General features: G+C 31.8%; 3 protein-coding genes and 1 pseudogene across 3 annotated transcripts; 2 read left to right on the plus strand and 2 right to left on the minus strand.

Moving 5' to 3' along the window:
• Positions 1–5211: 5211 nt before the first annotated feature.
• LOC134688014 (organic cation transporter protein-like) lies at positions 5212–19448 on the plus strand (annotated as a pseudogene).
• A 4694-nt stretch (positions 19449–24142) lies between these two features.
• On the plus strand, positions 24143–38981 carry LOC134688221 (organic cation transporter protein-like). Its single transcript, XM_063548707.1, has 11 exons — positions 24143–24201; positions 26161–26309; positions 28094–28307; positions 30237–30340; positions 30713–30867; positions 32418–32586; positions 32984–33196; positions 33752–33981; positions 35754–35935; positions 37310–37461; positions 38753–38981. Exons 2-11 carry the CDS (start codon positions 26167–26169, stop codon positions 38862–38864), a joined length of 1674 nt encoding a protein of 557 aa, XP_063404777.1. The 5' UTR covers positions 24143–24201; positions 26161–26166; the 3' UTR covers positions 38865–38981.
• A 1455-nt stretch (positions 38982–40436) lies between these two features.
• On the minus strand, positions 40437–44116 carry LOC134688223 (uncharacterized; the record flags this gene model as incomplete). Its single annotated transcript, XM_063548708.1, has 3 exons — positions 40437–42307; positions 43088–43204; positions 43969–44116. Coding segments are annotated over 3 exons (1992 nt in total), but the record flags the coding sequence as incomplete, so codon positions are not given.
• A 4438-nt stretch (positions 44117–48554) lies between these two features.
• Positions 48555–51349, minus strand: LOC134688015 (GTPase IMAP family member 9-like). Its single transcript, XM_063548482.1, has 3 exons — positions 51102–51349; positions 50528–50650; positions 48555–49680 (listed from the first exon to the last, which is right to left on the minus strand). The coding sequence occupies exons 1-3, from the start codon at positions 51253–51255 to the stop codon at positions 48617–48619; spliced, it is 1341 nt and encodes a 446-aa protein (XP_063404552.1). The 5' UTR covers positions 51256–51349; the 3' UTR covers positions 48555–48616.
• Between the last annotated feature and the right edge of the window lie 20740 nt (positions 51350–72089).

Genomic DNA, 72089 nt, shown 5'->3' on the forward strand with positions numbered 1-72089 from the left:
CTTCTAAAGATGGCTTATAATTAAACGTGTAAAAGAATTATAAAAAGAAAAAATGGGGTCAATTCGCATTTTTGTAAGGCATTAAAATGGATAAAACCACAGGATTCAGAAAATCTGAAAAATATCCCAAAACTTGACAAGCTAACATCCTTAACATTATATTATAATGATTTTACTATATTGAACAAATTAAGTATTATATGTTTCAGTGCAACCAAATACTCCTTGTAGGCTCTTTGATATTATCTCAACTCTGGCTAGTAGACAAACTACTACGTTTTATCTGGTTCTAGCTAGTTTGGCAGTTCATCTCTTAAAATATACTGTAAAAATATTGTCAATGCAGATTGAGGGACATCAGTAACAACATTTTAAGCCGTAGCCAGCATTATATGGTCTTTATTATTTAAGGGCTTTTCAAATTAATCTATGGTAAAAGCGTTTGTCTTAAATATTATATTATTTTTAGTTCCACTTTCTTTGCTAATTGTATTTCAAAATTTCTATTTTTGGAATAACCTGCTATCATCTTTCAATGTTGTACAGTATCTTATATATTTGTATGGTCAACTTACCTTCGTGAACAGTTTTTTTTTATCATTGATTCACAAATTGTTTACATTCAGAGTTGTCATCTAAGTGTGTTTTGCATTGATTTTCAATTGTGTAATTAAACAACATATACAATGTTTGCTCTAAGATGATATATTCATATGCATTTATTTGTAAAGTTATATTTAATGGATATTTCAGATCCTTCGTTGCCTTCTTCATATTATAAAATAAAGTACTTGAAACAGGCTATTATTTGTACTTGGAATTATTTTTAATTATGAAATTTGCATAATTTCTTTTGCTTGAAATATTTAATAAATTCATGTTTATTTGGTCTTATAATGTTTTGAGCTCATAAAACTTTCAATACAATGTATTTTGTATAGATAGTGTTGAACGCGGCACAGTACATTCTATTGAAAATATAATATCTTCTTTGTAATAGAAAGTGTTATGTACAGAATAAACATGGAATTTATCAAAAATTTCAAGCACAAGAAATTATAGTTATTCTATGATTAATAATAATTCCAAGTTCAAATAAAAGCCTGTTTTGACGTTTTGCATTCAATTCATCTAAGCCTTATTCTACCTGGTCACACTATGATAAGCTAGACAACCCTTCGTTTGAGGATAAATACGGCTAAGGTAATATATGCATGGAATACAGAAATCACAGAACTTGTAAATTTATACAGGCCATCAAGATCATTAAGGTCTGAAAACAACTTAACACTCGTAACTCCTATTGTGCGAACCAAATCCTACGGCAATAGAAGATTTGATCAAGCTGCGGCCATCCTTTGGAATGCATTACCAAAAGAACTTCAAAATGCAAAGTCGGTGCCTGTATTCAAAAAGAACTTAAAAACTCACTTTTTTCGACAAGCATTTTTAATCCCTTAAATTCGTTTCTGTGATACATTGTGCCATAGACGTTAGCCAGCTTTTGATTTATCGAACCTTTCTTTTAACTGGAGATATGTTTCATTTATAATATGTACATTGTATGTTTTAGTAGCACACATATGTTTTTATTTCAGTAATTATATTTTTACGTGTAATATTCCTTTTTCATCTTTTGAATACGTTTTCAAATTTTTAACTTATATTTGATAATTTTTAATAGCAATCTTATTTTAGACTTTTTTGGCTATTTTATTTTACCAACTTTATTCAGTATAACTTTATTTTGATTCATTGATATATATATATACCACTTTTTTTGTAAAAATTTCCACATTATTAATCCTTTTATCTAGAAAAGTTTTAACACTTAAATATTTATTTTGTGTGTTCATGTTTTATATTTTTATCACTGTCTGTGTGTATATTTCGCTTAACATGTGATGTAAAGCGCTTTGAGTAATATTGTTTTAGATTTAGCGCTATAGAAAAATTGTAATAATAATAATAATTCTTATTTCGAATAATTACAAGACTTTGTTTCGATGCAAGAATGATATTACATATATAGTTTGACTACCTTATATAATAGGTTCATAATAAGTATGACAATTTTATCGAAATAAACAACCAACGGGTTTGTAGAGACATCAATCAAATTTTTAAACCACAATCATATGGTGGTATTTTAATGTATGTTGGAGAAGAAAAAAAGTTTTAATTTGATTTGCATATATCTAATGTTAATATAAAATATTCTTGTATATTTGTAACATGAACTTCAAAAGACATGTATGCTACATTCTAAAAATTAATCATATTAAACCTTATAATGAAATAACAATTGCATAGTCAACTAAGAATTTCTTTCAGTTTAAGTATGACAACCATCATCATGCAGTACAATATAAGAACCAAAATAGTGTGTTTATCTGTCGTTGCCTTCTTTATATTATATAATAAAGTATTTGAACGTTCTGCGTTCACTTCATCTAATCCTGGTCACACTAGGATAAGACAATCCTTAGTATTTCAAATAATTCCTATTTTGCTAACAGTAAATTTATCAAAATATCCATATAATTGATTTTTTTGTCAACACCGAAGTGCTGACTAGTAGGCTGGTGATCGATACCCTCCGGAACGAAACGTCCACTAGCAATGGCATCGATCTAGTCGTGTAAATATTTATTAAAGGTATCAGGCTCATAATTTGAAATGCCAGACGCGCGTTGGTGTGTTGTATTATTTTTTTTATCATTTGCTTATAGACTTTCCGTTTTGAGTTTTTCTCGGTGTTCAGTACTTTTATAATTTTACTTTTATATCTGCATAACTTTCATCAGTCATATTCAGATCAATATAATTTCAAAGTAAAATGGTGAACAGCATTGAGGACCCCATCCCCCCAAAAATGTGCCAAAAACGGTTTAGGTAATCTTTGGCTAGGATTATATAATTCTTAGTGTTTCGAATAATTCTTACATTTGCAACAGTAAATGTATGAAAATGACCATATGATCAATATTCATGTCAAAACCAAAATGCTGACTACTAGGCTGATGATACTCTCGGGGACGACACGTCCGCCAGTAGTGGCATAGCACTGATGTCGTAAATAGTTGTCAAAGGTACCAGACTTATCATTCGATGTAGAAGACGCGTGACTCATCAGTGACACTCAGAGCAAAATAATTTCTAAGCCAAACAAGTAAAAAGTTGAAGAGCATTGATGAGCCAAAATTCCAAAAAGTTATGCTAAATACAGCTAATGTAATCTAAGCATGGGATAAGAAAATAATTATTATTGCGAATAACAGCAAGACTTTGTTTCGTTGTGAAGATGATACTATATATATACTGACTACCTTAAATAACAGGTTCATATAAAGGATGACAATTTTATCTTAATAAACATATAAACAACCAACGGTTTCATTGAAACATAAATCAAAAATAAAACCACAAGCATACATGTATGATGGTATATTAATGTATGTTGGTGAAGGAAACAAGGTTTAATTTGATTTTCATATATTTAAATGCTAATATTTAATATTTTTGCAAATTTGTAACATGAACTCCAAAAGTCATGTATGTCACATTCTACAAATATGTCATATTAAACCTTATAATGAAATAACAATCGAATAGGCATCTGAGTATTTCTATTTTTTGAAGTATGACAACCATCATCATGCAGTGCGATACAAGAACCAACATATTCTGTTTAGCTGTCGTTGCCTTCTTTATATTATATAATAAAGTATTTGAACGTTTTGCGATCAGTTCATCTAAATCTGTTCACACTAGGATAAGACCTTCCCTACTTTTTCGAATAATTAATATTTTTGCGAACAGTAAATTGATAAGAATTTCCATAGAATGGATACTCATGTCAACACCGAAGTGCTGACTACTGCGCTGGTGATACCCTCGGGGACTAACGTCCACTAGCAGTGACATCAGTCTAGTCATGTAAATTGTTATCAAAGTTATTAGACTCACAATTTGATATGCCAGACGCGCGTTGACGTGTTACATCATTTGATGTTGCCATTTGATTAGGGACTTTAAGTATTGATTTTTCCGCGGAGTTTAGTACTATAGTGATTTTGCTTTTTCATCTACATTGCTGTTTATGTTATTGCTGACTTTACAATAGCTTATTTTGGTTGATAACTTTTTATTTGCTTGAAAGAGCGAAATATTTATGTACAGAATCCTTTAACTGTCATGTTTCAAGCAAGGACACTATCTTTACGTGATATTTAAGCGTATTGAAAAACATATATAGAACTAAGAAGCTATGAGATTGTTTGTTTGTAAAAATTCGACTTTCCGTGTCTTCAGTGGTAAATGATTTTTCCTGAACCTAATATAAAATTAGTTTTACATAAAGCAGGAACTATAGTCGATATGAAATCAAATTTGTGAAAACAAAATAAATTTTAAACAAACAAAAATTCTCAATTATAAGATCCAGACTATAAATTCTTATCACTAAAGTCTTCCCATCAATTATAGATGTGCAAAATATCTTCACGAATAATGGACATGGTGCATGCGAACTTGATTTATGCTAGACATGAAGTGCATATATATACATCATATAACTGTTCACATTGTCATTTATTTCTACATGGTTTTTATTATAAGTGAATGATGAAGGGATATTTTTGCTTCTGGCCTGAAGATTTTTATACCAGGTATATGTTAACTTTATAAACTTTTGACAATTTATTTAAAGACTTTAGATTACTGTTGTTCAAACACATAATATCAGGGGGAGAGGATTGATGTTTGCCTTTCGGAAGGTAGAAGATATCTTATGCATGAGAATAAGAAATGAGAAATGTTTTCATCTGTATTTCTTGAGATATATTTGGTATAGGATCATCATATAACAATTTCTACACACGGAAATGTATGTACCGAGTAAAGAATATCAGTTGTTTTCCATTCGTTTAATGTGAAAGAACTTTGGTTTTTGACATTTGATAAGGGACTTTCAAATTTGAATTTTCTTCGGGAATTTTTGTTACAATACTTTTTTACCTTGTTTTATTGCCAGTTTTATAGAGTTGTCTCAGTGGCCACAGAACGACATCTGCTTATATTCATATTACTGACTCATTGTATATTGTATCATTTGAATTGAATGTGGACAATACTTTCAGTGACCAGTCTAAAGGTTTTTGGGGGTTGTAACTCCATTTTTTGACAATCAATTCATTTAAATTGGGAACTATGATTGGAAACTACCTCCCTTATTTCTGGGTTGTAAAGCTCCTTTTGAAATTGGGTGGATCCGCCCCTGACGTCTTTTTTGTGACAATCAACAAGTCATATTTGATTGATACCTGAATCCTGGTAAACTACTCGCCGCAAAGATGTGACTATGATATGACTCGGTCATACTGGTCAGGTGAACAATTTTGAAAAATCTGGAATTTAAACTTGATACTATAAATCAGAAGAACATTTGTTCAGGAACAAAATAATTAAAATATTGTTAGGTTATGAAACCGGTTTTCGAGACATTTGATTTTCAAAAATTGCAGTAAAAGTCATTTTCTACTTTTTTCCTATATTTAGCATTGACTTTATCATTTTATGGGTTTCTTATCGTTGGACAAAATAAATCTAGAATCTGCATAAAGTTTTCGTAATGATCCAGTATCGTAGTTAAAATGCTAACAAATTCGAAGTTCTTAGGAAACACTGACTTTTTTATTTAGAAATAACATAACAGCACTTATTTTACAATAATAAATAGAAGTTTATTGTTTATGTTTATTTATCAAAATTCAAAACTAGAAGGACAGTCAGTCTTGCCCACTCACTACTGACCGTGGTCTGTTGACTCAGTTTTGAAAAAAATGAAATGTGTTATAATAAGATAGTTTGATCAGACAAAAAGTGCAATCGACCCGTCATTTTACTTACTTTATTTGTTTTACTTAAAGAAGAGTAAAACATAGACGTTTCAAGCTTGAATATATTATTCATTGCACGTGACGTTTGGACATTGAAAAGATTTGTGGCTAAGGTAAAATTTTGTGTAAACAAGAAATCATTTCTTTGTTAAAAGATATTTCCTATTTGCTAGACCATCTTAAATAGGTTCAAACCGAGTTTATCTACAAACACATCATGAAGCACTTCAAAAAACTTCATGTTACACCTCAAGCTTTTCACTGTATTGAAATGCATTTTGTAAAAAAAATGAGCTTTAAAATCATGTGCATATATATGATGATATTAAATAATAGTACTTGTAAAACCTGTAGTACCTTGAACTTCTAGAGACATGCATGTTACATTCTAAAAATAAATTATGTAAAACCTTACTAAGTAATAACAACGTGTTTAAAAAGGCTTTCTAATGGTAAACGTAGGCAATGCGAACGTCCTATTTAGTTGTACTATTGTCGATTCTCCTTGATAAACAGTTTATGTTGCTTCTGTGCACTAGTTTTTATGTTTTATAATTTGATTATACATTTATTTATCCATGCCTCTTTTCCATTACACTTTAGGCAAGGAGAGTACAAATATGCATTTTGACTCTGATATATTTTGTTGTAGGCAAGCATAAAATTTGATGACATTTTAAAACATATCGGTGAGTTTGGATACTACCAGAAACGTCTCTTTTTGTTGCTCTGTTTGCCAGCTATCAGTACAGGATGTTATATGATGATGTTGGTCTTTGTTATGCATGCTCCGAATCACAGGTATAAAATTGAATGAGATATTTTTGTGTTATAATTTCGATTTGAAGAGGAAGAGGATGAATAGATTGGTGTTTAATGTTGAGGAACAAATATTACATGGTTATTTCTGGACATGACTATATCAATGTGATATCATATCAAACTCAAGTTATTGTTGTACTAAACCAATTCCCGGAAACAGATTTTGAACGCAGTTATATGCATGTCATACTGCGCAGAGAGATAGACCCTGACACTTAAATAAAAATCCAAATAATAAGTTTTCTCTCTAAATCTTAATGCTGCTTAATATGCAAGACAATTGAAATATAAAACTATAAAAGATCTGCACTCAGCGCATCTCAACTTACTAAACATACCATGACAACATACATATAGCAAACAATGATATGTTTCCACAAGAGGAGCAGCAACGTGCGCATATTGCGATGTAAAAAGCTAATTTTAAGATTTAAAACTTCCCCATCAAGTTAGTGTTTACTCCAAAAACAAGTAGACGCAATGATCATTATCAACTTTATCAACAAGCCTGCTCAGTAAAAAAGAAATATCAATAAAGATGATTCTTAAACGTGTAAACTTTATTAAGATTAATACCGTAATATATGGAAATTATGCTTTGATAATGAGTATCTATATATATATAATCTTGATACAATATAATTATAATCTATTGCCTTGTATTATGTCACCGATACCAGGTATGTACTGCCTTTAAGGCTAACATTTCCTTGCATACAACAAGGTAAGAAAGTGACAGTATCAAATTTACTGTTCTGTATCCTTGACAAGTGTAGACAAAAGTATCCCAATGAATACTCATATTTTTTTGTTTGTTTTTTGTTCTGTATCGTTTTCCTGTAATGGAATATAGCATATTTAATTCTCTCAGTCTCACTTTTATTTTTCCAATATATACATGTATAACTCTTGTGTCGGAGGTATCATCTGCCACCATGGCTTGATACACATTATTTTGTTTTAATAAAGAAAATTTATTATTTATATCTGTCAATTGAATAAAAAAAAATAGAAACTTTAAAAAAGAAAATTAACAAATGTACCTAACTCAGTGCAAATTTCTAAACGGTAGGTCCCTAGACAAATGACAAAATCAAAAGATTAAAAACTTCAAACCAATGGAAAACAACTGTAACATCCCGGACTGGGTCTAAGCATTTTCTGATGTTAAAAATGTATGATTAAACCTGGTTTTATAGCTATTTAAACTTCTGGCCTTTATGATAGTCGCATACAATTCCATAATATTAAAAAATGTGTTAACAAAACAAACAGAAATAATAGGTAAAAATATCTAAAATACGAGAAACCAGTCAATATTATGTTATAATCTAAATCACTATAAAACATGCAAATATGTCAACAAAGATAAAAAAAAAAATTTTTTTTTTAAAAAAACAGCATAAAAACAAAGCACATTTCCAAAATTCAAAGACGAGAAAACGTAAAGATACCATTGTCAAATAACACGAAAACGGGATGTATAAGAACTGACCCACGTCAAATTGATATTGCCAAAAATATACTTAACAGTAAAAAGTATTAAAGACAAATAAACTGATACAATAAAACGTTATAACGATGGAAAAAACCGTCAGCAATTATAGAATCTTAACCTCAAGACCATCGTGTATTCTTTGTGAAGTTGATTCGGAGTATTTACCAACAAGGTCTTCATATCTTTTGATGAACTTTTGTTTTGTAAAAAAGACGACACGATCTTTGAAAAAGCCCTGGTTCATCAACTTTCTGTTCAGAAATGACTTTTATTCTTTTTATCAAAATTAAAAGCACTGTATATTATTATTCAAATTTTAGATGTCAGATACCTGGTTTGAACAATGATACTTACAATGTGCAGAACAACCAGCATGCCAGTATAATTAACAAAACAATTCCACCATCTCATGATGAGATACACAAGTATGATCGCTGCTATTACTACCAGTACAGGAATAACACCAGAGACAGGGTCAAATGTTCTGAATGGGTGTATGATACCAACACTTTCCATGAAACTTTTGCTTCAAAGGTCTGTGTTTAAGTCAGTTCTACCTTGAGGATTATTTGAAATTGTTTCAGAAGAGAGTTTCGAAAGATTAACGGAGGGACACTCAAACTCATCAAAGATCGAAAATAAACTGACAACGCCATGGCTAAAAAAGTAAACGACAAACAGACAAATGATAGTACCCAAGACACAACATAGAAAACTCAGAACTAAGGAATACAAAACTCATCAAAACCGGGGATGATCGCTCCGGAATGCTAAGTAGATATTGCTCTACATGCGACATCCGTCGTGTTGCTTATGTTACGAGATTTTCAGTGGTTTTATGATAAAATTCTCTACTTGAGTTTTTGAGGTTTTGGCTTTGTTTCAGACAGGGATTAAGATATATACATGAAAATTGCTATTTGTTGCATAGGATAGGAACGAAAGATACCAGAGGGACAATAAACTCATAGATTGAAAATAAACTGACAATAAGATAGCTAAAAATAAAAAGACAAACAGACAAATAATAATGCATAATAAAATTAAGAATAGAAATAGGGAAGTGTCAAAGAGACAACAACCCGACCATGGAGCAGACAACAGCCGTAGACCACCAATGGGTCCTCAATACATCGAAAAACTCCCGCACCCGGAGGAGTCCTTCAGCGAGCCCCTTAACAAATATTTTACTAGTTTATTGATAATGGCCGTCATACTTAACTCCGAATTAAACACGAGAAACTCAAATTTTAAATCATACAAGACTAAGAAAGGCCAGAGGCTCCTGATTTGGGAAAGACGCACAATGCAACATAGAAAACTAAAGACTAAGCAACACTAACCCAATCTCAGCTGAGAACGCGATATTAACGAGGAAAATTAGTCGGCTCTCGGCAGAATATTGAACCAAGATAAAATAATACCATTTGAAGTAGCACATGAACATTTAGCCAGAAATCAGTCTAGCACAAAACAGGGTTCATATCCATATCACATTTTCATGTGATCGTCTTGAAATGAAAGTTATATTTGCTACTACCTAGTCGTTGTACATCGTAATCTATGATTCACCTCTAACTCATTTGACATTTCGAATTTAATGGTCGATAAAAGTCAAATGATTTAGTTCAGCTGACAATAATTTATATACGTCATAAGGCAATACGTAATGCACTTCAATAAAAATTTATCGAAAAAACGAGAGGGTAAGACATTTAGTTAATATTTTTTACTGTTCTTAAAGGTAGGTGTTGAAAAAAGCCTACCACTACCAAATCCAAGAACATAAAACTATAAGATGAGGAGAACGAGGTTGATTTAAAAGAGGGACGAAAGATACCAGAGAGACAGTCAAACTCATAAATCGAAAATAAACTGACAACGCCATATCTAAACATGAAAAGGACAAACAGACAAAGAATACACACATAACACAACATAGAAAACTAAAAAATACACAACACGAACCCCACCAAAACTAGGGGTGATAGCAGGTGCTCCGGAAGGATACGCAGATCCTGCTCTGCATGTGGCACCCGTCGTGTTGCATATGAGATGAAAACATGGTCTTATTCGGTAGGTCACATTTATGAACTTAAGATACCAATGTAATTGTTCTTTCATGAGTGACACGAAATTCGTTCAATACATATAATTGAAAGAAAATTATTAGCAGATACGTTATCCCAATACTTATAATGTGTGTATTTGCAGATGAACTTTGTTTGCGATGACGCAATTAAAAGATCACATGCTCAGATGATATGTTATGGAGGAGTTCTTGTTGGAGATGTGTCGTTTGGTATATTGTCAGACAAGTAAGTAGAAACAATTGATCAAATTATATCTTTAAAAATGTATAATTTTGGCAATTTCCTCTTTACCATCTCACTACTTCTACAACCTTATAAAAATCATCTTGTAAATATTTCTCTTAATTGGATATAGGAAGATGTGGTGTGAGTGCCAATGAGACAACTCTCCATCCAAATAACAATTTAAAAATTAAACCATTATAGGTTAAAGTACGGCCTTCAACACGGAGCCTTGGCTCACACCGAACAACAAGCTATAAAGGGCCCCAAAATTACTAGTGTAAAACCATTCAAACGGGAAAACCAACGGTCTAAACCTACTACAACTTTCTAGATAATAAAAAGCAAAACATGGCTTATATAGAGGGCGTAACAGGACAAACATTATACACTATGTATTTCATATTGACACTAATTATATTAAAATACTGGTTTCTATGTATAGGTATGGAGGCAGGTAAATCTTACGAAAAAAAGTACTTGACCTAATAGTAAAAAACCCAATCCATTTCTAGTTTGAATTTGCTTTCTTGTTACAGAATTGTCAGGAAAAAAAACGTTTTGTTATCAACCATTAATACATCGGCAATGGCTGTTGGCGTTGCTTTCTCGCAGAGTTTTTTAGTATTTGTAATACTTGAGTTCATGATTGGTGCTGCACATCATGGTGGATTTATGATCTGTTGTGTCATGAGTACGTATATATATAACAATGGCACAAATATGATAAATGGAGATTTGATACTAGTATATATAGATTCAATTAAGAAATGTTTTGTTCTTTCCTCGCCGGGATTCGAACTCATGCTAATGAGATATCGTGGCCCTATGCAATTTGGTGCCACGACATATCAGGAACATGAGTTTGATTCCCAGCGAGGAAAGAACAAATAAGTCGCTAACACAAATTTTCAGATCTAACATTATTGGGTTGATGTAAACACGAATAATGTATACTGAATGTATTGTTAGCCTTGTATCACAGTAACTGCTGGTGATCCGATGGATAAAAGGTGATGTAGAGTCGTCACTGATTCAGTCGTGCTGATGTCAATAAATATACAGAAGTCTATAAAAATGACTAACCAGCAAATTTATTATGTACCGGATCGTCTAGAATAGACGATACTGTGCAGGTAAGGAACATATTATATAATTTTTAAAATGTGCAAAACGGTCTTGACGGTTCTAATATAAGATGGTAATATATGCAGATTTTTTTATCAAATCGTGTTGACATATATTTCGGCTTAACAATCGCCTTCGTCAGAGTCAGTTTCAATAATTTTAATATGCGTTTACGGCAACGATACATCAACCCAATAGAACAAAAAATAATAGTTCAACATACAGTCCTAAACAAGATACATATGTCTTTAAATCGAACGTTTGAATCTAGTTTTGAAAGCAAACACAACTAATAACTTACATTGTTTTTATTAATATTATAATACAATACTTATTGCTGAAACCAAATTTTAACATTCTAACCTATAATTTCTACTTCGTTTGCTCAGACATTGACAATAGATAAAGGCAACAATAGTATACCAGTGTTCAAATTCAAAAATCGATCATAATAATTGAATTGTAGGCGACTGTCAAACAAGTGAAAGGTTTATCTAGCTATTATACCAGGTTTAATACATCATAAGGATATGCCTGTACTAAGTCAGTAAAAGAGGGACGATAGATACCAAAGGGACTGTCAAACTCATCAATCTAAAACAAACTGACAACTCCATGGCTAAAAATGAAAAAGACAAACAGAAAAACAATAGTACACATGATACAACATAGAAAACTAAAGAATAAACAAAAACTATGGGTGATCTCATTGCTCCGGAAGGGTAAGCAGATCCTGCTCCACATGTGGCACCCGTCGTGTTGCTTATGTGATTACAAATCTGGTATATAGTCTAATTCGATAGGTCACATTCATGAAAGGGAAGGGGATTGTAGTTACGACGTAAGGAACATATCCGATATCAATTGTGAAACGGTTATTCCATAACGGTCAACCAACTCGTGATGGCGTCCGTAAAATTTACGGAGGGATGATTTCAACTTCCCATTTGGAACTCTTGGTTTAATAGCTTCCTTGTGAGCAGCAACCCTCTATCAAGAAAATCATGATTGGAAGAACAAGCACGGGAATATCGTATCAATTGGGAGATATATACCCCGTATGCAGGTGCTGCTGGAATTTTGCTACTTAGAAATGGAAAGTTGTCATTTGGAAAGCTGAAATCATCTCTTTTGTCGTAAAAGAATGTAGCAGTTCTTGTCTATTGGTTTGATGATCTTGAGATTTGATTTTGCCTTTGAAAAGGGACTATATTTTTTTATTGGTCGAAATTGAAGTCGATTTAATTTGCGTCTGGACTTTAGCCGTTTGTTGCTAAAATAATTGATTATGTGTTCCTATTTCCATTGAGGCTGGTGATATTGTCAAACATTTGGATTTTGAAATAAATGGGTATTCATCAATCCAGTTCTATTCTCATTTTTTTTTACGAAATATATAAGTTTTCTTTTTAAACCCATTGTAGCAATTATCTGACTTTTAGGACAGGCAGTGTTTATGTAATCATTAACTCGAAGCTGTTGAACGTTAAAAAAAAACATATGTAAAAGTGAAATAGACATAAAAAACTTTCCAATAAAATTTTAACTGATCGGGCGGAACTTCATTTTGATTTGCATACGGCCAGTCTATATGAAGATGTGTGTGATAAGAATGATGGCCGTTATAATTTTAATGGATTTTTAATCACCTATCAGTGTCACCAAACTGATATATGAATGAACTAATTATATAATATGGGACGAATAACTGGACACTTCATTGATGAGTTTATCCAAAAAAACTGTTTATAGATGGACTGGTATTAAATAAGCGAAGCGGTTTAACCCCGCCAAGTCATGTGAAATAAATCAAGTAATACACGTATGTTTTGTTTTATTTTGTCACCAAAGGTTTGGAATATGTTGGACCGTCTAAGAGGGTCCTTACTGGAACTCCTATTCACATGTTCTTTGCATTTGGTATTATGTATATAGCATTAATGGGTTATATGCTGCGTAACTGGTTTTATGTCCAGCTGGCAGTTGGTGCTCCGTTTGCAGTTTTCTTGTTCTACTGGTGGTAAGTTTATGACTATGTTGTTTAAAAATTAATAAATTTTGTCTTAAGGATGTATACTAAGCCTTTTCTCATGATATTTTGTCGAAAATATCCATAACTTCATCATTTTGACCTTTCGCGTTTTGATAGCTTTTTATTATTTAATAGACACGCTGTTTATATAGTTAACTTTTGATCTCAATTAAAAGCCTTAGTACAGGGATGTATTTTTAGTTGATCATACTGATATAGATAGCAATGCATATAAAAGAAGTTAAACGTCTTAGCTGAAACGAATACTAAAAGTTTTAAATGCTCATGGCCTTACAAACTGAATATTTGGATGCCTCCAAGCACACCTGCTATGGTTTGGCCTTAAACTATGTAACAAGTATACTGAAATCGAACTTTTCCAATAAGATATTTTTTTTAAATTCCTCATAGGATTATACCAGAATCGTCCAGATGGTTATTGAGCCAAGGAAAATATGATGATGCTGAAAAAATTATCCAACAAATAGCAAAAGTAAACAAGAAAAAGATTCCATCTAGAATAATTGATGAAAAAACTCTGGACATTCCAAAGACGGCAAACGTGTATCACTTGTTTTCTACCTTAGAAATGACCAAAAGAACAATCATACTTCTATGGAACTGGTAAATACCATTAGATTAGTGTGGACAAATGTGAAATATCAATGTTCAACGTTACGTGGATATCGAATGATATAGGTGTCTGTATACACATAAGTAGACGTGGTATGAATGACAATGTGGCAATTATCAGCCATCGTTCAAAGGACGCAGAAGTAAATACTGCATCATTTTCGTAGAGTATTTTTCTTTCTTTTTTTTCGTTTCGGATTCTTTTAATTTATTGTTATTCCTTGAGGGAACTGTTTTTATCTACCAGATGTGTTTGGTATATGAAGGTGTTTTAATATTTTGATAGTTTGTAAGCAGTTCTGTTTTTGTTTTCGCAATTCAGTCATTTCGTTGTCTTTTTTAACATCTTCTGATGAATGATCTTTGAAACATCTTGTCTCTTGTCAACAAAATACCCCTTTTTGTCTAAGATATTTTAATTCACCATTTCCTAGATGTATCTTTTGGACTTTTTCATAGTATCTAATTTATTCTTTAATTGGCGTGGGACGATTTCAATCTCAATTTCCCATTTCGCAGCATTAAATTACACTCTGCTCAATTTTTTGGTGTCGACATATCTCAGTTAATACGTAATGCTCGCGAATTTTCACATTTTACAGACTTCCTATACAGGAATGTTACTGCTTTAACAGAGTTATGAGGAGAACGAATTAAAAATGACACCCTGTTAATTGTATCGAGATTTTTACGCATAAGTCGATCAAAACGATGTGTATGTGTTTAAACTATTTAACGATATTTTACTCTTGTCTAAGATTATTGTTTATTAACTGGTCTTATAAGTACTGAACGTGAGCTAGTTCCGAAGATGACTTTTTTGCTGAGTGTAAATTCCAATTGCTATTAGTATCTCGGTATTTGTAAATCCAACATTCATGTATTTAGTTGCGATGTTTTATTTGTAATTCTGATTGGATATTTGTTTAATATCTTATTTTTTGTGTTTTAATTCTATATTTGTTTTCTGTATATATGTAAAAGTAAAGAGAATTGATCACCATGTTAATTTATATGATTTAACATTTTAAGGCATTGCAACATAAAATATCAATTGCTTCTTTTCAGGATAGTGATTGCTATGGTATATTATGGAGTAACGATGCATACTGGAGGTTACATGGGTGGAGATTTTTACTTAAACTTTTTCATACTTGCTATCGTAGAAGCTCCTGCCTTATTGCTTGTAATGGCAACATTAAACCGCGCCGGAAGAAAAAAGATCCATTGTTTTTCTATGGTTGTCGGAGGTGTAGCTTGTTTATGTACAATATTCACAGTTTTATATGGAGGTGATGGTAAGGTGTATTCTTAATTGGACTGAAATTTGACGTTAATTCGTATCCAGAGACTTGTTGAATGCCGTATATACCATATAGATATTTTTTTTTAAATGATAGAAAAACAAAACGAGTAGCAAAAACTCACAAAAATCGAGGAGAAATTGTAACAAAACCAAAATGTTCATAAAAAAACGGATTCGCTCAACTCGAGCTGTTGTGTAGATCTTCAATTAATGCTTATTTTGCTTTTTACTGTTCATTTATGCATGTTTCTGCAAAAAAAACTTTTAAAAAGTGGCAAACATTATCTGTTAATGGCATTAACTACTACGGTGAGTTATTCCAATGGCTCAAATGATCCTATGTAAACGAACTGTGCGCCTCTCAGTGAAGATTCCTTCTTTTTTATATGAATCGGAGTTCCTTCAAACATATGTCAAAAACAAGAAGATCAAAGAAGCCAGATTATTTGATATCATTTTCAGATATTTTGATGATGTTCTTTCTATTAACAATCCGGGCTTTTTTTTATTGGGTTCCATCAATATACAGCTTTTTCTGCCTCATGTTTAGACTTATACCTCGAATTTGACATACACTGTCATCTCAGTACCAGAATCTATGACAAACGAGACAATTAAAATTTTGAAATTATGAATTTTCCCCACCTTCGTAGAAATATACCAACTCCACCTGCATATTGAATATACATTTCTCAACTTATTCGATATTCAAGAGCCTGAAGATCTTACCCAAACTTAATAAAACGTCATCAGTGTGTGAACAGAGAGTTGATGAACAAGATGTATGTCAAAGAACGTCTCGTCTTTATCCTAAAAAAAGTTAATCGAGAGGTACCACGACCTTGTTGATAAATATTACGTATCAACTTTACAAATAATACATGATTGTCTAGGTGTATATATTTTGCGTACTGATGTTGTTCATCATCTCAATAATTGATTTTCAACTGTGTAAACCACCAATCCTATGTGAAATTATTATTATGAAAGAAATTGAACGACAAAATTATCTTTTATTTTTTCCTGTGTGACGTTTACATTCTGACGTCAAACACGCGACTTTACACTTAGAGTTGATATGAATGCGGTCAAATGACTTAAAATATTTCAATCTTTAATGGGTTGATTTAAAATCTATAAAGAAAGCAAAGAGTGTGATTGTTAAATTTGATAAATGCTTTTTGTGCTTCTTTGTTAAATAATTGCTTATTTTGGTTCTACTTTAAGATTGTGACACCGTGATGACTGCTGTACCCCTATATTACTTATTACATGTATCTTTGTTTTGTTATATATATTATTAATATAGTGGAATTTTATGCGACCTTCTGTATACAATCTTCTGTAATGGACACTTTTATGTTATCCACATTCAGTATCATTGTATATTTTCTTCATTTTAGAATTACAGCCACTTACATTAACTTTAGCCATCATTGGAAAAATGGGTTCAACTGCAGCTTTTGCAATTATTTATATATATTCTATGGAACTGTATCCTACTGTGGTCCGAAACAGTGGAATGGGTTTAAGCTCCTGTATTGCAAGAATTGGTGGAATGGTTCTCCGTATGTAGCTCAATCAGTAGGTTCTTATATTTCTTACTTAGACTGGAGCAGTATTTATATATAATTAATGCTGATATTAATAACTGCATTTTTTCTTATAAATTGTCTGCATGTCCATTTTATCATAATTTTTTTTTTTATTTTAAATTGTGTTCATTAAAGTGTTTACTTATACCACGTGTTTTCATATTGATGTCAAATGTTTATAAGACGTTCTGAATAAAGGCACCGAAAGTATATCGCTGGTCAATAGTCATAAATTCATGAAATATTAGAGCATAAATACGAGAACTTTAAACATACGTACAAAACAGTATGTAAAAATCATGAAATATGCAAATAATTATAAAAAAGAAGATGTGATTTGATAGCCAATGACATAACTGTCCACAAGAGACTAAAATGACACAGACATTAAAAACTATAGGTCACCATACGGCCTTCAACAATGAGCAAATATCTTACCGTATAGTCTTCTGATTTCATAAATTCTACCTTAAACAACATAAGTTCTCTTGGTTTGGGAGGGATATTTAAACAGTGTTTACCGTTTGGTTTAATCTTGTAGCTGGTGTCCTATTGGAACAATGGTAAAATCTCTTTTTTTTAAATTGCTAATGAACTAAAAATTGTTAATTGTTTTTCTAACTGTGTTTATTTGCTCGCAGTTGCGCAGGATTTTTTTTTCCTTTTTTCCTGCCGGTCTAATTACCCACGGGACTTTGAGTATAATAAGAGGGAGCATCATATTATTTCCCGCAAATGTGATGCTTTTGATACTGAGAATTCCAATTAATAAAATAATTAAATAAATCACTTATATTTTGATATAAGCCTGAAGATTATTCAGCATACTATTGTATGGCAAACAGTCTTGCCTTATTAATCAGCTTCAGAGTTGGACTTTTAAATCAAACTTTTGACATAAGCAAAAACAAAAACAGGATGATAGCGTTTCTTTGATTACAAATGATATTACAACTTAAATCTCTAGAAACAGTACAAACATCGGAGTCGTTTTCGTATTCCCGTGTCAACATATTCTGAAGTTAAAATATATACTTATAGGTGCATTACATGTATGTTTCATGGCTAACAGTAATTGCGCGTCTTTACAGAATGAAATATAACGTTCATGACGACATTTGGTTCCACAGAAAAATGCACAAGTAAAATAAAATAAAAAAAACTTCAAAGAAACCGTGTTGTCATGATCCTAGCTTACGCAAATTTAAGTATTGAATGATTTTTTTGAATTTTTTAGTGTTTAGACGTTTAATACAAAATCTACTTCGGTCAACGCTTTTGCACTCCAATGAATCTACAAAAAGAAGCATTCAGTTCTTAATAAGCTCAATAAACTATGTTTTTTTATAGGGTGATGTCGTTGGAGGAAAATTCGGACAAGCTTTACCATTAGTTATATTTGGTGGTTGTTCAGTTTCTGCGGGACTACTTTGTTTGCTCCTTCCAGAAACCTTGAATAGGAAATTACCCGAAACAGTAAGAGAAGCCAAAGATTTTACAAAGTGAGTTTGATTCTACTACTTTCATATGTTTTAATGAGAATTATAATCATAATGTTTTCAAAACATTGCATTTCATAAAAAAATAATTAAAAAAAACTAAAAAAACTAACATATACGAAGCACTTCATCGAGTTTTAAAACTTTTATTACTGTCACATAAGTATAACAGTTCTGATTTTAATTTAAACATATATCATACATCTAAAAAGGTTGGATAATATAACAGTGTTCAACAATATAAAGGAGAAGCAATAAAGTGATAAAGTTGATTCACATCTTATGTTTCTAAATTCAAATTATAAAGCTGTCTTCTTTTCGAATGAACATGTATAACGTAATGCATGGTTCTGATTGGATGACAGTAATTGTAAATTTAAATTCTCCTTGTCAGTAACTTAGGACACTAGGAACTTATATGTTGCATCTAGTATTCTCCTTTTATTTTGAATTAAGCTATTCGTTTTTTTTCTTTGATTTTAGGTATGATTTTCATATTTGAATTTTCCATTTAAGTTAATTGATAATGTTCTCTCTTTTTTCGTCCCTCTTTTTGAAGTTTACGCTAAAGTTGTCATTGTTTTAAGAATTGCTAATTTTATTTGCAGAATATTAGACCTCGACGGTACAGATACAGAAAACAACAAACTAAAAGGATACCTCTCCAATAATGAAAAGGGAAAAGGGGAAATATACGCTGTTTCATATTTAAAAGTATAACAAATATATTTAATGATCTGCAAAAAACTTCAAAAGTAGAAATGTAAAATGCTATTTCTATATATATTTACATGTTTAATTTAATTTTTACTTTTTAATATATAATAAAATAAAATATTTAGATGACATTGTGTAAGATTACTTCTTAAACCTTTTGATGATATATATTAACGTTTATTACGTAATATAACAAAAAGCTTGGACTTCTTTTACAGTGTGTTTTACTGTTCTTAAAGCTGTGTGTTTACTTTATAGTTTTTTTTAAATGTAGATACATGCAGTGTTTACTACTGTCTCTATGAACTGACTTTCATTTAAATGTGCCAAATGCGAACATAACGGTCAAAAAGGACAATGTATGTCATACGACTTGTGTTTATTAGACAATATTCCATCCGATTTTAGTCCAAAGTTGTTATCACTGCTTCATTGAACCAATATGAACATTTATTCTCCATTAACTAATCTTCAGGTGTAATATACATGGGCAGATATTTCTTCATTTGGTAACATAACTGCCTTTTTGGAGAATACATCAGAAAACTTGCTTAAGGTATTTTGTTGCTGTCTATAATTGCTTACAACCACTTCATTTAATCTTTGGTGGATATTTGTCTCATTGGTAATCCTACCACATTTCCTTATTCTTATATTAGTTAAATGGGAAATTACTCTTCAGTGGAAAAACCATTTTAGGACTCGGGTCCAATGTGGTAACTATCGCTTTTTGGACAAAACATCATAAAACTGGAGTCCAATGTAGTAACTACTGCTCATTGGACAAAACATCGTCAGAATCGAGGCAATTGGGTAACTATTTCTCATAAGACAAAACGTCATAAGACTCCCGAACAAAGTGGTAACTATACAGAACTATTTAAGACTGAAGTTCAATGTGTTAACTATTGCTAATTGGTCAAACATCGTAAGACACAAGTCAAATATGGTAAGTACTGCTCATAAGACAAAACATCTTAAGAATGTATACCTTTGCTAAATTATACACTTTATCATAATATTTAAGTCCAATGTGAGTTCCAATATATCCTTCAATGCTGTGGGGGAACTGGTAGTCTATTTATTTTTCATATTTTTGCATCATTGGACATTCATGGTCTATGGACATTAAGGCTCAACTAGGAAATTTCAGGAAATCAAGAATCTAATAGTTATTAGTAGTATTGCTTATGTTTTTAATTTTTTTAAGATTACCAATCTGTAGTCGTAATGATATGATCGATTTAAAAATCTAGATCAATAGTAAGTTTTGCGCTAGCACTTCTTGGTCTGTTCAGTGTTGATCTGGTACAAAATGCTCAAAATGTTGAACAGTTTACTTTAATAAAACTGCAATGACTCCTCTTTGTATCAGACTAGTACTGTGAGTGAACCAGAAGCTACAATAAGAGTCTGCAGTAGAGTATGCATTGATCGTGACATTTGTAAAATAACCCGACTTTGGGTGATAAAGAGAGGTGGGAAAACACCAGTAGAGTATACATAAGACATACTTTCGTTGTAAAGATGAATTGTCATATTTGCTTGACTACCTTAAATTGTGGGTTCATCATAAGTATGAGTTATATCTTAATAAACAACCAACAGTGTCTGGAAAACATTAATAATGAGCTTGTGATTGTATTCAAATGTACTTAGGATAAGTACAGAATAAGATTTAATTCGATTTGCATATATTAGATGTTAACGTATGATATCAACATGTAGATAAGTAACATAAATTTCAAACGACAAGTATGTTACATTATAAAGATAAATTATATAAAACCTTAAAAGAATAACAATTATATAGTCTACAAAAGTATTCCTTTCAGTTTAAGTATGACAGCCATCGATACAAGAACCTACATATGTTGTTATGATTTGAATTAATTAAAAAGTAATCAAAATTCAACATTGTTCCATACTGTTGCTCCACCCCTTTGAAAAACAAAAGATTCTACAATCTTCTTGTTTTACAGGGAAATGCATCTACATATTTCCCTTGTCCTGTTAAAATATGTTCTGGATTTGAATTTGATTTCCTTTTTGGCATCTCAAAACATTTATTTAAAATACTTAACTTTTAGAAGAATAACAAGTTGAAACTAAAAGTAGCAATTTCAATTAATGTTACAACTATGAAACAGCATTTTTAATGATATAAACTTATATTCGGAAAAGCTAAATTTAATGAATAAAAGAAATCATGAGAATTAGTACTTAATCAGGAGATCGGATTAGAAAGGGATACATTCACCTGCGTTCGAAGAAGTATCAATTCTTGTGAATAAAATTGGAGACAAAAAATTGTTTATTGCTAGTCTCGCCCATATCTTCGTTGTCAAATTTTCATAAATCAGTTGCTTCAATAAATCTTTATCTCGACATAATAATAATATACGAATGAAGGCAGAACGTTAGAGACTACACATCACATATAATTTAGATGTTAATATGTCTTAACTTTGTTAATGCACCAAATATGAACATTCATCACTAAAACACAAATATTACTATGACCTCTTTCGTTCACTTTATTTTATTCATGCATAAATTCATCTCGCAACAAAGTTATGTGATGCGGAAAATTTATATAGCTTACAATACTATAAAGTGGTAGATTGAGGTCATAACTTGTCATAATGATCAAAAAAAGAAAAAAAAACAGGTGGCAAAGTTAGGTGAAAATGATAAGGTTATACCATCATATAAGAATACGTGCTATATATTACAAGATCTCACACAACGGGGTAATTCTTTATTAACTAAAGAAGGAGGATAACTATCCATATTTCATTGTTTACAAATGAATAGTATAACCGTGCTATTTCTTTTGTCCACCAACAGGATTTTTCTTCCAAAATTGATCAGGTATCTAAATATATTTACAACAGAAATTACCAAACATCGCAAGTTAATTCCATGTGGTGTTTTCCCTCTTGTAACATTGATGTGTCCCCTATCTACCATTTCTAAGGGTTACCTAAAATAGGATTAATGTAGGACTATTTTTTAACATTATACACAGTTATATATTTCAGTTTTTATATATATTAAAGTACAGAGGGTGTCTCCCAATTTGGATTTCAAAATTGAAGATAAAAATTGGTCTAGACCTTTAATGAAATGTGCATATTTTGAGAGTTGTATGGAATTCATTTGTAAGACTTTTTGTGATGTTGATATAGAAAATTATGTGTTTTATCATATTGACGGTTGGTTTTTTTTACAAAAAAATCCAGAATATAATGCAGCCCCCCCCCCCCTTTTTCCCTTTTGTTCTTGTCTTAAGCATATCTTAGAGCTATATTTTCGTATTTATCTTTCTAAGATTATTGACGGATAAACTCTTGATTAACTTTTATTCATCAGGGAAGATGTTTTTGATGAAGGCTGTTTTTCTTTAACTATTGGCTTGATCCTTACAGATGGTTAGTCCAATATACCCTGATCCATAAGTATTGTATTCATAATGTTTTGTCAAATGTCTCACCTCCAGTGTTATCGAAGTGTTTTATCAATGCATATCTCTCACATGTTTCCGTGCCTTGGTAGTCCCTTTAGTACTCCTAAATAATGTTTTGACTGAATCGCGCAGTTGTTTATTACAATTTTGTTTATATTAGTTACATGTGTATTACACAAGTAGAGCCATTTTCAGATATCGGCAACTGACAAAAACTATCTTGACGTATGGTTATGCAGAAGTTTCTTAATGCTAAGTATATGTTGCCTTTGTCGAAAAAATTTGGATTGTTGTGTACGTGGTTGCTGACTGGACAAAAGCTGATTTTGGTTAATACCTGTTCGATTCTCCTGATGGTGACTTTAAGGAAAGATTATACTCATTTTAGTCCCCTCTCTGTAAAAGAGCGAAATATTTATGTACAAAATCCTTTTAAAAGAGGGACAGTCAAACTCATAAATCGAAAATAAACTTACAACGCCATGGCTAAAGAAATAAAGACAAACAGACAAATAATAGCACGTATTACAAAACATATAAAACTAAAGAAGAAATTAAGCAACACGAACCCCACCAAAAACTAGGGGTGAGCTCAGGTGCTCCGGAAGAATAAGCAGATCCTGCTCCACATGTGTCACCCGTCGTGTTGCACATGTATTAACAAATCTGGTTATTAGTACGACAAGATACTGTTTGTCAGTTGCCAATATCTGAAACAGGCTCTGTTGATGAAATACACATGTAACTGCTATAGAAAAATTCAAGAAAACATTCAGGCAACAAATTAATAATGAGTACTGATGGGACGACCAAGGCACGGAAACTCTTAAATCATATGTTAACTTTCATGTTTCAAGCCAGAAACTATCTTTCCGTGAAATTCAAGTGTTTATAAACATAACATATATAATGCCCATCAGAATGTATGTTGGTTAAAATTTTCTTTTCGTGCCTTTAAAAGTCGTCAAATCAGTTAACTTGACACAATAAAAAGTCAGTTTTCGCAGTAAAGCAGGAATTCTAGTCCATATGACATCGATAAATTTTAAACAAAAATTCTTCATAATAAAATATAGATTATTACTTAAGTCTACCTAAAAATGATAAAAGTGCAAAATATATTCACGGTTAATGGAGATGATGCAAGCAAACATGATTTATTCGAGATATGAAGTGCATACATATATAGTATAAGTGTTTAATTGTTGTCATTTATTTCTTCATGGTTGTTATAATAGTGACTGATCTAGTGTTATTTTCCTTCTGGCCTGGAGATTTGTATACCAGGTAAGATGTTAACTTTATAAACTATTTTGACAATATTACACGACTTTAAATAAAAGTATTTTCACGAGTGAAAAATAACTGTCACATTCCTGACTTGATACTGGCATTTTCAGTGGATTGTTGTTTCCTTTTCGGTAAATAGAAAATATTTCATGCATGTTTTGAGAAAAATAATAAACGAGAAATATTTCAATTTTTTTTTTTTTATAAAAGATAAGAGACATACTTGGTATATTATCAAATCCAGGTTAAATCATATACAATTTTCGACATAAGTAAATGCCTGTACCAAGTAAGGAACCCCCTCCCTATATCCTGGGTAGGAAACCCCCCTTTTGAAAATTACTGGATCCTCCCCTGACGTCTTTGTTGGACAATCAACAAGTCACATTTGCTTGAGTCTTAGATCCTGTTTAACTGATCGACGCAAAGAGGTGTTTTGACAATGATAGCCGAAATTTGCTTGGACAATACCGACTCCATTGACGCACTATCATAAAACTTCAGTCAATTTTATCTTTAATTCATTCTACAGTACATCATGGTATACTTAAAAGTATTCTCGACTGATTAATTGTTGTTCGATTTTCGAGCAGTATCAAATATCTCATGCATGTCCAAGACGAGAAAATAATGTATGAAAAGGTCAGGTGAATTTTTTTTTTAAATCACGAACTTAAACTTGATACATAAATTAGAAGAACATAAGAATAAAATAAGCTAAAATATTATTTAAAATATTAATAGGTTATGGAAGTGATTTTCGAGATATTTGTTTTGTAGAAATGGCGGTTAAAGCCATACTTTGACTTTTTCCTTATATTTAGGATTTTACATTATATTGTTTTCTAATCGTTGACAAAATAAATCTAGAATCTGCATAAACTTTGTATATGACCTCTTAATATGAGCTATTGAAGTCTTCAATGAAAATAAATAGTATTTGATATGGGGCAAACTAATTGACGCTGTATCGTAGATGAAAAAAAAACAACTAAGGATTCCGAAGTTCTTAGACAGACACTGACTTTTTTTTTGTAAAAAGAACATGACAGGACGAATCTTACAGTGATTAATAATATTTTAAAATTGATGCTCATTTATTGTAATTCAAATCTAGATAGACAGTAAATCTTTCGCGATCACGACTGACAGTGGTCTGTTAATGTAACTCAGTTTTGATTACAATCTAAATATGTTATAATATTAATTAGATAAAACATGCACTCGAACCTTCATTTTACTTACTGTGCTTATTCATAAGAAGAATAAAACAAAGAAGTCACAAGAAAAAGCTTGAATAGATTATGCATTGCACGTGACATTTATAAATTGATAGATTTGTGGCAATAAGGATAATTTGACTGTAAACAAGAAATTATTTCGTTGTAAAGATGATTTTTCATATTTGTCCTACTACCTTAAATCGGTTCAAAATAAGTTTGACAATTTTATCTTAAAAACAATCAGCGATGTCTTTTTAACATCATATAGCACTTTCAAAAACATCATGTAACACCTGAAGGTTTTAACCGTATTTGAATGTTTTGTAAAAAGAAATGTTTTGATATAATTTGCATATATTAGATGTTATTATATGATAGTGCTTGTAAAATCATAACGTGAACTTATAGTGACATGTGTGTTACATTCTAAAAATAAATTATGTAAAACCTTACTAAGTAATAACAATATGTTCTAGTAGTAAAATCTAGCCAATGCGAACGTCCGATTAAGATTTACTGTTGACCTAAAAATTAAATATATAACAATTTATGCATATTTAAATAATTATTGAATGCTAAGATTCACCTGGGTAACAAGTTTATGTCGCTTCTATGCACTAGTATTTATGTTTTATACGTTTGATGTAAATTATTTGTTTATGTCTCTTTACCATTATACTGTGGTTGTTGAGAATACATATATACATTCTGATGACACTGACATATTTTATAGGCAAGCATGAAATTTGATGACATTTTAAAACACATCGGTGAGTTTGGATACTACCAGAAACGTCTCTATTTGTTGCTATGTTTACCAGCTATCAGTACGGGATGCTATATGATGATGTTGGTCTTTGTTATGCATGCTCCAAAACACAGGTACGAATTTAAAATTATATAATTTTATGTTATGCTTATAATTTTGATATCATGAGTAAGAGGATAAATAGATTGGTGTTAAATGTTCAGCAACAAATATTACATGGTTATATCAGGTGGGAACTATTTCAATTTCATATCATATGAAACCTAAGTAACTGTTTTACTACACCAACACGCGGAGACAGATTTTAAACGTGCAAGGCAGTAAGATAACAGTACGCAGATAGATAGACCCTGAGACATAAATTATAAACAGCAAAATAATATTGATTGATTGTTGGTTGCTTACAACCAGTGGCAAATATGTCATGCATGTTCAGGACGACACTTAGATAATAAGTTTTCTCTCTAAATCTTAATGCTGCTTAATAAGCAAGGAAGTAGCAATATAAAACTACAAAAACATCTCCACTCAGCACCAATTAATCAAATGATAATTTTCCTCAAGTGGAGACGACACATGCACATGTAGCAATCTTAAGCTAGTTTTGAGATTTCAAATTTCCCCACCAAATTCTTTTTTACTCAAAGAAATAGCAGACGCAATGAGTGATTATAAGCTGGGTCAACAAACCTGATCAGTAAAATAGACTGGTTAACTTTGTCAATATTAATATCGTAATATGAGAGATGCTTTGATAATGAGTACCTATATAATCTTAATACAATTTTATAAAAACAAAATATATGTTGACATTTATTATGTCACGGACAAATGGTATGTATTACCTATCAAGCTCACATTTGCTTGCATACAACAAGGTAAGAATTTACTATGCTATAGCCTTGAAAAATGAAAACAAAAGTATCGCAATGAACAATCATAGTATTTTAGTTCTTCATCGTTTTTCTGTAATGGAATACATCATATTCTCTCAGTTTAATTTTTAAATTTGTTGAAAAATAAACATATATATTACTGTTGTATTGGAGCTATTACCTGCTACCATGGTTTGGCATCCACTAACAAATTTTTATAAATAGGAAAAGAATGAAATACTAGTGGAAAAGTTTATTAGTTATATATGTCAATTTTATGAAGAAAATACAGCATTTAAAAAGTAAAGTAACAAAAATAACCAAACTCCGCGTACAATTTTAAACGGAAATTTCCTAAGCAAATCACAAAATCAAAAGATCACACACAATCTAAATGATAACAAATGTCATATCCCTGATTTGGTACAAGCAGTTTCTTATGTTGGAAATGATGGATAAAACTAGGTTTTATGGCTAGCAAAATATCTGACGTGTATAATAGTCGGTTAAAATTCCATTATATAGACAACGATGTGTGAACAAAACAAACAGAAACTATAGGTAAAATTGTCAAAAATATGGAAATAGCTGTTGTGTAATTATCTTTATCACTCAAAAACATGCGAATATGTCAACAAAGATAAACAGATAGGCATATTGATTAAGCATATAAGCAAAACATGAAGGACAAGAATACAAAAAAAATACCATTGCCCAATAACACAATGACGGGATGTATAAGTACTGATCCATGTCAAATTGATATTGACAAAAATATACTTAACAGTTAAAAGCAATAATTTACAAAGACAACCAAAAAGGATACTATAAAACATTATTACAATTATAAGCAACGTCAGTACATATTATATATACCCCAAAACTATCGTGTATTCGTTGTTGATTTGATACGGAAAATTTACCGGCATGGTCTTGGTATCTTCCAATGATTATTTTTTTTATAACAAAATACTCCTGCTTTCTTTAATAAATAGCATTGTAGATTATTATTAAAATTTCAGATGTCAGATACCTGGTATGAACAATGATACCTATAATGTACAGAACAACCAGCATGCCAGTAAAATTAACAAAACAATTCCGCCCTCCCATGATGAGATACACAAGTATGATCGCTGCTATTACTACCAGTACAGAAATAACACCAGAGACAGGGTCAAATGTTCTAAATGGGTGTATGATACCAACACTTTCACTGAAACTTTTGCTTCAAAGGTTTGTGTCATAGTTATTTCTATCTTATAGATTATTTGGAATCGCTTCAGTGGTTTCTTGGTATAAGCTTGATCAACAAGCTGCTCAGTAAAATATGATGTCCTCCAGTGTTGCAGAATGTGGGTTTGTTTCCTAATGGGATCAAACAATAGACATGAAAATTGGTATTTGCTACTTTCTCAGCTGAGTACGTGAGATTTAAGAGGAAGCCTAGTCGTCTCGAATAAGGAACCCAGATAGAATGATATAATGTGAACTGTTACCCTATAAACTAGCACATCAACATCAGCAGGGTTCATATTCATAACCTATTTACAGGATCGTTTCCTAAAATGAATGTCATATTGCTTCTACATTGACAATATACACCGAAATCCCCATTGTCCTCGAACTCATTTGCAATTTCGCATTCAATTGTCGAGTAAGGTCAAATGAATTAGTTCAGCTTACAAAAAATGATTATATGATATAAGGCAATACTTAATGCACTACAACAAATAAAAAAATATCGAAAAACAAGAGAATTTGTTTTTGTCGAGAATATTTAGTTAAGATTTTTGACCGTTTAAATAATAAAGGGTCAATGTTGAAACTATTAAATAAGGAGAACATGGTTCATTCTACCTTATGATTTGAAACATATTTTATTCATTAAGATATGAAAAGGATTGAGCAACAGGCACAGCTTATAAAAGCTCTCTCCATAATACATGTACAAGGTATGATTCAATTACAACAACTGTATTTAAGATAATGCAGTTTAGTGGAACATGCATGCTACCTGTGAGCACACACGAGCAAAATATGTTAACAGTGTTACTTAATAAATGCAAAGTATAAATAAATATATAGGCAATTAATCATCAGTTATTTAAATTACCTTGAAACATGCAAATATCCTTTATAAGTCATTAGAAATATATATATGGCTTGAAGGAGACACTACGCTTGCTACCGACCGTGCAAGGGCTGTATAGCCAGTCAAGGTCGTTAAAAACTTCCATTTGTTGTAAGCTTGCTTAGTGGAATAAATGAATTAACGTTGGAGTGTAGAAAAAAAAATAAAAAATAAAAAATAAAACTAGATGAAACAAAAATTAAGTAAGTTTCAAACAAAACGTTGAGTGTCACTGATATATTTCTGAACAGATTTAAAAATAGCAATATTCATATCATATGATAATAATCTGTTTCCAAAAAGTAGTAATTCGATATTTATGTCAACATTATCAACAATGGAGTAAATGGAATCAAGAAGGATCTGTCTTACATCATTATACTTAGGGCAAATAAAAAAGAAATGTTTGTTATCCTCAACAGGATGGTTACAGTTTGTGCAAAAAGTGTTCTCAGATAAGAACTGATTAAATAAATGAGATTTAAGGTTGCTAGCATTATTTCTGAGTTGACAATGACTTATATTAAGTTTCCTTATCCCATAGTTGAAAGGTTTAAATATATCATCAGTCCTATAAAACTTATCCAGTCCACTTCTAAATATACCCAAACTTGGTGACTTTTGTAAACTCAAAGGAAGACTATTCCAAAGTCTTATAGTGGAAGGAATGAAACTATTAAAATAAGAGCTAGTTCTAGCAAGAGGCGGGTGAAAAGTGTTATTTTCATTCCTCAAAGTATAAGGGGTTTGTCTGGGAAGATATGGCTGGATTAACTCAAATAAGTATGCAGGTGTCATCCCATTTAATATTTGATAGAATAGTATAAGCTTATGTTTATTACGTCTATTCTCCAGAGTTTCTAAACCTAATTCAATATAAAGTTTTTGTCTCTGGAGGAATTATATTCTACCTTAAGATAGCGATGTAATTATTCTTTCATGAGTGACACGAAATTCATAAAATAAATATAATTGGAGTAAACTTATACACATAAACGTTATCCCTATAATAATAAGGTGCGTATTTGCAGATGAACTTTGTTTGCGATGACGCAATCAAAAGATCACATGCTCAGATGATATTTTATGGTGGAGTTCTTGTTGGTGATGTGTCATTTGGTATATTGTCAGACAAGTAAGAACATTTAAATAGAGAGAGAGAGAGAGACCGATAAGACAGACAGACAGACAAGACAGACAGACAAACAGAGAGACAGATAAAGATATTTACAAAACAGTTGATCAATTTAATTGTTAAAAAAAGTAGAATTTTGACAAATTCTTTTTTTATCCCCTCACTACTTCTACAACTTTATAAATTCAATCGTATAAATATTGCAATCTTAACGTATCTATTGAAACCTGCTTCAACTTACTAGATAAAAAAAACAGCAAAACATAGCTTGTATAGAGTGTGTAACAAGACAACGAATGATAGAAAATACAATTTACCCTGATAGAAAAAATAACAATTCATTTCTATTTTCAATTTGCTTTCTTGTTACAGAATTGGCAGAAAGAAAACGTTTTTGTTATCAACCATTATAACATTAGCAATGGCTGTTGGTGTTGCATTCTCACAGACCTTTTATGTATTTGTAATACTTGAGTTCATGATTGGTGCTGCACATCATGGTGGATTTATGATCTGTTGTGTCATGAGTATGTATGCATATGATAAAAGGAGATGTTATATATAAACGTCTATGAGCAACCCAATAGAAAAACTAAAAATCATTTAAAAGTCAACAATCAGTACTCAGCCAAATACATAGATCTTTAAATCGAGAATCAAACTAACTTTTGAATAAATAAAGAAAAGAATAATAATAACATACATCAACATTATATAAACAAAATGACAAAAACAATTATATTGATACGTGATATGACCACATGAACACGTGAACATGTTCGTTCCTAGTATGCCATTACTCTAATTTGTGTTTCCTTATTGTTCATGTTTGCTTATGTGCTATGTCTAAAGAGTGTCTATATGGGTTTTTTTTATTTTTCATTGGTGACATGGTTGTTTGTTTTTATGTTGATTAATATGATAATACCATACTGAGCGCTGTGCCCTTGTTTTGGACATTTCAACATATATTGTCTGTTTGGTTTGCTCACACATTGTTGTCAATAAATAAAGGCAACACTAGAATACCGGTGTTCAAAAGTCATAGACCGATTAATATAACGGAATTATATGTGACTGTTGAATAAGCAAAATGTTTATCTAGCTATAAAACCAGGTTTAATCCAACATAAGGAAAAGCCTGTACTAAGTCAGGAATGCGACAGTTGTTTTCCATTGGTTTGATGTTTTTGAGTTTGATTTTGCCATTTGATAAATAGAGTTTAATACATGACAAAGTCCGTATTGCATGCTATATCATGCTGGAAAATCAGTAGCACATGTTGCATCATGTTGTAAAATCCGTATACATGCTTTAGGCACGAGGGGTGATATTCGCTTTATCATATATTTAAACTGTTCTGATGTCGGTTGTATTTTTTATGGTTTAACGTCTCATGCCAAACAATGGCGTCATTCAATGAAAACATTTTGCTATTTAATCCTCGGGATAGTATTTGAAAGAGATATAGAAAGGATGGGAAGCTTTGCATAAATTAAAACCTGGACTTCATGTCAATTTAGTGGGAAACACTACTGTCATAAATGAGAAATCCGAATAGGGGTGTGATAAAGGGTAGACATGCGATAAAGGAGTATGATAAAGGGTGCGCATCAAAGATGAGCGATACAGATTAAACAGCAGGCTATTTATCAAATATTTAAAACTACTGTATTTACTTCTAAATATATGATTAGAGACTATATTTAATTTCTCCTTGGAAACGGTATTGTTTTCCTTAATTTGATTTTTAAAGAAATTATAATCGAAGTATTTTGTTTCTGGGGTTTAGTTGTCTGTTGCTGAATTATTTGATCTTATTTTCCCATTTTCCTTTTGAAACCTTAAAATGATTTTGAAATGAATGATTATTGGTAAATCCAATTTCATTCTCAGGTTTTTTACGAAATACTTTACTTTTCAAATCCATTATAGTATTAAACTGACTTTTACGAAACGCAGTGTTTATATGATTATTAATTTTAAGCTGTTGACAAGTTAACAAAAATCATTATGCAAAAGTGAAATAGACATAATCGACTCATACACATATATTTTCTCTATTTTTCTCCAAAGGTTTGGAATATGTTGGACCGTCTAAGAGGGTCCTTACTGGAATTCCTATACATATCTTCTTTGCGTTTGGTATAATGTATATAGCATTAATGGGATATATTTTGCGTAACTGGTTTTATGTACAGCTGGCAGTCGGTGCTCCATTTGCAGTTTTCTTATTTTATTGGCGGTAAGTTTACGAATACAACATGTACATTGTTAAAAATAATTAGTCAATTTTGTCTACAGGAAGTATAATAATCATTTTGTCCAATATATTCATAGCTACATCTATGACTTTTACGCATTTTATGGCTTCTTTGTAGGTTTTATTAAGACACCATAGTTTACTTTTGTTCTCCATTTAAAACATAAGTACATGTGTAGGAAAGTGTTTTTGAAAGTTAATTCTGATAAAAAAAAAATAGAATAAGAGAATACCCAAAATGTCAGAGCATAAACAAATATCAAAAGTCTCAAATACTCATGTCATTACAAAACTTAGACGCTTTCAACTATTGAGTAATAGTTCAAAATAATATATACCATCTGCATAATAATTGAATTGTTTTTTAAATTTCTCATAGGATGATCCCAGAATCATCTAGGTGGCTATTAAGCATGGGCAAATATGATGATGCTGAAAAAATTATACAAAGAATAGCAAAAGTAAACAAGAAAAAGATCCCATCTAGAATGATAGATGAAAAGACATTGGAGAATCCAAAGACGGCTAACGTGTATCACTTATTTTCTACATTGGAAATGACTAAAAGAACGATCATACTTCTATGGAACTGGTAAATTATCATTGAATTTCTGTTAGATTAGTGCGAAAAATGTAAAACATGCATATTCAATGTTACAAAGATGTCAATAGGCATAGGTTTCTGTATGCTCATAAAGATATTAAGTATTATTGGAAACACATGTAACTTAAGGGAACTATTAACCAGAATTCAGATGACGCGGAAGAAAACACTATTAATTCTATAGATTTGTTTTCTTTTCGGATTTATCTTTTTATTGAGTAATTTACATTACTTGTCGGAACTTTATGAATTACTCTCCAAAATATTTTGATAGTTTTTAGATTGTCTTTTTTTTTTCTCCTTTTAACCATGTTGTTGTTATTCAAAATCTGTTGATTCATATACTTTATATGGAATGATTGCCAATGAAACATGTATACACCTATGTATATAAGATTTGTATCTCTTCTTTTCTTTTTCTTTTCTTTTCTAAAATGAATTGAAATAATAATTTTACCATCGTTCACAGCAATTAATAAACACATTATTTATTTGTAGAATTATTTGAAATTCATTTAAAAAGTATTCAAAACTTTTTTTCAGGATAGTGATTGCTATGGTTTACTACGGAGTAACCATGCATACCGGAGGCAATATTGGTGGAAATTTTTATCTGAACTTTTTCATACTAGCTATCGTAGAAGTTCCTGCTAAATTGCTTGTTATGGCAACATTAAACCGTGCTGGAAGAAAAAAGATCCATTGTTTCTGTATGGTTGTTGGAGGTGTAGCTTGTATATGTACAATATTTACAGTTCTATATGGAGGTGATGGTAAGGTGATATTCATTACAATTAAATTGCTGCATAAAAAATATATTTAATCTCATTAAAACGACAGAAAATACTAATTACAATGCAACATCGCTTGTAAGGTTCATTTTGATCGGATAACGTCACCAATTCCAAGACATCAAGTCACGATTGATGATATAAAACTACGAGCAAGCGCAAACGACGAACACCATACTTTAAATATTTATATATAATTTTAAATATTTGTATATAATTTGACGTGGTTGTCTGTCAGTTTCATTCAAATTGATAAAAAAATTAATCAAATGAAAAACTGACGGCCTGATATAACGTGGTCAATTTCCTGTTTAAAAAACTTAACATTTTTCGAAAAAAACTAAGGATTTTCGTATCCCAGGCATAGATTACCGTAGCCGTATTTGGCACAACTTTTTGGAATTTTGGATTATCAATGCTCTTCAACTTTGTACTTGTTTGGCTTTATAAATATATAGAGTGAAGCGTCATTGGTGAGTCTTATGTAAACGAAACGCGCTACTAAATTATAATCCTGGTACCTTTGATCACTAAATATGTTTAAAAAATGAACGAAAATCAATTATGTAACTTAGCAATAAACGATAGACACAGAATTACAGGCTCCTGACTTGGAACATGCATATACAGAATGTTGCAGAGTTAAACTAGTTTGTTGGCGACAAATCATCTCTTTGCCTGAGCTTACGGTGATTATATCTGCTTGTTTTGCTCATATGTTGATTTAAAATTAAAGGAACTCGGTGTGTCTGTTATACAACTGAAAGGTTGAGTTTGATATAAAGGAAGGTTTAATTCACCCTGTTTTACATCAGGAAATACCTGTACCAAGTGACAGTTGTTTTCCTTTCGTTTGAAGTGTGTGAGATTTGATTTTTACATTTGATCAGAAACTGTCCGTTTAGAATTAGGGTTTTTTTGGAGGGAGGGAGGGAGGGTATTTTGCTATTAAACTTTTTACATGTTTGTTAGAATCCGTAATTTTGATTTGATGTGGGTTCGTGGTTGAGACCGATGGAGTCAGTGCTGAAGGTCCAGGGATCGCATTTGACTCTGCGAGCTGTAAATTTCAGTACATTCTTAAGAATAATGTTCAATCTCCCTCGCACTTCTCTGGTACGCAGACAGAGATTTAAAGTAGGATGGTTACTTTGGTGGACAGGTTGGTCAAAGTTGTCCACTATTTTGAACTGGAAATCAATTCACTGATATATCTTTCATTTGTCTGTTCCTGTTGAGTGTTCTGGTGTTTCTTTCCGAGTACTTCGGCTTCCTCCACTATAATAACAGACTACCTTTGTTTTTGGCTGGGAATTGTCCTTGTAAATATTGTTGTAAATACGTTAGTGACACATCTTCAATAATCCCAAAAGGGAGTGTTCACGGACTCTAATGTACCCTCGCAGCTCTGGAAGAGCGCTCCGTATAACGGAGGGATCTACCAGATCATACACATACACACATAGATTATTTGACAACAATCTAAAGACACTTCAATATGAAGTTTTATTTCCGTATTAAATATATATGATATAACTGCATGTGCTATTAGCAAAAATGTTAAAATATTCCTTAGGAATATTTTATGATTTTTCTATCGGTTGTAAAAGCTTGGAATTTTAAAAGGGAATTCGCCGACGATTTAACAAACCAGTTATGTTATAAAAAGAAACTTTTTATTCCTACACAATTTATAAGATACTATAACTATGCAATCTTTGTGATGGAATCTTTTTTACCTTGCTACATTTCAGAATTGCAACCATTAACTCTAACTTTAGCCATCATTGGGAAAATGGGTTCAGCTGCAGCTTTTGGAATTATTTATGTATATTCTATGGAGCTATATCCTACTGTGGTCCGAAACAGTGGAATGGGTTTAAGCTCCTGTATTGCAAGAATTGGTGGAATGGTGGCTCCATATGTAGCTCAATCAGTATGTTATTCTTTAACCAAGACTGAACGCAAAGATATGGTTGAATGTGTTTTTCTATTTATATTTAATTTATTCGTATAAGTTAAAGTAATATTCACCCTAGCCACGTGTTTCATGTTGATACTGAATGTTTATTGATAAGAATTTCTTCAACATATTTATAAGAAGTTTCTTTTGGAAGCATTTTATGAATAAGGAGATTAAATACAGATTATACTTGTCATGTAGGTCCTATTACTGGAAAGTCCGTTATCAAATTCATATACAGTGAGCGGAGATTGGTGTATTTACAGGCTTATCATGCCATATGGTATACACTACCAGGGTTTCCCCTGGGTCAATTATTATTTCCGCCACCTCTTTCGCCAAAACAATATATTTTTCGCCACTTTATTATTTTTTTCGCCAATAAGATGACTATATTTTTCGTTTATAATTTACCTTTTTTTCTATGAGGGAGCCAATTTACTATTGATAATAAAGAAGATATAAGACCTGGAATATAACAAAATTAATGGCCATGTTTTGATTATATAATACCAGTATAGTTTGTAGGGAAAGTTTCTTTAAAAGAAAAATACTGATGTGCCCTTTTGTACTAAGAAGTGTTTTTACAACAAACGAAAAGCTTTTATCACATGAAATTGATCCCTCATTTCATGTAAAGTCATAACATTAAAGGGCTTCTCTCATTCGAGGGGTTGTTCCCAACCTTTGGGGTAGATTTCTTCATAACGACAGTTCTTGACCATCGTAAATGAAAAAGTTGAGATGTAAAACTATGCTTGAAACACACGTGTCACTCAAACGACTTTAAAGTAGTCTCCCTAATCAATTACCTTCATTAAAGTCAAAGGATAACTAAAGATTGAAATCGGTGATTTTCTTGCTTTCAAACAGTTTTCGTCCCAACAACAGCTTTCTTTTCTAAACTAGCTTCAAAAGCTTCAAAAGAAGAGGAGACGTCAAAAGTTTACTTCAAACAAGTGCGTCGCAAAGCGGTAAATTAATTTCTGTATGTGACATTTAGCGGAAGCCATTTAACCATATCATTTTGTCAAACAATTCAATCAACACCTTTATTATTTAGTCCTTTGTTGTCGATAGCTATAAAATGCAATCAGCTGATTATTGATTTTCTTAATGAGGTCAAGGTGAATTCCGAGTATTTACTGATCGGGTAAAGTCCGAGAAACTCGAAAAAAGTAAATAAACAAGATGGAGGAAAATAAATCGTTCTATACTTCTTTCGTCAAATTCTTTCGCAAATGACGAATTTTTATCGCCACAATTATTATTTTTTCGCAAATTGCGAAAACGCCAGCGGAAACACTGAGTACTGATAAAACATATCGCATATATTTTATTTTATAGGCTGACGTTGTTGGAGGCAAATTTGGACAAGCTTTACCATTAGTTATATTTGGTGGTTGTTCCGTTTCAGCGGGGCTACTTTGTCTTATCCTTCCAGAAACCTTGAATAGGAAATTACCTGAAACAGTAAGAGAAGCCAACGATTTTACAAAGTGAGTTTGTTTATATTTTTCGTTCATTTTAAAGAAGTAAGATATTCAAATTGCATTTTTCATAAAGGACACTCCATTACATAAAAAAAGAAAAAAAATCTTCTGATATCAATACACATTTTGGAGTTCTAAAACTAGCTGTTAATGTAATAAAAAGATAACAATCATAAAAAAAATTTAATAGATATGAATCGTTTACAAAGGTTGCATATTATAACAGTGTTTAGCATTATAACAGATGAAGCGATTCAGAAATAAAGTTTATTCACTTCAAATGTTAAATTTCTTAATTCAAATGTTAAACCTGCCTCTCATGTATATATGTCCATTTTACATCATTCATACATATGTGTCCTATATATACCAGGGCTGGTGAATTTCTTTATACTAAAGCTTTTTGAACACAGACATCTTTATCTCCTATTTATCAAGAATATATGAACACATACACCCTGTTTCGCCAACACAATCAACATAATATGTTCAGTGAACCGCAATGTGGGGACAAAAATATTTGATACCCATTCTAGATGGCTGCAACAGGGTTCTGATTCATCAAGTAGCCTCGGTAAAAAACAAACATTTGAGAAAGTAAATATAGATAAAATTTTATCAATAGCATGTTAAAATGACGAAATATCGTGGTGCATGTTGGAACATTTAGTGCATTTGCTGAGGTCTTGCTATGTTTTGCCATCCATAAAAAAAAAAGCGTGCACTTAACTGCATTTACTAGTGTTTTGCTATTTTTGCCATCAATGAAGAAGCGGAGACTTCATTCTTTTAAGATGTCTATGAACTATTTATTTGTTTTGATTTGTTTTGGATGTATTTCGTATGTCATATAAAAAAAAATCGTTCGCTTGGGTTTTTGTTTGTCTCCAGCACCGTACCATTTTATGTATTGATTGTGGGTGTTTTGACTATTTTGTTACGTCCAGTTTATATTGGTGGAGGAAGCCGAAGTGCTCGCAGGAACCATCGACCTTCGATAGGAACTGTACAATCCTAGTCAATAAAGATTGAAAATGAGTGCACCCGCACACACGAGGTTTGAACTCACAATCTGAGTGTTGAATGGGTAGTGATTACATAAGTATAACTACTTTTGTATAGACTACTTGCAAATGGCCACCGAGACCCCCGTTTATTTTAAATAATTTAAAAAAAACTATTTTATCCTTATCATTATATCAATGTATCTTCAGTTATAAAAAAAATTGTCAATTTACAAAGGTGGAAAAAGACATTAAAATGGTGATTGTCATCTTTTCATTTTTTTTATTTGTAGAAAATTAGACCTGGACGATGTCCACAAAGAAAAATTCACGTTTAAAGAATACCAGTCAAACACAGAAAAAGAAAAGGCGAAAGTGAAAGAAATTTACACTGTTTCAAACTGAAAATTTAAACAAATACTGTTAGATCCTAAGGCATAAAAAAGTAGAAATGTACATACATGCACACGTTTATATTATATTAATAATATTTTTTTATATTTTAATAAAATGAAATATTTACGCTGATCATTTTTAATTAGCCATGCTTATATGTATTTGTTTGTTGTTTTTCCCGCACGGATTATCACTTTTTCATAATTGTATTGAACTATTCAGTATTTTATATTGCAGAGTATTCCTAGTCATTTTATCTTGTGATAAGGCATTTACTTTCAGATCAAGTAATTGGTTTAACCTTCCCCCCCTACACCACCACCTCCCAACCCAGAAAATGAAATTGTCGTCCTATAGCTATAATGACATAAAGCTATTAGAGTATAATACAGCCAATCTGTTACATTCGTGTCTATTTTAATAATTGTAACTTTAATATTTAAACACAATGTAGATTTTCCTCATCAAGTACCCATTGATCATAATGAATTCAACAATTGGATAACAACTGTCAAATTCCTGACTTGTTACATGCATTTTTTTATGTAAAAGTGTGTTTTCCCCTAAAAATGACGATTAAAGCAAACTGTGTATTTTTTCACTCAAAATAACAGAATGTAGGTATTGACACGAAAGACAATATACAATATTTTATTAGTACAAACGCTATTATAACAATTTGTTAAGGCTCAATTTAGTATATTTTGTAGAAACACATAAAATTAATAATAGTCAGAAAACAAATACAGCAAATGCAACCACTACTTTCTAAATATGATATTGATATTGAATATTATTAATGGTTTTGAAAAACAGTACTTCTAACTTTTGAGTACTCAACAATGTAATTTGAAGATCTCTGTGATAATTTTACTGACCTCCTGCTAAACAATGTTTTGTCTTAATGATATCATTATGAATAATTCTAAAATTTGAGTAGAGAATTTTTATTCCGATTCACCGTATAGAACGCCACGTGCGGGGTGTCGGCTAAGTTTGACATGGAGAGGCGACTTTGAAGCGAAGAAAAACTATCTTAGTAATAAGTTCAAGTATAAAAATTTCTTTTTTTTTTAATTCTTAGTACCATATAGTGTACTGCACGGAAGGAACTGAAACATAATATATTTCCTGCAAGCAGTAGCAATCGTTTTTAGTGCTCTATTTTCTCAAACACCTATATAAATATATATAATAAATATATCGTGGTTATGTGACTCTATTGTGCTGATTGAATTTGGGTCAATCTCAGATCTGCTTTCTAATTGTGACGTCACGTATAGAAGTGCAAATCAGTCTGTTTAGACTTCAATCTACACTCACTTTTTAATGTCATTGAGACAACTCTCCATCCAGGTCCCATTTTATAAAAGTTAACCATTATAGGTCAAGGTGGTGATTACGTAATATTATATAAAAACCTTTGAACACCATTGTAGAGTTTCTATTGGAACTCATTTATGAAGTTTGTCGTCGAAATTTTCCCTTTTGAATCAAGTATCAGGTATAATCATTTACATAATTAGATATCAGTAATTGTGACAAAAATTACAAAAACCTTACATGTCATACGACTAGAAAAAACAGCGTAATATCTTTATTAAAATTTGTACATGTTTGGTACAAAAGAAGCTTCAAAAGAACAAGTTTATACAAATCGTTTTTGGAATTCAGATTTTATTGTTTTTAGATAACGTTAATTTGTCGAAAACTGTTTTACACAATTCACCAATTGATTTTTAATATTTTAGCGAAACCCGTTGCTATTTTTTTTAATCCGCCAACTAAATCAGTTAATGTATCTCCGCTTTCCTTTTCTACGTTATTTCTTTCGTTAGCTCTTAATCCATCCAAAGACATCTTTTTATTGAATTCATCTTCCTTCTTTTTCATTTCTTCCTGTAATTCTTTTTCTTTCATTTCTAGTTTTCTTTTCATTTTCTTCTTTGATTCATCGAGTTTATTCTGCAGTTCGGCTTTTTCCAGGTCGGAAGCCATTTTTCGAGAAACCAAGGCATCTTCAAGTTCACTTTTTTCATTCATTTCTTGTTCAAGCGATTCCAGGTATTTACTTTCTACTTCATTTCTGGCATCTTCGATCTCTAGTTTCTTCTGCTTTTTCAATTTTTCCCTTTCAATCTGCATCCTTCTCTGCAATGTGATTTCAGCTTCTTGATACATTTCATTCGTATAACAGGAGTGGCCATTCTCATTACACATCGATTCGACCATTTCAAAAAAATCATTAACTTGCTCTCTCTTTGGTTGTCCAGTTGCATCATTGTTAAAAGAAATATACCTATTACCGCATTGTTGAAGGATAGTTTTAAGTTCTTTTGGGACTGTTTCCACATACTGATGTATTGACTGTTTCATTTTTGTCAGGTCATCCTTTCGAGTGAAAAGAACGATCATATATTTGAAAACACCATTCCCGAAATGGTTAACAAAATGCTTGACAGTATCTTGTTCTTCTTTTGTAAATCGACCGACACTCACAACAAGAACAACAGCATGCGGTCCTGGTGATGTCATTCCGATACATTTGATTATCTCCTTGGTAACAGTTTCATTCGTCACCTCCGTGTCAAATAAACCGGGTGTATCAACTACTACAACTTTCTTTTCGTTTCTAATAGATTCTCCTGGTTTACATTTGTCGGTAACCGAGGACCCCGAGGGCAGTGATCGGAACTGATCAAACCCTAAGAGAGTGTTTCCAGTTGCACTTTTTCCAGTCCCTGTTCGACCAATGAGTACGATACGAATTTCCCCATCTTCTTCAAATTTATTGTCAACACTAGTGACATCTTTATCACTTCTTTTTGTTACTCCATTTGCTACATCTGTTATTTCAACATCTTGGCTGGAAACTGTATCCACTTCTTCAAAATTTGCATCGTTTGTTTTATTCCTTGTGGTATGTGTCTCATAATTTCTGTGTTTATAAGATGCCTCAACGTCATTAGCACTACATATTTGTTTAGCCACCTTATCTATGTTGTCCGCTTTAAAGGCTGTTTCATTTGTATATGTTATATCTGTTGTTTCACTGGTTGCATCGTCAATTAAACCGACTACTTTATCCGTAACATCTGTTAACGTGTTGGTTGCTATTTCGGCTGAACGGACTACTCTATCGGCAACATCTGTTAACGCGTTAGCTGCTATTTCGGCTGAACGGACTACTTTATCGGTAACATCTGTAAACGTGTTAGCTGCTTTTTCGGCTGAACATACTACTTTATCCGTAACATCTGTAAACGTGTTAGTAGCATCGCCAACTGTTCGAACTACTTTATCAGTGGTATCTTTCAACGTATTGACTGTCTTGTCAACTGTACTATTTACGTGTTCGGTAACATCTTTAATCGTGTTGGCTGTTATGTCCAATGTACTGACTATTTTTGATACTGTCGTAAATGCATCATTAGCTTCACTAGATGAAGATTCTGAAAAAAATACAACGCAAATGATATCAGTATTGTACTATTGTCATATGAACTGGGAATTCTGTAATTATTTTTGGGGGAGGGGTTTACTTCGTATATCATTCTCAAGAATAGGTCAATTTTAAGTCCTCCATTTTGTACATATTCACGTGTAGGTTATTCGAGATGATCATAGTCAATTTGGCAGTCGTTAAAGACAAGGTAGTGTTAAATATAAAACAATGATTGTCTCAACAATATTTTTCCATTTTCTAAAGTTAACATGGTCCTTTTTTTTAAAGATGTTTTTAAAACTATGCAATACTTGGATACTGCTACAGATATATTGTTTTTGAAAAAATGGAGGATATTTATTTCAGAACCTTCAATCGACGTCACAAACAGTGAAAGGGTCCTAATTATTATTATTTGATAGATATAATTTTCGAATTTCAGCTATAATCAACGACTAAATCGTAGTCAACTGTGATAGCAATGATAATGATAAAAAAAATTAAAATGATTGTGGCGCGTTTAATCATTGATTATTTCTATTGCTTAAATAAAAACAAAATTAGAAGGCCAAATTCAGTAGGTAGTTTAAGAGCATTTATGACAAAATATCGTTTAAACTATGGACGTTTTTACTTAACCGATGTTTCTCTTCTAAAAGTCTTCCAAATCCGTTTAGACCGTTCTTTGTTTTGAAAACACTCACCAAGACATTTAAGTGATGTCCTATATTTTGAAAACATTTACCATAACTTTTCAGTAATACCATCTATATTTTGAAACACTTACTATGACTTTTCAATGATGATTTTTCATCTTCATCTTCACATTGAGAAGAAAATCGACATGACCGACATTTCTTCGAGTTAGAATGGTTGGGTGATGAACATCTAGTGCCAGACCACTCTGTAATATATATTATTGATTCAGATTATTCATTTGTTTGTTGATAAAGATGCCAATACGACAAATTGTTTTATTTCCAATTGATTACAAATTATGGTCAAAATCAGTACAATATAATAATCGATAAAAATAATATACATTCTATAGAACAGCAATCTTTGTTTAAACTTTATGAAAACAATAATCATACAAAAGACAAAAGAAACTGACAGATTGCAAGCGGCTTGAAAATGAGATGTATGGTATAAATCAGATATACAAAACAATAGCTATCAAGCCACGATAAACCAGATATGACCATTAGAGGGCGACAGAGAGTCTTTATCCATCGTTCTGGGTGGATCTAAGTTTTGAACGAGTTTAATCGGGACTACCGACTACACTAAATGTCCAGATATATCACCTGAGTTATAAAAAAAATATAGTTCTAGGTCGTCCTTGCAATGATCGTAGTTGTTTGACTTTTCAATTGTTTCAATTCGATCGCCTTGGTATATGAAAATGAAGATGTGTTTGCCAAGAGACCAAATGATACAGAAACAAACAATTTTAGATCATCAACAACGAAGAAAGGCCATTCCGCATAGTCAGCTCTAAAAGGCTCCGACAAATGTAAAACAATTCAAACGAGAAAACTGAAAGCATAATTAATGTACAAAAAAATGAATGTAACACAGCACATTCATGTATACAAAATGTGTATCTAAAAATAATTTGTCCACAAATCATTGTACAGAAATCTAAAGATAAAACACAAATAATACCTTTTATCACAGGCTTAGAATGTCCTACTGCTGTTCGTGGCACATTTTTAGAATTACAAATTTGACATCGTTTATGAGCTGGCTGATTGACGAAGGTACATTTAGGACAAGACCATTCTATAAAAAATAAACGAAAAATATAAAAATAAAAGATATTCATAATATTCATAACATCTTATCTATTTGTTTCAATTAACTTTTTAATTACTTATTATTGCCAATTTAAAAAGTAAATCAATCAAACTACATTTAATCACAATGCCTCGTTAACTTGCCTTTCTGTTCCCTATCCATGGCCTTACAATCCCCTTTAGTTGGACTTTTACTATCCGCTGATTGAGTTTCACATGCTTGACAATATATAGATTCGTCTTGATTTACCAAAGTACACACTTGACATATCCACATTGTCGTTTAATCTGAAAAAAATAACACATCTTATGTGTTTGCTGTATACACAATATTCAAACTTGAAATTCTTTCATTTAACTTTGATATAATTATCAATTTTAAATAAATATATTTTATGATAAAATTGAGAATGGAAATGGGGAATGTGTCAAAGAGACAACAACCCCACCAGATAAAAAAACAACAGCAGAAGGTCACCATGAATATACGTATACTGTAAAGTAGAAATGAGGGGCGACTGTTGCATTGATACACGTCTCGAAAGAAGACCGTGTTTAATGATAAAGAGTATAAATGGCTTTTCAAAATTTGACCTTTAGGGCACCTCATGATGTTTATTCCAAGAGCAAAGACGAACTAAAACTATAAACACCAAAGATCACTGTATACAAATACATCTTTTAAGACATGGATATGAAAAAGCTATCTCTCAAACACACGCACAAACACACCTACACAGACAGACAATACTTACGATTTTTTTTAAGTCGATCTATATTGTCCAAGTACATCAACCATACTGCCAAGTTGGGGTTAAGTATTTTTCTTGTCAAGAACAATAATTTGTTTTTAAATTATTACAGTGTTCTAAAGGGAACTTTATATAAAGTTCATTACGCCAACACTAAATTGTTTTCCTTATAAATAATTCTACTGTGAACAACAACGTTTTAATGACAGGGAAGAAAAACTGTCTATTGTAAAGATTATTATTGTTTTTTAAGTGGCGATGTACGTGGTGACGTGATACCCACTTTAAAAGACGGAAATAATTGTCTATACGTTGTTGTACATTTAAGGAAATAGAAATTTTCTTCGAAAAACTTGTGACTTTAACGTAATTTTCATATGTCACACGCTAGTCATTTTATATAAATATTCCGGTTAACTTTATTATAATCTATGTTTAACAATACAGTGTCAGGATGTAGCTGTAGTAAGATTTCGATCAATTACAGCCCGGAATATTTTATAGATATTTTCAATTGATAAATGATAGAGTACTTACATATATTATTTTTTGTAAAACTATAATTTGAAAATAAACGATGGCCTCCCTACATAAATTAATTTTTAGAATCATGTAAATATGTCTATGAGAATGACCAAATTTAAAAGAGCTGTTTATAATATTGATTAAATTTTATCATCACATCGAATTCAAACTTTTCAAATTAAATAAAAACAATATAATTCTTTCCGTCAACATTGAAAAAAATTGAGCTGTTAAAAATACAGGTACACCTAAGTATACGACATGGGCTACTTAGGTATTTTTATATAAGGAAATGCAATAGTTGTTATTGTTTAAAAAGGGGGAAGATACCAAGAGACAATTAAAATTATACTTCGAAGAAAAAACAAACAAGACCATGCTAAACTCATGAACTGAGGTATGGTTTGTCGTTCCTTCTTTACCAATGATACCTATGATTAAGTGTACTTGAAATAAGAACAAGCACTTCCATTCTTTTCTAAACAAATTCATAAACTTTATGTTTTCATTTGGAATGCTAAATAATAATATAAGTAAGCTGCTAAAGTAACTTTTTTCAAATATTGCCGATGTGTATATTGTATGTTTATAATTTCGTGTCAATTAAATAAATTGAGAAAGGAAATGGAGATTGTGTCAAAGCGATAACAACTCGACCATAGATCAGTCAACAGCTGAAGGCCATCAACGGGTCTTCAATGTAACGAGAAACTCCCGCACCTGGAGGCGTCATTCAGCTGGCCCCTAAATATGTTTACTAGTTCAGTGATAATGAACGTCATACTTAACTCCGAATTATACAAAAAAAAAATTAGAAATCATACAAGACTAACAAAGGCACCTTTTCGATATAAAAAAAATGATAAAGTCTCTGATTTTTTTTAACTTAACAAATGATTTTAGTCATCTATGTTTTATCACAGACTAAGTGTTCGAGATATGCATAAAGAAAAAAGATATGGAGAGTGCACTTCCATAAGGAGGCAGCAATGACACTCGGTAAAATATCATTGGACAGGCTCGGTTAAAAGCTTGTGGGTGATTCTACGTGTCCGATTAGTTTACTGACCATGCGGGAAATGTATCTTTAACCGGTAATTCCGGTATAATACGCGTGGATTGTTTTACTTTAACCGATCATTTCAAGTAGGAAATTCTAAGTGAGTCGATCATTTATCATTTTCGACAACTATGGCTTTCTAAGTGTGTCGATCAATTCGGCATTTTAAAACAACTTTAGTAATTGTAAGTGAGTCAATCATTGCAGGGTTACAACAACTAGGTCAAGCAAAGTATGTCGAGCATTCCAGTTTTTCAACACCTAGGTCATTCTATGTTTTTCTATCATCTTGTTTCAACTTGTATGTATTTCTATGTTTATCAACCATTTAAGCGTTTCAACACCTATGTATGTCTATGTTTACCGGCCATTTAAGTCTGTCGTGAAAGCTATTCAACAGTTTAACAAAGAGTTCCAATTTCTGAAGTTATTCAAAGACATTACGGATGTCACCATGAGTTGGTTGACAGTTAAGTTCCGTTTGTCGTAAACACACTCCTGTCCTCTTTTTCTCAAATACTACCTATTTGATTAGATTTATCACCAGATTTGTACATACATGAGCAACACGACCATTTCCAAACGTGGAGCAGAATTAGAACTTGTGATAACCTTAGGTTTGATGAGTTTTTTTTTAAAATTTTTTGGAGGGATTGTCGTTTCTATTGCTTATTTTTGAGTTTTCTATGTGCATTTTGTGTACTTTTGTTTGCCACTTCTTAGTTTTTCGAGTTTTTGTCATGCCATCATTCGTTTGTTTTCGATTCTTTAGTTTGGATATCGCTTTGGTATTTCCAATCTCTCTTTCGTCATGTGGGTAACTTTTATCGACATTTTTTTTCTTTTTTTTCTGTAGTTGATTTGTCACCTTCATTTAAATTTCAGAAAATAATACTAATGTCTTCAAGAATGAGGTTTAATCTAACCAATGTCCTTATTTGAACAATTATAAAGAGAAGTAATGCGATAAAGGCAACAGTAGTAAACCGTTGTTCAAATCAATATCATACATGGTAAATTCATACTTTGAAGAAGTCATGAGTTTTTTTATCATTAATATGCACAATAATAATTAGATGAGAACTGCAGGAAACATATGAATCGAGTGCTGCAATATGGAGTATATGAGGAACAGGACATTTCCTTTTTGCTTTTTCCCTTATGACCATGTACTTATTTTTTTTTATTGTATATATGTGTCCTTGAAGTTACTGTTCAGACATCCGAAATATCAAACTTGTTTAGCCACTTGTAAGTACATTGTTCACAAAAATATGGGAAAAATTGTAGAAGTATGATCAAACAATTTCATGAATGATTAATCCTTGGTCTTTTGGTCTGGCTAGATACACTTTTATTAGCTGTAAATGTGATACAGTTCTAGTTCAATCACCACCATGACTAATGCAAATCAAGAAGTTTATAGATAAGTACATGTAGTGTGAAGAAATGCTGAAATTTTGCGATGTTTCTCGAGACATGAGTAAGAATTGATAATGTCTTTTGTATCATCCTTATATTTCAAACTCAATGCGTTCTACATGATAATCAAACTTTGAACTATTCAGTGAAAGGACATTATCTATAAAATCAGCCTCATATGAACAATTAAACAAGTTTTTTTAGTAACACAGCTTGTTTTTAGGGAAATGCTGATTTTTTTTGTTGCAAACATGACTTCCAAGCGTACCAATAACTTAAACGTACTTCAATTGGTATTAGTATTATTAAGTAAATCATATGAAGACTGAAAATTTTGCTGGACAAACTAGTATATAAAATATTGATACTGACGAAATGTTTCTGTTGTTTAAGGCCGTAAATTGGCATATACGTACATGATCTTCGTTGGTGTTTTTTTCGGTTTTGCTTAGTATTTTAATTCGATTCGTTCGTTTTGGTGTTTATCATTGTGGTCATAAATATATTTAAAAACTCTATTTAAATTAATATTCATCTAATGATTTCATGGACATTGTTTTTATATAGGCATTGCTATGTGTGTCCAATATGCCAATAATTAATCGATATACTTTTATCTGGTATCATTTTGTTCATTATTATATAAACTTTGATACCTTGGAGTATATTGGGATAAATGAAGTCCAGGATGACAAACCAAGTACAACTTTTATTCAATCTGGATTTCAACTTTCATTCCTTTTATGTTTTCAACCGTTTTAAAAAAATAATTTTAAAAGTTTTTTGCCAGCAGTAACCAATCCTCCCATAAGATCAGAAAAAAAATCTCCTTTTTCATTTTCAACGTTATTTCTTTGATTGGTTTTTAGCGCATCTTCGGTCATTTTTTGTTTGAATTCATCTTCCGTTTTCTTTATTTGCTCCCGTAACTCCTTGTCTTTCTTCCCTAACTCCCGTTTCATTCTTTTGCTTGCTTCTTTGAGTTGCTTCTGTAAATTTTCTCTGTCTTTATCAGATTGTATTTTCTTGGATTTTAAATCTTCTTCTAATTTACTTTTCGCCTTTTTTTCATGGTCAAGTTTCCTTTGATATTTAGATTGTACTTCATTTTTTATCTTATCTTTTTCTTTCTCCTTTTGCTCTTCAAGTCTTTTCCTTTCTATACGCATCCTCCTCTGAAGTGCAGATTCTGCTTCTTTGTATAATTCGTTTGTATAACAAGAGCCGCCATTGTCATTGCACATCGACTCCACCATTTTATAAAAGTCATCAACTTGATCTGTATTTGACTGTCCAACCGCGTCATTGTTGAACGCAATGAATCTATTTCCGCACTGACTCAGTATAGTTTTAAGATTACTCGGAACTGTTTTAACATATTGGCCAATCGTTTGATTCGATTTTGAAAGGTCATCCTTTCTGGTGAAAAGTACAATCATGTGGTCAACAACACCTGCTCCGAAATGGTCTACAAAATGTTTGACTGTGTCTTGTTCTTCCTTAGTAAATCTACCAACACTAACAACAAGGACCATTGCGTGAGGTCCAGGTGACGTCATCCCGATACATTTAATTATCTCCTTGGTAACAGTTTCATTCGTCGCTCCTGTATCGAATAAACCCGGTGTATCAACAATAACTACTTTTTTTCCTTTCCGTTTTGATTCTCCGCGTTTACATTTTTCGGTTACCGAAGAACCGGAAGTAAGGGATCGGAAATGATCGTGACCTAAAAGATTATTTCCTGTTGCACTTTTTCCAGTTCCTGTTCTTCCGATAAGTACTATTCGAATTTCATTATCTTCTACGCCGACTGGCGAGTCTGCAAAAAGATGTAATAGGTTTATGTAGATATTTTTTTAGAATATCGCATTACATGTTCTTAAAAAAAGTACAGTTTAGTATTCAAAATAAATAGATTTTAAATTCCGGACTATTATAATTAAAAACTGGTTTAAATATGATTTATTCTAGTACTTTGTGTGAGTTTTATGTTTCCAGAATCAAAGGAACTATTTCAGGTTGAACGGAATGACAACGATAAGATTGTTGTAATTAATTCATAATTATCAGTTTTTGAGAAAAATCAAACGACATTTGTGCGGTCCGTATGTCTTATACCAGACATAGCTTTTGGTTTCATGTATTGGTTGGGTGCTGTCACATTGACGAACACTCATACTCCTCTTTTTGATCTAATAAATTTGAAACTTTTTTTATCTAGAAGTTAAAGTGTATAGTTTAAAAAAAAATTGATTGCATTATTCGAACTTCATGGTTCGTCTTAACTGAATTCTTCAGATGTCATGTTCCACTACAATGAAATTAAATTCTACTGTGTAATTTACAACGATATTTTTTTTTTTTTATTTATTGACATAATTGGTCCGTTTGATACAGTTACTCCTAGTAGCTAAATTCTGCATGCACCGAGTTTCAATGACGCAATACATTCCACCAGAATAACAGTTTAGCCTTCTGACAAAACACTACCAAAGCAATACGTTAAGAGTGGAGTTGTTGTTCTACGTGCACAAAGGAATGTTCCTTTAACCGAGATTCGGGTTTAAACTTTCTGAAATGGAACCTACGTTGAAATTTAGTTGAAATGCCATGGTTGTTCTAAGAGGGATTTCCATATTCTTAGTTAAACTTGAGATTATACTTACATTTGTTGTTGTTGCTAGACTGTTTCTCCACTGGATGACATCCGGCCTCTTGCGTGGACCGGCACACTCCACATTTGTTACTCGTTGATTGGTTGATAAATGTACATTTAGGGCAAGTCCAATCTGTAATAGTTGAGAAATCAAATATATATAAAAGTTATCTTTAATAAAGACTTTGGTATTTAATAATTTGAAGGGATTTACTGCATGCGACAATAAGACATCAATTTGAATTCAGGTTTGAAATAAATAAAATACATCAGGACATGTTTCTATATACAATATCTCAAGTACTTACTGAATTGTTCATTACATAAAGAAGTTGACATGAGATTAAACAAAGACAAACATAGACAATCAGAGTTTTTTTTTTTGTATAACCGATACAACTTCAACTGTAAAAATTATCTAATTTTATATTTTATATTTTAGATTCTTTTTTTTTTTCAAATGTGTTTCATCCATACTCAAAATAATTGTACTACTCATTTGGGCCAATGTTAAAAATATCATTATAGAGAACATTGTTTCAAGGTTTCTTACTTTAAAATAAAAGGAATCAATCAAGTTTTACCTTTCTCTTTGTACGATCCTGAGCTGTCTTCAGATTCTTTTCCACCACCAGAAGCCCCATAATCATCTTTACTCTTTAAACTCTTACACACTTTACACTTATTTCTCCAATGTTCATTCAAAAAGGTACATCCATCACACATCCACTGGGTCATATCTATCCCCTTCACCAATAAATGATTAATAACGGGTACTTTACTGTAATTGATACAAACAAATCCCGGGAAGTTTATTTTGTAGTTTGTCTTATTTATATATGTTTCCTCATTAATACTGTGTGCATATATGAATAAACTTCATATGTAAGGAAGAATTCTAATTGATAATACAAGTTTCATATAATTTTAATAGAAGGACGGATTTTTCAAGTATATCTTCCTTTCGTATATTTTAACTTCTTGATATATCTATAACTTGTTGTTAGTCATTCACGTTAAAAGGAAAAGGGAATTTTATTTCTATATATATGACAACATGTTATTTCATTTCCAATCATGTTCTTCATCGTTTAAAGAACGTATTATTTACTGAAATACATAACGACAGTTTCGTCAGAATATTCTCCTGTATGTTCTTTTCGGTCAGCATTTATTCTCTTACATGTTGTAATAGTCACTTGTTAAAAAAATGATACGCCCGTCATACCATTGTTATTTAATCGGTCCGTATATTTGTCCATTGTTAATGCGTCTAACAAAATCTACATGTGATTAGAATGCTTGTATACCAGATGTTTCATTCTCAAATTATCTTTTTATTGTTAAATTTTATCTCGTTTCTGAAATATTTGAAACCATTCAATCATTCAACCAATGAAAGGTCAACAATCCTAATTTGTTTTCTATTTTTATTTCAACAGTATACATAGTATGGTGTGTGCTTATATAAAATCACAAGCGGTTTTCGGTTGCTTTGTTCAGAAATGTTCATATAGAGCATCAGATACTTTTTGTAGTTTTACAGCTTATATACATTTGGGGACATGTTATAGACATATGACAATCGGCAATCCCATGGGAACCAACTGTGCTCCTCTTCTCGCCAACGTGTTCCTTGTTCGATTGAAGAAACTTGATTTGTAGGATTATCCTTTAACTTATCTTTCCGCTGTAAAGATGGTGTCATTTCACTAAGTTATTTAACGTTTTGATACTATTATGACCCGACAATTGTTCGTTCAAAGTTCCCATTTAGGATTTTGTATATTTTTATAATATTTGCTTTTTATCAATTATTCATTGCGTTTTAATAATTTATTAGTTTATTGTATTTTACGCTATTCATAGTTACTTGTATTTTACACTTAACTATAATCCTTTCATTCAGATTAATTATCAAAGATTTATATCCGTCTTTAAGATAAAAGGTTTTGTAACAAAGAATAAAGATAAATTGACACTAAGTGATAACTGCCGAAAGCCATTCTTGACAAACTTATACGAAGCATGTTTTTAATCCGTAATCCCCGCTTTCGGCAAAACGCGAATTAATATTATTTAATAAAAAGATATTTGATTGGTTCATTTTCTGCATGTCAATCAGTCTTTTGAATTTGTATTTTATATTTGTTTTATGTTGTTATTCAGTTATGTTTTAATATTTGAAATAAATGGATGTGAAATAAATATGTAAACTTTCCAGCGACTTGGACTTTATCTAAACTACCGCTAGTTTCCCCTGAAACTAATGAATATGAGAGAGGTGACCAACAACCTGGTCATATGTGGTGGATTAATACCCGTGATCTCAGAAGTGTACCTCAAACGCCAAGCGACTGACAAAATGTATTATTAATATTAACAATATTTCGTTATAAGTGCTATTGACAAATTTTTTGCGAGGAAATGAAACGACGAAAGAAGAGAAAAATGTGTTTTCCGTTTCCATTGGATATATTCCTATCACAACTATGATGAACTTTTAACATAAATATAGATCTGTACAACTGATTTCAAAATGGACCCTACTAAATTATTAGCTAAATTCAAAGGTGACTTTACCGAAAACCCAAGTCGTTGGTGGAAATTATTTGAAAACTTCGTTTCGTTATATTACGATGAATCTAAATTTTGTAATGCATTTCCACTATTTCTAGAAGAAAACGCACAAATATGGTTTAATGGATTACCGGAAGATTTAACAAACACTCGTGAAAATTTAAAATGCGAATTTCTGAAGAAGTATCAAATTTCCTACGGACAGAACTTTCAAAAACTTTCGGACTTCATAGATTTAAAACAACAAGAAACAGAATCTGTTGCAGAATATATTAACCGAGATAACGCTTTGTCTGAAGACCAAGATGTGGGACAACAATTGAAATTGACGAAACTGCAGTATAGATGTAAACCAGAACTTGTTAGACTTATGTCCCTAGGTAAATGGCCGGAAACAGTCGAAGAGGCAGAAGTGCGCTTGCGGTCAGTGGAAGCAAACTCTCACTATTTAGAAAAATGCGAGAAGAAGGAAACTGAAGACAAAATTATGTCAGAACTGAAACCTAAAATTGCCGTTAACAGCAATACAATACAACAGCTTACAACCAGCCCTACAATGGTGAAACCACTTCTTAATTCGGATGCTGATCGCAAGGTCAAAGTTCAACAACGTACAAGAACGCCAAGACGACAACGCAGACGTAATCCATGCCACAGATGCGATGAGTGTGACCATATACCATCTCAATGTCGCTTTATTAGAATAAAATGTCATAATTGCAGATCCATAGGACACAAAGCAAAAATGTGTAGATCAAAATAAAAACATTTCTCGGCGCAACCAACAAAATTTATTTCGGCAACAGGTTTTAATAACCCAAAAGCATCAAATTTAATTAAAATTCGGGATGCAAATCATTTTGGTATGGCTATGGTTGATTCTAAAGCTACTATTAGCGCAATTTCGGCAGATTTTTATTATGCAAATTTGCATAAGAAAGTAACACATAAAAAGGCATCTCTTCTTGCAACCTGAGCAAGTGGAGCATCTTTAAGAGGAATAGGAACAATTGAAGTCCCTATAGAAATAGGTCGTTTAAGCATGCAACAAACTTTTCATATTTTTGAAAATTTCGCACATTCAATTATTCTTGGTTTAGATTTCTTAGATCAACAAAAAGCTAGGCTTAATTTTGATGACAAAACCCTTGTTCTACAGTCTGGTATTACTGAAGTTCCCCTTACTAATGGTATTAATAATGACAATAGTATATGCTTTTTTTCTTTAATTAACTATGAAGTAATTCCCAGTAGGTCAGAAGTCATTATCCCCGTTAAAACTGTTGACAAAAGTATAAAATCTAAAACAAGTATTATTGAACTGAACCCAGACTTGGTTGGTAAACAGAATATTGTAGGGGCCACATGTCTTGTACAAATAAGAAACAAAAGTTCGTAATCCTACAAATGCCAAAGTACGGTTATCGAAAGATACAAAAATAGGAAAGTTCAGTTAAATTGTAGAGAACTCGATTTCAAGTGAAATCACCGATGACACAATAGAAATAAATTCAATAGATAAGGGTACACAAAATAAAAATAATGAAGCAAAGTATATCGAAATAGTTTAAATTTCAATTTTTCTGACTCTGATTTAACAAAAGAACAAAAACAAAAACTAATGGTTATTTTAGTTACAAATAGGGACGTTTTTGCTATGAATTTATCCGAACTTGGTTGTACAGATCTCCATCCCCACCGTATCGAAACAGGCGATGCGCAACCTGTAAGACAAAGGTTCTACAGGCAATCACCAGTCATCAAAGGAGAAGCCAGCAAACATGTCGAAGAGATGTTAAAATACAATAGTATAGAATCGTCACAAAGTGAATGGGCCAGTCCCATTTGTTTAGTCCAAAAGAAGAGTCCAAAGTCAGGATCGTCAACACCCAACACGCCCCAGTATAGGTTTTGCGTTGACTTTCGTCTCCTGTATTCTTTAACAACTAAAAAGGTGCACCCGATTGTACAAATGGACGATATTGTTGATATGTTAGGCGAGGCGAAGGCGAAATTCTAAAGTACCGTCGATATGTTTAATGGATTTCATCAAATAAAGCTTGATCCGGAAACGAAACACAAAACCGCATTCACATGTCACGAAGGAGTCTTCTAATTTAACCGACTACCATTCGGCCTTTCTAACAGTCCGCACACTTTTCAATAAGTCATGTCCGAAGCATTACGTGGTATAAACTGGAAAAGTGCACTAGTCTACATGGATGATGTACTCGTTTTTTCAAGAACATTTGAAGAGCATCTGCAACACCTTATTACTGTATTTCAAAAGCTAAGGAAACCAATCAAAATCTTAAACCTACAAAATGTACTTTTGCGGCAAAAGAAGTATAGTTTTTAGGCCATGTTTTGTCCAAAGATGGCAAAGCTGTTGACACAACCAAGACAGATGCAGTTAAAACATTTCCAGTTCCCCAAAATACAACAGATGTCAGAGCATTTTTAGGACTGGCAAATTACTACAGGAAGTTCGTAAAAGGTTTTTCTGAAATTGCTAACCCGTTACACAGACAGCTTGTGAAAGGCTTTAAATTTATTTGGGACAAGAGCTGCCAACAGTCATTCGAAGAGATAAAGAAACTTTTAATCTCATCTCCAATACTCGCGTTTCCAGACTTTTCAAAAGATTTTATACTCTACACGGACGCTTCACAGATCGCTATTGGTTACATTCTTGGACAAAAAGATCATAAAGGCAGAGAACAAGTCATTGCTTATGGTGGGCGATCATTAAGAGGAGCTGAAAAGAACTATTGTATCAGGGATCTTGATTATTTAGCTTTGGTTGAAGGAGTTAAACAATATCATGTTTATTTGGCTAGCCGAAAATTCACAATTTATACAGATCATGAAGCACTACTACACACCCAGAAGCTTACGAAGGATAAAATCACAGGCCGACTTGCAAGATGGGCTATGTTCCTACAGAGCTATGATTATGAAATAGTCTACAAAAAGGGAACGACTAATGGTAACGTTGATGCATTAAGTAGAAGACCATATGATACCGAAATAACTACTATTATAACAACTACAGCCGAATCCTCAACACAGACAGAAGCCTCATTCATCGAGTTAAACTCATATGCGTCCATTTGCGAAATAACCACAAGTCCAAAAGAAAAAGTAGTAAATGATCAACGGACAGATGAAAATTTCAAAGATGTCATTAAATATATATTGGATAAAGAACTACCCGACAAGACCAGACAAGCTAGAAAAACGGTTATTGAATCACAAGATTATATTATAGACGAGGATGTATTATTTCATGTATACTACCCGAAAGGAAAAGGTCACAGAGCGGATAGAATAGTCAAACGGTTAGCATTGCCCTTAACTCTACGAGACGATATCCTAAAGTCATACCATGACAGTTTACTTGGTGGACACGGTGGCATTGAAAGAACTTATCATACCATAAGATATAAGTACTATTGGCCTGGTATGTACAGTGACATTCAACAGTACGTACAGAAGTGTATACAGTGTCAAAGAGCTAAGCCTGATGCGCACAAACACCCGACACCTTTGCAGCCACTTCCATTCCTAGACGTATTCAGAAGGGTTCATATGGACTTTTTAGGACCATTTAGTAAGAGTCCAGATGGATATTCACATGTCTTACTTGTCGTAGACTCGTTCTCAAAATATGTAGAAATCTTTCCTATGAAGAATACAGGTGCAAAAGACGTAGCCAACATATTTTACAATCAATGGATATGCCGTTATTCCGCGCCAGATGCAATTCTTACAGATAAAGGTCAAAACTTCATGTCAACTATATTAAAAGAGGTTTGCAATATATTCGAGATCAAAAAGATGAGAACCAGTAGCTACAGACCTCAAACAAACAGTACGTGCGAGAGGAATAATAAAACAATAGCCGAAAAACTTCGTACATACATCGCCGCAAACCAATTAGATTGGCCGGATAAATTGTCCAGTATTGCTCATGCAATGAACACAAGCGTATGTACAGAATCTACACAGTATACCCCTGTATTACATGGTGTTTAGTAGAGAATGCAGAACGCCGTTGATACAGTTTTGACAGCACCCAAAAATATTGGACCAGACGCAAGACTGTTCATCGATGGACTACATAGCAATGTCTTATTAGCCAGAGAGATAGCTAAAGAAAATTCACTTGAAGTACAGCAGAAATAAAAATGCGAGAGAGGCAACTTTTAAAATAAAAGATAAAGTTTGGATGGATACAAAGACTACGCCAGTGGGATATTCAAGAAAACTTTGTAACAAATGGCAAGGTCCACATTACATAACTGAGGTAACCGGAAAGAATAAATACAAACTACGGCGCTGTTCAGACGATGTACCAATCAAAGGACTTGTTCACGCAAACAGTTTAAAACAATATCACGATCCACAAGATAGGCCTACAAACAATGTAGATGTTCCAACTGACGACGAAATGTCGGATGATGAAGATGAAGAGGAAAATACCCAGGATGCCGACGAAATTGTTCAAACCGATATACAGCCAGAGAACGAAGTACAACGAAATACAGATGATATCCGAACTAACGATGATCCAGATATGTAGAACGGATAATTCACGCAAAACGTATATTCAAAAAAAATGCATTACAAAATAAAATGGTTAGGATATAGTCATAGACATAATGCATATGAACCGGAAGAAAATATTCCCCAAGAGTTAAGACATGATTTTAAAGTTCGCAAGGATCAGGCTAAACGTATAAAAGCACGTAAAACAAAGTGATAGAAATAGCTCCCCCCGTATTCTTCTGTAGAATTAGACATAACAATTGCACATATTTTTTCAATTCAAATAGCAAAACTTACATACAATGTACAAGCTCGGTTTTTTTTACATCGCAATAGGATAAATATTTATATAATCAAGTACTTCAGTTTTTCAAATTTTTTACCCTCAAATGGTAATGTTTTATAGTATAACAACATTTAAATTTATATTGGGTTGTCATAGTATGTTTGTCGTAAATTTGGACCTAGTGTTTTTTTTTACACAAGTTAATGGTCGTATAATCAGACAAACATCAGTGACAGTTCATACATCAAGTAACTGCAATTTTTACAAAATTGGTGTTATTTTCATGCTCTAACAATGGTATATCGGGTACAGTCGTACCAAACTTTTGGCATTTCTTTCGACCCCTTTCGATCATGACTTGGACTCGTTACCCAATTCGTGTTCAAAGGAGTTTCAATATAGGAGTGACGATCCTATGCTGAAACGATCAAACCTTGAAAACTCTTTTTTTAACTGCTTTTTGCATTTAAAGAAACCATTGTTAAACTTTTATTTATTTTCAAAACATGCATTTTTTTCAAACAACACCACAACACAATGGCATTTTTCATATTTCATAGTATAAGTAGGAACTTCTTCTGGTAGTCAAAATAGTGTTATATTTTCCTTTAGAACCTGTTTTGTTTTAAAAATACACAGCATGTTTACAATCAGAAAGATTTTTACAATTGAGTTTTATACTTATTTCGTTCTTATGTTCTATTTTTCTAATATTCTCAATTTGAAGTTCAACAGTTGACCCCCCCCCCCCCTTATTTCTTACCAGCATTTTTGTATCCGTAGCCAAGTTGTCATAAGATATTTAGATGATTATGTTGACATTTTATTCACTGCAAATATACATTTTTTAGCTTTACAATCAGTATTGCGATGTTCCATACAATGCCTTTTCAAGTATCGAAATGATCTACACTCTGCGTTTTTGTTTACAATAAATATCGAGTATAAGCGTCATTTTGATAAATGGTTACATTCACATAGATGTATTTAATGTATTAGTACAAATATGTGTACATAAAAATAGTGCTACAGAGATAGTTTGGACAAATGTTCCTGAAACTTAAAATATGTAGTAACAAAGTTCAGATTGAAGAGAATCTCCGTGATATTCTAAATCTAAGTGTTCATTCCAGGTGGAAATGGAGGTGGTGATGAAAACAGATTTATTTGACAAAAAAATGACTTAATGCAATTACAATGTTTAGACCCATATTATTGATTTATTTTATATTCCCATATAGATTCAAGTATCGAATTTATGAAAGAGATAGACACAGTGTTCATTTGATATTTGCATGGTGGCAAATATTACAGACTGTTCGTTTTATACTTATTGATTCATGTTGATATTTAGACACACTTAGATTTTAATAATTACATGTACTTTAAAGATATTTTGAGACAGAAAATTTTAGACGACAAATGTTCGTAATAGCGCGCTTGTAAATAATGTAAATAAAATTTGTTCTTTTTGACCTTTCCACTATGCATTTTGGAATATTATTCGTTCATAATTTACACATGCTGATACGGGAGTATCAGATAAGGAGCGACGGGGAAATATGACCCGACAATTGTTCGTTCAAAGTTCCCATTTAGGATTTTGTATATTTTTATAATATTTGCTTTTTATCAATTATTCATTGCGTTTTAATAATTTATTAGTTTATTGTATTTTACGCTATTCAAAAGTTACTTGTATTTTACACTTAAAAATAATCCTTTCATTCAGATTAATTATCAAAGATTTATATCCGTCTTTAAGATAAAAGGTTTTGTAACAAAGAATAAAGATAAATTGACACTAAGTGATAACTGCCGAAAGCCATTCTTTACAAACTTATACGAAGCATGTTTTTAATCCGTAATCCCCGCTTTCGGCAAAACGCGAATTAATATTATTTAATAAAAACATATTTGATTGGTTCATTTTCTGCATGTCAATCAGTCTTTTGAATTTGTATTTTATATTTGTTTTTATGTTGTTATTCAATTATGTTTTAATATTTGAAATATATGGATGTGAAATAAATATGTAAACTTTCCAGCGACTTGGACTTTATCTCAACTACCGCTAGTTTCCCCCAGAAACTAATTAATATGACAGAGGTGACCAACAACCTGGTCATACTATGATGAACGCACCTATCCTATCGAGCTTAAAACATATGATACAACAGATACAGTTTAGTCTGTCATATCTTTAATTACATACAAAAAATGACAAGACAATCAGGGAGATTGAGAAGACAAATTTACGAACAAAAGGATGATTTAGCTAGTTGTGAACTTTCCATTTCTATGAAGCAACATTCGAGCAGCTCCTGCATATAAAGTATAAATCTCCTGTTGTTATATGGTATTCCAAAGCTTGTATATCCTATAAAGATTTCTTTGATACAGGTTTGAAGATTTTCCTCTATATTTTGTTGTTTTGTTATGTTCTATGTGGTTAACGGCTCTTCGCGTAGCAAGGTATAGGTGAATCAAGCTTTAAGTTTTTTTTGCTATTGGTCTTGTGAATGCATGTGGTTCCAGAGATATGATTCGGACGCATGAAGTTTATTGGGTTTTTTTTCAATGTGTAAAACACTTGTACTTAATATTTTTCTGTATTTGTTCTTATTCGGAGTAATGTGACTGTACAATTATGTTTAACTATACTATACTATTAACTAAGAAAGCTTTGTCTCCTTGAGTTTTTGCTATATTGGTTTGTAAGTTTGTTTTGATTTTTAAAGACATTTAAATGGTATATTACAGCACCTTAGCTTGACAAATTAGCGCCAGTTCCAAAACAAAAAAGCAAACTACCATCCTAAAACACCAACAACGGTATGTTGTTTTATACACTAACCTATCGAAAAACGATTTTGCTATTTGGTCTCGCAAATCCTTTAATGTCGTTGGATAAAGCAATTTTCTGTGTGTTGAGATTAATATTAATATATCCAAGAATTTAAACTGTCTCTTTGAAGAAATTATATATTTGCTTTTTTAGTTTAATCCCGTGCTTTTTTAATCTAGTAAATGTTTTATCTGAACGTTCAAAATGGTCTTCTTTTATTTTCAGCATACGAACGAACGTTCTATCACACAAAGGTCTAACGACTAGTTCTCTGTTCCACTTGAGCTTTTGTGTTTGAGCTTTTGATGTTGTCATATTTTTTAGGGACTTTCCGTTTTGCATTTTCCTCGGAGTTCAGTATTTTAGTGATATATTTTTTTTAATCAAATGGTTCCTCAAAGGGTTTTAATCAAAAAATGTTTTGATTGTGAATTTTGATTTTTATTAATGGGAAAGTACTAGAGTTTAGTTTCAATTTTCAGAACACTTCAGCAAACTGATGTGGACACAACTTCGTGTAGTCTATATATGGTGTTGATCATTTATTTTTATATTGGAGCTGAGTATAGACTCCATCTCACATAAATTATATGTTTGTATAATATTATACTGCATAATGTTCTATGCGACTGTCATACACGTGAGAGTTGAATACTGTAAAACAAGATTTAATTCACCATTTTCTACATAAGAAAATATCGGTATTAAGTCAGCAATATGTTAGTTGTTTTCCATTCGTTTGATGAGTTTGAGTTTTTGGTTCTGTCATTTGATAACGGACTTTCTGTTTTGAACATTCCTCGGAGTTCAGTATTTTTCTTATTTTCCCTTTTCTTTTACTGTTGACAAGTTTAATGGCATGTGGTGATATTGGGGTATTATCACTCTTGGTTTGATTATGTTTTATAGCAATGTAATATCTAACTACTGTGAATTACTAGTTAGGTCAAATAGAAAATGACAGGCTTCAAACGCATGCAGTATATCTAGTGTTAATTTTCTATTTACACATAAGAAATTTTCAATATGGAATTTGCTGAAATGTAGAGCTAAAAAATTGAGGCACTGATTAAAAAAATAGACATTTGAATATAAATTTCAATTTGTTAAATGAACATGTTGACTTTGTTTTAAAAGTTTTATGGTAAGTAATTATGGTTATTAGTCACTATACATACGATTTGAGTACATAATTTCGAATTAGAAATTTTGACTGACTTGGAACATTGGGATGATGCATGCGTTTCGTGTGAGGTTTATCTTGTTGACTCACCCTGTATCTGATTTTCGATTTCATGGCATTCCCTCAGATTTGGTTTGTTACTTTTATTTATTCGTCTATAAATCGATTAGTATTATTTGAACATCGGAATGCCACGTACTGTTGCCATATGTACACCTGGAAATGTAAGGCCCATGCTAACATTTGTTTCAACGGCATTTGTGTTTTCTATCGTTCACATGTCCAATGTGTTGTACAAAGGGAGATAACGAAAGTGTTTCAAGTCTATAACTTTTGGTCGTATCTATTTATATTATTTGTCTTTGTCTCTCTATCTCTCCTTCTATCGTCATATTAGTTGTTGTTTCGCCATTGTTATATTATAGTTCGTTTCTGTGTGTGTTACATTTTAATGTTGTGTTCCTGTTGTGTCGTAGTTCTCCTCTTATATTTGATGTTTCCCTCAGTTGTAGTTTGTAACCCGGATTTCTTTCTATCTAAACCGATTTATGAATTTTGAACAGCGGTATACTACTGATACCTTTATTTTGTACTAGCTATGCTAATATTCATTTATTGTTGTAATATAATCATATATTGTATTGTTTTACGCAATAATGAATTCCTTTGTTGACTTTGTTGTATTCATTGTATATGTCAAACTCCTGCATGGACCACAAACTTGTGCAATAAATATGTGTTTACATCTGACTTGAATAATATTTCATGTATAAATTCTGATTCACCTGTACGTTTGTAGTTTGTTTACATCTGGTTGCTAGGGAAAGATGACATACTATAATGAACTGCATGAAATAAGATTCCTGGAGTAAAAATCATGTGATCAAAAATTCAATCATGCATAACTTGAGTTTTATGCAATGTGACTTTTAAAATCTGGACCCTTTCTTATAGTGCTAAATAATTGACGGGATAAGTTACTCTAACTAAACCTGGTAAGAGAAGCTTTTTTAAGTCTATTTTTGAAAAATTTTATAATAACAAGAAACAAATATTCTTTTCTTTGTTTGCAGAATATAAACCAAAGTTTAAAAATTGATTGGGAAGGTGTTTTGATTCATGTCTTTGTAATGTTGAAGATCCAATATATATATAATTTAGACTCGTATATATATATATATATATATATATTAAATGACGATAAATTTTACGGGGCGATGGATCATATAATTATGATTCAGTACACTGCACAATATAATATTATTATTAGTATACAAGGAAAGTTTGGTCGAGTGTTTTGATGTTACCTTAAAAAAGAAGATGTGGTATGATTGCCAATGATACAACTGTCCACAAGAGACCAAAATGACACAGACATTAACAACTATAGGTCACCGTACGGCCTTCAACAATGAGCACGGCCCATACCGCATAGCCAGCTTTAAAAGGCCATAATAAAACAATATAAAACAATTCAGACGAGAAAACAAACCTGACAATCTAAGTTGAAACCAAGGTCAAAGCTTACGAAAAAAACATCAAAACTAATAAAACCATTATCATCCAAGTTTATGCTTCCAGCTTTACTTAATGTTTCACTTTCAAATTGAAATGTTTATCAATCATATAAGTATCAAACAGATCTTGTTCCTCTATCTCAAATTGAGTTAGTATGGATTATATTACATGGATACTCAGGCACCTTAAAAAAGGTTCTTTGTTCACAAGTTTTAGTGGAATACAAAAAGTTATTTTTTTTAATTTTAAAACAGAGGTTCATTGAATGGAAAATATTAATTATAGCTTATATGATTGGTTATACTTAACTCAAAACATTGCACGCAAAAAGGCATTTAAAAAACTTGCTTAATAATACATGTTAGATGTAAAGCTACACTGAAATATTTTTTAACTATTATAGCCTAATGTTCTTTTGAAAACTGGTATTGGATCTATAACAATATATATTGAAATTTAACAAATCAATTGCTAAAGTTATTGGAGCGTACAATAGTCAGTTTTAAGTATATCTTCTTATTCAGGTGGCAGTCAGCTAGATCTAACCAGTAAGTTTTGTCTAGCTTTATGCAATACTAGTATTTGTTTTATAACTGAACTATATTTTTACATTTATATTTAAGAGTGAGTAATGCATGATCACTAGCAGTTTTTCATAGCCTTCTTACAAAAATTGTAGACTTTAAAAGAAACCAGAGGGAAAGTAAAACTCATAGATCGAAAATAAACTGACAACGCCATGGCTAAAAAATAAAAAATACAAACCGATAAATAAAAGTACATAAGGCACAACATAGAAAACTAAAGACTAAGCAACACGAACCCCACTAAACACTGGGAGTGATCTCAGGTGCTCATGAAGAGTAAACAGACCCTGCTCGAATTTTTTATGTTATTACAAATCCAGTAAATAGTCTAATTCGGTAGGTCATATTTGAGAAAAGGGAAAGGTATTGTAGCTTTGACATAAGGAACATATCCGATATAATCTGTGAAACGGTTATTCATTAAAGGGGCACTAGCTGTCAATTCCATGGTTACCGATTTGACTCAAATTCTCATATTTGATTTATAACAATGTAAAACATTAATCCAAACTACCGATTTGACTCAAATTCTCATATTTGATTAATAACAATGTAAATCATTTATCCAAACTACCAAAAGTCTAACATAAACAGTTTTTCAGAGCATAGGGTATATAATATGTAGGTTCGTTTGTATGTTATAACAAATCCTGCCTTTTTGCGTGCATTGTTTTGAGTTAAGTATAACCAATTATATAAGCTATATTTAATATTTTCATTCAATGAACCTCTGTTTTTGAAAATTTGTTGGTAGAAAAAATCAAAAAAAAATCCGTCGAGTTTCTTATGTTATTACAAATCCAGTAAATAGTCTAATTCGGTAGGTAACATTTGAGAAAAGGGAAGGGTATTGTAGCTTCGACATAGGGAACATATCCGATATAATCTGTGAAACGGTTATTCCTTAAAGGGGCACTAGCTGTCAATTCCATGGTTACCGATTTGACTTAAATTCTCATATTTGATTAATAACAATGTAAAACATTTATCCAAACTACCAAAACTCTAACATAAACAGTTTTTCCTAGCATAGGGTATATAATATGTAGGTTCGTTTCGTGTGTATTTTAGTTCAGACGCCATCTAATTGACTATCGATTTGACCTCAGATGTCCATATAAGCGATGAAATATAAATAAAGAAATTAGTAGATTAAACTAACACGTGCAATTGGATTTTTATAGGTTTGTTTGTTTAATTTTATTTTATAGATTGAACAAATATGCTTCTCATTGTTTTTAGGCCGTATAAGAATGATTTTATATGGATCGAATCAGTAATCAAGTGTTTTAAATTACCGTAGTTTCACTTTCATTGTTGATATTCATTTTCTTTAAATAACTAGAGGCTCTAAAGAGTCTGTGTCGCTCACCTTGGTATATGTGAATATTAAACAAAGGAAGCAGATGAATTCATGACAAAATTGTGTTTTGTTGATGGTGATGTGTTTTTAAATCTTACTTTACTAAACAGTCTTGCTGCTTACAATTATCTCTATCTATATTGAAATTGGCCCAGTAGTATCAGTGGAAATGTTAATTAAAAATTTAAAATTTTATGAAAATTGTTAAAAATTGACTATAAAGGACAATAACTCCTTAGGGGGTCAATTGACCATTTCGGTCATGTTGACTTATTTATAGATCCTACTTTGCTGAACATTATTGTTGTTTACAGTTTATCTTTATCTATAATAATATTCAAGATAATAACCAAAAACAGCAAAATTTCCTTAAAATTACCGATTCACGGGCAGCAACCCAACAACAGGTTGTCAGATTCATCTTCCAATTACAGGGCAGATAGATATTGATCTGATAAACAAATTCACCCCAAGTCAGATTGCTCTAAATGCTTTGGTTTTGAGTTATAAGCCAAAAACTGCATTTTACCCCTATGTTCTATTTTTAGCCTTTGTGGCCATCTTGGTTGGTTGACCTGGTCACGCCACACATTTTTTAAACTAGATACCCCAAAGATGATTGTTGCCAAGTTTGGATTAATTTGGCCCAGTAGTTTCAGAGGAGAAGATTTTTGTAAAGATAACTAAGATTTACGAAAAAATGGTTAAAAATTTACTATAAAGGGCAATAACTCCTAAACAGGTCAACTGACCATTTCGGTCATGTTGACTTGTTTGTAGATAATACTTTGTTGAACATTATTGCTGTTTACAGTTTATCTCTATCTATAATAATATTCAAGATAAAAACCAAAAACAGCAAAATTTCCTTAAAATTACCAATTCAGGAGCAGCAACCCAACAACCAATTGACTGATTCATCTGAAAATTTCAGGGCAGATAGATCTTGACCTGTTAAACATTTTTATCTCATGTCAAATTTCCTCAAAAGGTTTTGGTTTTTGAGTTATATGCCAAAAACTGCATTTTACCCCTATGTTCTATTTTTAGCCGTGGCGGCCATCTTGGTTGTTTGACCAGGTCACGCCACACATTTTTTAAACTAGATACCCCAAAGATGATTGTGGACAAGTTTGGATTAACTTGGCCCAGTAGTTTCAGAGGAGAAGATTTTTGTAAAAGATTACTTTAATTTACGAAAAATGGTTAAAAATTTACTATAAAGGGCAATAACTCCTAAACGGGTCAACTGACCATTTTGGTCATGTTGACTTATTTGTAGATCTTACTTTGCTGAACATTATTGCTGTTTACAGTTTATCTCTATCTATAATAATATTCAAGATAAAAACCAAAAACAGCAAAATTTCCTTAAAATTACCAATTCAGGAGCAGCAACCCAACAACCGATTGACCGATTCATCTGAAAATTTCAGGGCAGATAGATCTTGACCTGATAAACATATTTACCCCATGTCAGATTTGCTCTAAATGCTTTGGTTTTTGAGTTATAAGCCAAAAACTGCATTTTACCCCTATGTTCTATTTTTAGCCCTGGCGGTCATCTTGGTTGGTTGACCGGGTCACGCCACACATTTTTTAAACTAGATACCCCAATGATGATTGTGGCCAAGTTTGGTTTGATTTGGCCCAGTAGTTTCAGAGGAGAAGATTTTTGTAAAAGTTAACGACGACGGACGACGGACGACGGACGCAAAGTGATGGGAAAAGCTCACCTGGCCCTAATTCATAACACAAAAATGTACAATCTGAAATTTATTACAATCAAAAGGGACCTAAGGTCAATAGTGTAAACAATTCACCAAAGTTTAATTAAAGGTGATGGATGCATTTTTGTGTTATTGTTCAAAATTGGAAAATTGTCTCTTTTTTAAGGATAAAATCTCTCTTCATAACATGGAAATGAAAATTCTAAAATTTATTAAATCGATGTGGAGCTTATGTCAATAGATATAAACATTTCAACAAATGTTTTTGAAAGTAGGGGGAAGTGTTTTCTAGTAATTTTCTGAAGTGTGGATGATGGACTGATAGACAACAGTATACTATATTATGTTGTGTGTGAGACATTGGTATATAAAAATGGTTTCGAATGAATAATGATTAGAAACTGTTTAATGCAGTTATTGAGGGAACAACAGTGAAGAAATTCCTGAGATCAATGCGTTTGAATCCGAAGAATTCAATTTTTGTTGAAATGAAACAAAGTTCAATTTTTGACCCTTTGGATCTTAATTTAGACCAATTTGAAAAAGGGACAATCCTGTGCAATTGAATATTTCTTGCTATTGTGCAATACTGTGCAATTAAAAATTTCTTGCTATTGCACAATACTGTGCAATTGGAGATTTCTTGCTATTGTGCAATACTGTGCAATTGAACATTTCTTGCTATTGAACAATACTGAGCAATTGAAGATTTCTTGCTATTGCAGAATACTGCACAATTGAAAATTTCTTGCTATTGCACAATACTTAGTATAATAATTTTTGACCCCGATTTGGACCAACTTGAAAACTGGGCCCATTATCAAAATCTAAGTACATGTTAAGACTCACCATATCAAAGAACCCCAAAATTCAATTTTTAATAAAATCAAGCTTATTTTAATTTTGGACCCTTTGGACTTTAATGTAGACCAATTAGAAAACAGGACCTAAAATTAAGAATTTGGACATGGTTAGATTTGGCATATCAAAGAAGCACAATACCATAATTCATTTTTTTAATGAAATCAAACATAGTTTAATTTTGGCCCCTTATTCCTTGGGACCAAAACTCCAAAATTAATCCAAACCTACCTTTTGTGGTCATAAACCTTTATAGATTTCTATTAACTTATACTAAAGTTATTGTTCAAAAACCAAGAAAATGCTTATTTGGGGCCTGTTTTTGGCCCCTAAATCCTACACTGTTGGAACTAAAATTACCAAAATCTATCCCATCCCTCCTTATGTGGCCATAGACCTTATGTTAAAATATCATAGATTTCTGTTTACCAATACTTAAGTTATAGAGCAAAAACCAAAAACAATGCTAATTTGGCCCCTTATTCCTAAACTGTTGAGACCAAAATACCCCAAATCAATCCCACCCTTCCTTTCATGGTCATAAATCTTTTGTCTAAATTTCATATATTTCCATTTTACTTTTACTGAAGTTAGAGTGCAAAAACCGAATATCTTTGGATGATACCAATGTACAGCCAAAAAGTTTTCAACTTTTGCGGTTGTATAAAAATGATGTCAAATCAAATTTTTAATGGGGTTTGCAACAGTAATTATTCAACTACTCATTTTAATACATCATAAAGCATTAAAGTGTAAATGTCATACAGTCATAGTGATGATGCCTCCGCTAGCATATAATGTATAAAGGTACATAAATCAAGAACTGTAAAAGTGAAGCTGCTAAAAATTGAACTTAAACCAAGTTTAGAGGTACCGGTAATAAGCATTGTATACACATTTCACTAAATTTAGTTGAGACAAACTTGAGAAATTTTTCCATTTGTGAAAGGGGATAACCCTAGAATGATAATCAAAGTGCTTGTAATCACTGAATGGCTATTAAAGACTGCTTAAATTTATCAGTTGGTAGTAAAGTGAATTTTGCATTGTATATTGTATATATAGCATTATTTTAAGTCGATTCAACTACTATTCTGGACAGAGAAAGATAATTCCAATTTTCAAAGAAGATTTCATAAAGCAATGGTTTTAGGTAATATGAATTCAACAACCATTCTGGACAAAGAAAGATAACTCCAATTTATTGTCTTGAATCTACAAAAATGTTTGTTTTTGGCCCTCAATTCCTCGACTGTTTGCCCCATAACCCACAAAATAGACCCCAAACTTCTACTTATGGTATTAAATATTATGGTACAGTTTCAGAACAATTGAAATACTTATACACAACTTTTTGTACTGACACAAGATTAATGCTTGTTTTGGGCACCTTTAGAACCCTTATTCATAAACCTTAAGGACTATATATATATATAACCGCCCCAAAACAATCCCAAGCTTCCTTTTATGATTATAAATATTATGTTACAATTTAATGGCTTCCTTTTTACTTATACTGAAGTTATTATCTGGAAACCATCCGTCTTGGGAAGACGACGACAGGATAACTACATGTATTTCAACTGCAAAAATTTCTGTGGTTGTATAAAAATTTCAAATATGTACAATGAAATATAGTTTCAAAATTGATAAGCCTAGATAGGCCTTATAATTTTTTTCCCACATAGTTGAAGGACCATTTACACTCAGGACTGAGTCATAAGTAGGCAGTACAGTCTACAGATGTATTAAAACAACCTAGCATCATATTGCTAGTAGTGGGAGTAGCATTCTCGGGTAAATTTGTTCTTTTCTTTTTTTCTAATATGTTTGGTTCAAATCAAAATAGAATGCTTTTATCTCCCCAATACTTACATTGTAAATAGAGATGGTACTTCTTTGACAAATCCTTGTACATGAGAGTTTTCTGTCAAATCTTTATTTCACAAAGAATGAATTGCATAACAATGAACTGAGCTCAAAGCAAAGTACTTTAATAATACACTTAGACAAAGAGCTAAATCCAGTGATATACTTTGTACTACAGGTCCTTCATTAACATCCATTGACCAAAACCATATCTCAACGACATTCCATACTACATGGTTGGATTCGGAAGTCCTGAAAAAGACATGATTTTTTTTAACATATTTTAAGTATATATATACACAAGTTAAAACTTTCTTGTTGTATAATCATTCCGTATCTAGCAACTATCAATTTGCTTAATGCACATATTGATATATGTTGAGTGTACCTCTGTTGGAAATAAGAACACACAAACCTCCACCTAGTTTTAGTCAATGGACAAAACATTCAAAACTATAAAATATTATAGATCTAAGACTTGTCAGTGTCTATTTACCATTGCCACTGAATCAGTGATATATGTATTGTACACATAATTATATACATGCAAGACTAAAATTATAAAGTACATACATGTTTGTATATAAGACTAAAACTGACATTCAGTCTTTACAACATCTTCATTCCCAAAGTCATTTTCAAATCTGACTTCATGGTAAAATAAGATTCCATATCTACAACCAATTAAAAGGAAAAATCCCTCTGATAGACTAGCATTTAAATCCGATTTCTAAAATGGAAGCTAGGTCACCATGGAACTTAGAACTAAAAAAAATCAAACAATATATCTGATATATTTCAAATGCATGTACATGAAATAATATAAATCTCTAAAATTCACCATATTGTTCTCTTTTTCATCTTCTGTTAGATACTGTATATCCAGTGGCGGATCCAGAAATTTTCTTAAGTGGGGGCCCACTGAACGACCTAAGAGGGGGCTCGCTCAAGTCATGATTCAGTGATTCCCTATATAAGCAACCAAATTTTTTCTCAAAAAGCAGCCCCCCCCCCCCCCTAAATCCGCCTCTGATATCAACCTCTAGATGTCTTTAAATTACATTCAGTTTAGTGTGGGTTGATCTTTGATTGTTGTACATGTTACAACCAGATTCCCGGCAGGGGGCAACTTTGTAAGACCGCAGAGGTTCAAGCTTAGATTTTGAAATAAGGCGGAAAATGTAACCTTTTCAATTTATAAAACAGGTTCAACATCATTTCTATACATATATAAACATATTCTAAATTGTGGACACACCTTCATTAAATATTCTAATTCAATTAGTGGAGGAGATCAAATTAAAAAGTTGCAATGGTTAAATACTCCAATCACAGTCTTTCCTGCTAAAATCTCATGTGTAGAATGTGATAAACGGTTTTTGGGTCTATATATTGTCCTTGATATTGAGGTTATTTTGACACAGCAAAATATAAATAAAATGTAAACTATGATCTGGAAATTGACTTCGTTTTCCCAAAATAAGCCCACTTAAACTGAACTTTAAATGCAAAAGACCTCTAAATGGCTAACAGATATTGCTATATAAAAGAATAGTCCTTGATTATACATGTACATGATATGAAAGAATTCATGAAATTTACACTGATTCTGTCAGTTGAATGGACTAGAATGAGATAAGTTATATACATGATAGACATAAAGGTTTTTTCCAACAGTTGTGGTGTAAATTAAATTAGTTGTATTTTATGGATGATATATTTATGTATATACATGTATGTAAATCATTGGCTCTTCAACCAATGATATTTTACAATATCGATTATTTGTTTATTTTTCTAATGTTGGTATTTTTCAGCATACTAAAAATGTTTTAACACAACACGAGCACAAGCTTGATAGGGTGTCCTCACACAGGGTTTCCACTGGCGGTCCCCATTTTCCCAATTTGCGAAAAAATAATACTTGTGGCGATAAAAATTCGTCATTTGCTGAAGAATTTGGCGAAAGAAATATATAGAAAGATTTATTTTCCTCCTTCTTGTTTATTTACTTTTTTCGAGTTTCTCTGATTTAACTTATCAGACAATACTCGGAATTCACCTTGACGTCATTAAGATTTTGACAGAAAATCAATTATCAGCTGATTGCAATTTACAGCTATCGACAACCAAGGACTAATTAATAAAGGTGTTGATTGAATTGTTTGACAAAATGATATGGTTGAATGGCTTCCA

The sequence above is a fragment of the Mytilus trossulus genome, chromosome 10 (genome assembly GCF_036588685.1).
Source record: "Mytilus trossulus isolate FHL-02 chromosome 10, PNRI_Mtr1.1.1.hap1, whole genome shotgun sequence".
Lineage (NCBI taxonomy): Eukaryota > Metazoa > Mollusca > Bivalvia > Mytilida > Mytilidae > Mytilus > Mytilus trossulus.

Excerpts from the sequence above, each read along its gene's own strand:
- LOC134688015 (XM_063548482.1), bottom strand. The coding sequence starts at position 51,255 with ATGACCCAGTGGATGTGTGATGGATGTACCTTTTTGAATGAACATTGG. Across the intron at positions 50,651-51,101 it reads AGGATCGTACAAAGAGAAAG|ATTGGACTTGCCCTAAATGT; the intron begins GTAAAACTTGAT and ends CAACTATTACAG. Across the intron at positions 49,681-50,527 it reads GTCTAGCAACAACAACAAAT|ACTCGCCAGTCGGCGTAGAA; the intron begins GTAAGTATAATC and ends ATCTTTTTGCAG.
- LOC134688221 (XM_063548707.1), top strand. The coding sequence starts at position 26,167 with ATGAAATTTGATGACATTTTAAAACACATCGGTGAGTTTGGATACTAC. Across the intron at positions 30,341-30,712 it reads TTTGGTATATTGTCAGACAA|AATTGGCAGAAAGAAAACGT; the intron begins GTAAGAACATTT and ends TTCTTGTTACAG. Across the intron at positions 33,197-33,751 it reads ATCATACTTCTATGGAACTG|GATAGTGATTGCTATGGTTT; the intron begins GTAAATTATCAT and ends ACTTTTTTTCAG.